Raw genomic sequence first — 72,089 nt, forward strand, 5'->3', positions numbered from 1 at the left:
GAGGCTTAAAAATAAACATTCAATTTCTAGTCTTTTTTACACGTAGTAAGTTTCAATAACTCCATACCATTACATACCGACATTCAAGCAGAGAAGATTAGACGTTGTTGTGTGGTGAGAACTGATAGAAAATCGATAACAACAACAATGCCGCCATTTTCTTTATTTTTTGTAACCTACAATAAATAAAGCAGGCTTCCAGTCAATGGAAAAATGGCTTCTCCCCATCGGCGATTGTTGTTGTTTACGATTTTCTATCAGTTCTCACACACAGCGACGTCTCATCTCTGCTCCTTGAATGTCGATATGTAATGGTATGGAGTTATTGAAACTTACTACGTGTAAAAAAGACTAGAAATTGAATGTTTATTTTTCATTGAATGTTTACATAAAGTTGCACTGGGTGCCTTTAACTTAGGGGCACGAGTGCTCCTGAAAAAAAAAGTTAGTGTAGAGCCCTGTGTGTATGTATTGTGAATATCTTTATTAAAATATGACAATCATCCCGTCTATGCCCTGTTAATTGAATAACTAATTGTGAAATCCCAGGAAAATTCAGTTGCTTTCATAATCAATTGGTCAGTTTGCTAATTCACAGAATGATTAATTAATATAGTATCCCCTAGTCTGTTCACCAGACTAGGGGTAACGAATACAGTGTTCCCCTGGGGTCTCATTTTAAAACTGTGCGTGGGATCGTTACTAAAAGTGCACGAACGCCCAAAAGCCAAGTTTTGCGTGCGCCCACAAATATTCAGACTTATAATACCCTGCGTACGCACACCTCTAAGCAATCTTTCCTTTATAAATCACAGAGTGCCTACAAGTGTGTGCAGCTGAATCAGCTTCACGTTCCGTCCTGTACCCGTCCTTTTTTAACCATAAATGGTCAATGCAAAGAACCTCATGAATGCGATCTGCATGTAAAACAGACTCAGATGGAAGTATTATTTCTTGTCGGAAAGAATGGCAGAAGGACTGAGAAAAGCAAAAAAGCGAAATTTCACGGAGGTTGAGGTGGAGACACTTGTGGGTGAGGTGGAGGCCCGAAAAGTAGTTTTGTTCGGCCGTCACGGGATTGGGATCACTAACAACAAAAAGCAGAGTGAGTAGCAAAATGTTTCTGCAGCAGTGAACTCTGTCAGTGGCACGGAGCGCACAGTCCCAGAAATAAAAAAGAAGTGGTCTTACATAAAGGTACATATTTTTACGTACCAATAAATCGTTAGACCCTCGTAAGACCCTCTCCCTCCGAATCCTGCAATTTGCATCGTCCTCCAGCAGTGCCATGGTGCAGCATTACGCACGGGGCTCACCGCTGTATTTATAGGGTTACGGTAATAAGACTGACCGAGAACACCTTGGATAATCAGTTTGTAATCACCCACGTAAAATGCTCTTGAACATAACCCCTTTTAAATGCCTGATTTGTCATGAAAAGCATCAAGAGGAACGGACAATAATATAACGATTGTGATGAGGAGTATGTGGCTCGGTTTTCCACACTTGGGATTTAATCGACATTTGAACATGTGTTTACAGTGTCACATAAAAATATTATGTTATTGACACATGTTGGACAGATGCTTTATTCCATGCAGTCGGCACGCCGTCAGTGGACAATATGGAGTGACGGGATTAAATATAGCGAATTTTGATTTTGAATTTTCATTTAGATTCTAAGGAGATGTTTCTGGAGTTATAATTGAGAAATAACGCAATTGACTTAAATTATTCTGATTCCATAGATTTAACGCATGATACGGGTTGAAATTAAACTTGATAAATGATAAAACATAATCGTTCTTCCCTACATTTCTTCTGTCTGACTTCAGTTCACCACCACACCGTCTGTGTCGCCAATTCTCCTTTTCATCCAAACCATGCGTACGCATTGGGTCAGAGTTTGCTTAGGGCTGCGCACATTCTCCCGTCAAGTCAGTATTTTATAGATCACAACCTTGGCGTGGAAAGTCACGTACGCCACTTTCAGGTACATATTTTTTGTGTGGTTATAAATGAGACCCCAGGTCTTCTTACCAGTAACTCCTGAGTAGTTACCAAATAACTGTAACTTAGGGCCCCAGTTAAGGCCCCAATTAGGGCCCGAGTTGGGCCCCAGGTAGGGCCCCAGTCGTTCATCATTCGTTACTCAGTAACAAATACATTAGTCCCCTGGTCTGTTTACCAGTAACTCCTGAGTATTTACTGAATAACTGTCACTTAGGGCACCAGTTAGGGCCCTGGGCCCCGTTTCCCGAAAGCATCTTTAGCCTAAGTGGATCGCAGAGAGGGTCGTACGAGCATCGTACAGTTTTCACACCGTTTCCCGAAAGCATCTTTGGTAACGAACGTCTTGAAAACGCTCGTAGCTAACGAGTGCTCCAGGGTACTCGTAGGACGCTAAGAGCCTCGTTAGCCTACTATAGCCTCAGTGGCGTAACCAGCGGACATTCCTAGTATTGTATTATAACACATTGGTAATGGTGTATCACGTGCGTCTGAGCCTAATGTGGGCCATTTAGTTTGAGAGAGACAGTCCAGGAAATGTTTTAAGCAGGCAGTGCACTTAAAATGTGTGAGAGAAAGTGGGCGGGATTTGTGCAGACTGACATAGGCTACTAATAAAACGTAGCCTAAAATAATGTAAAAAAAAATAAAATAAAAAAATTATAAAAATATTAATTATGAAAATATAAAAAAAAAATGCAAAGGAGCAGGCAAAAGGCTGGGATATGGTGGGGATTGGTCACGTTGACGGGAATGTTTATTGACATGTGGGAGGGTGGAGGGGGTTAAAAAAATGTCTCAATCACTCTGTCTCACACCGATCTTCCTCGTCGTCATCGTCCTCAATGTCCTCCGGTTCAACCAAAGCTACCCCAGCCATAGCTGCAATGTTGTGCAACATAGCTGTCACACATATCACAGCGCATGACTTGGTCGGCAAAAACTGGAGCCCTCTGCTGGACTTGTGAAGGCATCAAAAGCGCAACTTCCACCTCCCGATCGTGCGCTCAGGATTAGGACTGATATATATGTCGGCCTAGGCTTAATCAATTGTGTTTTAATATCTTTAGCATTCATATTATTGCAATCTATTCTTTTCGTAGGCTACTCTGCGGTTGGCCTTGATGGGGAGATATTTTAACCCTTTTTAACCCCATTTTCCTCCGACATTCCTGCGTCATAGCCCGTTTCAGCACCATGTCAGTGGACAGGTACAATCCTACGATCGTCGTGAGTGCAGCGAATGCGCGTTCACGTTAAGAGGAGTTTCGGGAAACGCTCCAAAGAAATTATCGATGGTTCGAAAGATCCATCGGGAGAATGATCTTACGAGCGAAGATCCATCGATATCGGGAAACGGGGCCCTGGTCATTCATCATTCGTTACTCAGTAACGAATACAGTAGTCCCCTAGTCTGTTTACCAGTAACTCCTCCGTAGTTACTGAGTAACTGTCACTTAGGGCCCGGTTAGGGCCCAGGTCGTTCAACATTCGTTACTCATTAGTTCCTAAGTAACTACCCACGTTTTTGAGTACCTTATTGTAAAGCGTTACCGGTTTTTATTTTTCAATGTCAACTGTAAATATTGGCAGTTTTTTTAGCATGGATTCATGACAATAATTGTTGCGGCTTCCCACGCATTTCAATTTGCGGCGAGCCACTCTGTCAGGGGCAGGATACTTTCTGACGCACACATGACACCATAATGACTTAAAGTGTATTAACGTAGGGAAAACAAATAATGCATAATACGTGATGCCACAGTCACGCTTCAAATGTCACGCTTCATAATTCACGATTGACGGTCAAAAAACGGATTCCCACTGGCTTTCGCCAGCTCTTTCCCTCACAAACCCTACCCGAATATCTCCTTATGTAGGCAGTAAGTTTGGGCAAGGTCAGGTGGGAGACCAAATCTGTTCCTGTGACACTGGTCACACCCCGTGACGCAGGTCTCAACACAATCATTCCATGCAACATAAATCTCACAATAAAGAACAAAAAGATTGTTAATGGCTCAATAATTAACCCCATACAATACAAGTAGGCTACAATAGGTTATAGCTTATTGTGTTTATTAATGAGCAGTGAAATATGCAGATACAACATAGGATACATTTTATTGGCAACACCAAGACAAAGTGCCCCCCCGATAAACATCTAATTTTAAGTCGGCTACATCTTTATAGACAATGCCTGTTTTTCCGTAATAAACATAACAACAACATGTGATTAAATATAATATATCTAATTTATAAAAATATGATAACATTTATTCGTTTTTTTCATTCATTGTTTTTGTCAAATGTTTGAATTATCTTTTAGTTCTTGGCTAGAATTGCAGAGCTGCAAATAACAAATGTTATTCTGGCAAATTTGCTTTCTTTTGTATTTTAGTTCCCACTTTGTTCTATCATGGTGAAGAAACAAATATGTTGAAATGGTTGTTGAAATCACACTGCTAAGCAGTGGAAATGGTTGTCAACTATTATCTAAATGGATTCTTACTTATGACAATTATGTTATTCTATTCTCAATCTAAAAAGTTGCTTCTGCCTCCAAATGAACTATGTTGATGTCATGGTAAACTAGGCTTAGGGTTAGGAAAATAATATTATACATTCAATATAATACAAAAGTGTTCTATGTACTGAACAACAGTCCTTTGATGACCGTCAAGAAGATAGGCAAACAAAATGCAGTTGTGGTGGTCATTTTCAGAGTGGGTCCTCCTGAGGTGGTTGTTGCTGTTTGGGTGGTTGAAGTAGCGTTAAAATAACAAAATACAGTACAGCCAATATGTCTGCATTACATTTAACTTCGTTTTTGAACAGGGATCTCTAAATGCTAATCAACTTTTACTTAATAGTAATGCCTTGTGTTCCTCTTGCTTGGCTCTCCAAACCATTATTTAATGTAGTTTGATATGGTTTACTCTAAAATCGTAAATCTTGTGTTCAACTTACTTGCGGTAATAGTAGAAAGGTCCAGTCCAGTTAGGTTGATGATACCAGAGGATATTACGGCCTGCAGTGCCTGCTCTGCCAGGACTCCGGTCGGAACCACTGTTTGGTTTTGGAAGACCAGAATCATTTCCACAAGGATTGATCCATTACTAGAACACAAAGTAAGAAAAATCAGAAAATGGTTAAAACTGGATCATGTATTACAATTTGTAATGGTAATTATTTATGAAAATAATTTAAAATAAACAAATGTAAGGAAATGCATAAATATGGTTGAAGAACTGTCAAACAAACAATTTGAGGTAGAGAATAAAATGCTTACCGAAAAGACCTAACAACAGATCGGGAATATGTTCTTGGAAAAAGTAATCTGTAGCCTTTGTTAACCTAAAGTAAAAAATGAAGCACATTAGTTATTGAATATGAGCTGCATGGAAATCAGTGATGGTTCTAAAGCGAATGCAGATGTAATCTAAATTTTTTTTATCTCACCTCTCTTGTGACTTCATTAGCCAGCACACGATAGGCTGGGGAAGTAGGATCTGACAAAGAGCTTTGAAATGTGCGTGTCAAACTGAAACTCAAATCCAAAGTGCCTTCATCTGCTGCAGGAGACTCTGTAGAGTCTGGTGCAGCAGTTGTCATTGTTGGTACGGCAGTAGTCGTTGTTGGTGCTGCAGTTGATGCTGTTGGTCCTGCAGTAGTTTGGGTTTGTATTGTTAATGCTGTTTGAATAAGCTATGTAATAATCATCAATCATAATCAACCCTAACCCTAATCTAATAGTTGTAGTGGGACCAGCTGGAGCTGGTGTTGGTGTATCTTCAAAGGAGCAAAACAAATTATGTTAGAGCCAAATTGTAATTTACCATGATTTCTAAATGATTAAACAACAAGATTGGCATAGTTGTTGTTTTTGTTGCTTGTTACTTCCAAATCTTTTCTACAATGAATTATTGTTGTTTGAAAAAAAAGTGTGGCATTTACGAGGATTTATCCTAAATCCCAAATCTATAAACTAGAAAATGCATTTCCTGCAGAAAATGCGGTGAGTGCTGTAGTACAAAGTGAGGTTGAAAATATGTTTTAATAAAGCCACATAGATTAAGACATAAAGAAACGTTAAATGGCTTAAATCAAGTGAAGGGATTTGAACAGAGTTCAAAAGTCTAAATGGAGTAAACAATATAAATATGCACACGATTTAAAAAAATTTAAATGGTTGGAAACAAATAAAGTGACTGCTCAATGAAAAGCGCAAAGCATTGCTAAAAATGCAGAAATGTAAAAGGAGTTGAACTGAATAATCTGAAAGGTCAAATGTATTGCAGTGCACTGCTAAAATAACTGGAAGCTGAAATCGTAGTAATCATGATAAATTGTCAATCCTAATCTAGTAGTTTTAGTAGGACCAGGAGGAGCTGGTGTTGGTGTTTCTCTAAAGGAAAGAAACAAATTGTGTTAAAGCCCAAATTGTATTTGACCATGATTTCTAAATCACTAAACAACAAGATTGAAATATTTGTAATTTTAATTGCTTGTGTCTATACTTACAAATAATTTCTACCATGAATTACTGCTGTTTGAGTAAAATGCATGGCATTTATGATATAATAATCAACTCTAATCTAGTAGTGAATCTATGAGTTCACTTGTATGTATTTTTTGATGAAATGTCTCCATCTCTTCAAAGAGATAAAGAGAGAACATCTGGTTTGCCAAGATTGAAACAACACATTGCCATTTTCTACTGTTTGTAGAAGATTTGTGTTATTCACAACAGCCAATGTGGGTTTTAATAAAAAATGTACAATCTAATGTAGAACCTACTCGAGGTAATAGTAGATACGATCACATTGAGGTTGGTAGTGCCGGTGGCTAATGCTTGAATCAGTGTCTCCACTGCAACGGTTCCATTCGGAACAACTGTTAGGTTGGTGAAGACTACAGTCAAATCCACAATGATTGAGCCGTTCCTAGAAGCAGAAAGCAAGTTAATAAGAAACATATATATGAATAACATGTATAACAAATGGTGAACAACAGTTGAACATTAAATTTGAAGAAGATAATGAAATACTTACGTGAAAGACCTTACTACAGAGCGGAGAAAAGTTTCAGGAAATCTCATTTTGTAGCCTCTGTTTACCTGAGGTCAATAAATATACATATAATAGTTATTGAAGATGTTATGCATTGAAATAAGTGATTTTTGTAAGGCAAATGCAAATGTACTAAAAATACTTTTATCTCACCTCTCTTGTGACTTCATCAGCCAACGTCTGAAACTCTGAGGAAGAAGGATTGGACAAAGTGCTTTCAAAGGTGCGTAGCAAACTGAATGACACATCTTGAGAACCTTCGTTTACTGTAGGAGGTTCTTGAGGGACCGCTGGTGCGGCAGTAGTAGTTGGGAGTGCAGGAGTTGTCGTTGTTGGTGCAGCAGTTGTCGTCGTTGGTGCAGCAGTAGTCGTTGTTGGTCCAGCATTTGTTGTTGTTGGTGCAGCGGATGTTGTCGATGGTGCAGCAGTCGTTGTCGTTGGTGCAGCGGTTGTTGGTGTAGGTGCGGCAATCGTCGTGGTCGGTACAGCAGTTGTCGTTGTTGGTGCAGCGGTTGTCGTTGTCGGTGCAGCAGTTGTGGTTGATGGTGCAGCAGTTGTTGTCGTTGGTGCATTATTGGTCGTTGTTGGTGCAACAGTTGTCGTTGTTGGTGGAGTTGTCGTTGGTGCAGCAGTCGTTGTCGTTGGTGCAGCGGTTGTTGGTGTTGGTGCGGCAATCGTTGTGGTCGGTACAGCAGTTGTCGTTGTTGGTGCAGCGGTTGTTGTCGATGGTGCAGCGGTTGTCGTCGTTGGTGCAGCAGTTGTTGTCGTTGGTGCAGCTGATGTTGTCATTGGTGCAGCGGTTGTGGTCGTTGGTGCAGCAGTTGTTGTTGTTGGTGTAGCGGTTGTTGTTGTTGGTGTTGGTGCGGCAATCGTTGTGGTCGGTACAGCAGTTGTCGTTGTTGGTGAAGCGGTTGTTGTCGATGGTGCAGCGGTTGTCGTCGTTGGTGCAGCAGTTGTTGTCATTGGTGCAGCGGTTGTTGTCGTTGGTGCAGCAGTTGTTGTTGTTGGTGCAGCGGTTGTTGTTGTTGGTGCAGCAGTTGTTGTTGTTGGTGCAGCAGTCGTTGTCGTTGGTGCAGCAGTCGTTGTCGTTGGTGCAGCGGTTGTTGGTGTTGGTGCGGCAATCGTTGTGGTCGGTACAGCAGTTGTCATTGTTGGTGCAGCGGTTGTTGTCGATGGTGCAGCGGTTGTCGTCGTTGGTGCAGCAGTTGTTGTCGTTGGTGCAGCTGATGTTGTCATTGGTGCAGCGGTTGTGGTCGTTGGTGCAGCAGTTGTTGTTGTTGGTGTAGCGGTTGTTGTTGTTGTTGTTAGTGCGGCAATCGTTGTGGTCGGTACAGCAGTTGTCGTTGTTGGTGAAGCGGTTGTTGTCGATGGTGCAGCGGTTGTCGTCGTTGGTGCAGCAGTTGTTGTCATTGGTGCAGCGGTTGTTGTCGTTGGTGCAGCAGTTGTTGTTGTTGGTGCAGCGGTTGTTGTTGTTGGTGAAGCGGTTGTTGGTGTTGGTGCGGCAATCGTTGTGGTTGGTACAGCAGTTGTCGTTGTTGGTGAAGCGGTTGTTGTCGATGGTGCAGCGGTAGTCGTCGTTGGTGCAGCAGTTGCTGTCATTGGTGCAGCGGTTGTTGTCGTTGGTGCAGCAGTTGTTGTTGTTGGTGCAGCGGTTGTTGTTGTTGGTGCAGCAGTTGTTGTTGTTGGTGCAGCAGTTGTTGTTGTTGGTGCAGCAGTTGTCGTTGTCGGTGCAGCAGTTGTTGTCGTTGGTGCAGCAGTTGTTGTCGTAGGTGCAGCAGTTGTTGTCATAGGTGCAGCAGTTGTTGTCGTTGGTGCAGCAGTTGTCGTTGTCGGTGCAGCAGTTGTTGTCGTTGGTGCAGCAGTTGTAGTTGTTGGTGCAGCTGTTGTCGTTGTTGGTGCAGCAGTTGTTGTCGTTGGTGCAGCAGTTGTGGTTGTTGGTGCAGCGGTTGTTGTTGGTGCAGCAGTTGTTGTTGTTGGTGCAGCAGTTGTTGTCGTTGGTGCAGCAGCTGTTGTCGTTGTTGGTGCAGCAGTTGTCGTTGTTGGTGCAGCAGTTGTCGTCGTTGGTGCAGCAGTTGTCATTGGTGGAGCAGTTGTCGTTGTTGGTGCAGCAGTTGTCGTTGTTGGTGCAGCAGTTGTCGTTGTTGGTGGAGCAGTTGTCGTTGTTGGTGCAGCAGTTGTCGTTGTTGGTGCAGCAGTTGTCGTTGTTGGTGGAGCAGTTGTCGTTGTTGGTGCAGCAGTTGTCGTTGTTGGTGCAGCAGTTGTCGTTGTTGGTGCAGCAGTTGTCGTCGTAGGTGCAGCAGTCGTTGTTGTCGGTACAGCAGTTGTTGTTAAGGGTGCAGCAGTTGTCGTCGTTGGTGCAGCAGTTGTTGTCGTTGGTGCAGCGGTTGTTGTCGTTGGTGCAGCAGTTGTTGTTGTTGGTGCAGCGGTTGTTGTTTTTGGTGCAGCAGTTGTTGTTGTTGGTGCAGCAGTTGTGGTTGTTGGTGCAGCAGTTGTCGTTGTCGGTGCAGCAGTTGTTGTCGTTTGTACATTAGTTGTTGTTGTTGGTGCAGCAGTTGTTGTTGTTGGTGGAGCAGTCGTTGTCGTTGGTGCAGCAGTTGTTGTGGTTGGTGCAGCAGTCGTTGTCGTTGGTGCAGCAGTTGTTGTGGTTGGTGCAGCAGTTGTTGTTGTTGGTGCAGCAGTTGTTGTCGTTATTGCAGCAGTTGTTGTCGTTATTGCAGCAGTTGTTGTCGTTGGTGCAGCAGTTGTCGTTGTTGGTGCAGCGGTTGTTGTTATTGATGGAGCATTCGTTGTCGTTGGTGCAGCAGTCGTTGTCGTTGGTGCAGCAGTTGTTGTCGTTGGTGCAGCAGTTGTTGTTGGTGCAGCAGTTGTCGTTGTTGGTGGAGCAGTCGTTGTCATTGGTGCAGCAGTCGTTGTCGTGGGTGCAGCAGTTGTTGGTGCAGCGGTTGTTGTCGTTGGTGCAGCAGTCATTGTCATTGGTGCAGCAGTTGTGGTTGTTGGTGCAGCAGTTGTCGTTGTCGGTGCAGCAGTCGTTGTCGTTGGTGCATCATTCGTTGTCGTTGGTGCAGCAGTCGTTGTCGGTGGTGCAGCAGTCGTTGTCGTTGGTGCAGCAGTCGTTGTCGTTGGTGCAGCAGTCGTTGTCGTTGGTGCAGCAGTCGTTGTCGTTGGTGCAGCAGTCGTTGTCGGTGGTGCAGCAGTCGTTGTCGTTGGTGCAGCAGTCGTTGTCGTTGGTGCAGCAGTCATTGTCGTTGGTGCAGCAGTCGTTGTCGTTGGTGCAGCAGTCGTTGTCGTAGGTGCAGCAGTTGTTGTCGTTGGTGCAGCAGTTGTCGTTGTTGGTGCAGCAGTTGTTGTTGTTATTGCAGTAGTTGTCGTTGGTGCAGCAGTTGTCGTTGTCGGTGCAGCGGTTGTCGTTGTTGGTGCAGCAGTTGTGGTTATTAATGCAGCAGTTGTCGTCGTTGGTGCAGCAATTGTTGTCGGTGCAGCAGTTGTTGTCGTTTGTGCAGTATCCAATCTTGTTATAATTGTTAAGACTGCAGATTTGTTGGAGGAAGAAGAATATCAGAATCATTCTTATATATTGTATTTATGGTTTAATGACAATAGACTATTACTTACCCAGAATGATGATTCTGATTTGGTCCATATTCTTTGGTATATGTATCTAATACATGAGAAGGATTGTGAAATGAGTTACAAATATATTGAGTTTCCGAGTGTTCCAAAGATATCTCGAATCCAATGATAAACAATATTTCTCTAGAATTTCATGAAATTGTAAGAAAACACATTTCTTTCCTCTTTCAAATGAGTTTGTTGGTTTTGTTTCATTGGTTCTATTTTTATGCCTATTTTAGTCTTGGAAATGATTTTCAAATCAATTATTTTTTTACAATACGTATCTTCTCGAAGATTGCCCCCTGTTGTCATTCTGTTATCCTGCCTATTGATGTTATAAGGGTCAGTGATGAATAATGACATAAAGAGCTCCATTAATTCACCAAGTATTAGAAATAAAGAATAATGGCCACCGTCCACTAGTCATATGTTCATCTAATGATGAAAACATTTCTCAAAATATAGTGTTATAATTGTTACACACAAACAAGTGCATGTGTGTATAACACATACACTTGTGTCTAATCACCTATTGTTCAAGTTCAAGTTCAAAGTACTTTATTGCCCCCCCCCCCTCCAATTGGGAATCAATTACAATTGGAATTGAGTACAATTTGGAATGCATTGCACTTTACCCAGATGTAAATGCACGTTTACAACTGGGCCGTATTGTCTAACTGACAAAATATGTATTTGTTGGTGGTAGTCAGTAAGTAGACTGGCTACCTAACCAGACAGTATTTCAGTACCATATTATACTATTAGATAATATTACTATATTATATTATAATACTATATTCATACTATTCTTTTCCACAACAGATATTTGCATAGAGCATGCCTCACAAGTTGCTGATAGATGGCTGTTTAATTGATTGATACACTGACATGAATCTTTTACCAACAACTATTCTGTATGTATTTGTATACTATTTATATTCTTCATATAGGCCTACAAGGAAAATCATAATAGACTAACCCGTTTGTTTGAATGCTCCGATGGTGTAGGGATGCTCTCACCCCAAATTATCCAACAAAATGTTTCTCGGTCTGTCGTGTCCCTGTTTCTGGGATCTATCAGTAAATAACTGAAGACAAGCGGTTGTCTTTTAACAGGACATTTTGGCACAGGTGACAAGCCAATCAGCTGATGTTACCAGGGCACCTTTCCGCATTTTTTCCCTTTCCACCACACCCAACATACACCCAACCATTACGGGAACACACAGCCATTACGGGAACACACAACTGTGAATACAAATGGCTGATGAGACAACTGCACCATGCACCTGGCTCTGCAATTATTGTGCATTTTGAAGTCCATAGCATTTTTCTGAGCCCCTGAGTAAAACCATCTTTGTGAAGCTTTAACCCTGTTTTAACATTTCATATATATAGAACAATGTGATAAGGCCCCTGCCCGTTTCGAAAATCCAGTATAACCTGCTGATCGTCAAATCCGTCATTGTTTAACTTCTACTTCCTCTATGCTTCTACTATCTTCTGAACAACGCTATGATACACTATTCAATGCTCTGCATGACATTATGCAATGTCATGTAGCATTAGCTTATGCTACACTACGCTAGGCTAAACAATATGCTTGCTATATAATAGATTAGACTTTGTTACAAATTATGCTGCACTCCAGGATGCTACATTTTATGTTACACTCTATATTACACTGTGCGATGTTATGTTATGCTATGCATTATGCCATACATACAAATACACTCCACTATGCAATGCTACACATTATGTTACACTGTATAGTAGGGCCCGACCGATTCATCGGCCTGCCGATTTAATCGGCCGATTATAGCCTTTTTGAAAATAATCGACATCTGTCAAAAAGACGCCGATTGCAACCGATTATTATTTTTTTAGAAATGTTATTGCGCTTAGTATCCTGCAGATTGTGCTCCTACTCGCCTTGCTAACTTACAACTTTAGCTGGAGTAAAAAAGAGGAGATTTAATTTTACCGTACAACATGAAAGCACGCTCGCTCAGGCAGCTGCGTGCTCACCTCACCAATGTACACAAGGCGCGTTGTTTGAGCATGTTGTGCCTGTTTTTCTTTAGGTCCCAGGCCATGTTAATTTGTTATACTGTAGACTCTAACGGTGAGACCATACTGCTCAGCACGCACGTGTTAGTCACTGCTCACGAGCGCAGCACATTGGGAGTTAGTTATTTATTTTACATTCCACTAATTTTTGACTGTAAATGTATTCTAAAACACTCAAAGGTTCTGCATTCAATTCACATATTCGTCAAAAGTGTTTAAAGTATATTTAAGGTATCAAAAACTATGTTTTATAGGCTTTTTTTTGTTTTGCTTTTAATCGGCCGATTATATCGTAATCGTAATTTTTCTCTTAAAATAATCGGCATCAATACATACATACGGCACTCAAAAATCAATATCGGTCGGGCCCTACTGTATAGTACACAACAACCCGGTATCGTGCTCATGCGCACAAACGTTAATCTATTGAATCGTGTCCCAGAGCACGATTGTGCTACACAGAACGAAATGTAAACCAATGCATTCTGAACGGGAGCGTTTTTCGGACGAGAGAGAGAGTGTGCGCAGATAGTACAGTGCACCCTCTGGTTCACCTCTTGTGTGTCAACCACCAAATCTGCCTTCTACCGGAACAAAATCAACTCCTCTGCCTCAAACCCCAGGAAACTGTTCTCCCTGTTCTCGTCCCTCCTCAACCCTCCCTCACCCCCACCTCCTTCCTGCCTCACTGCTGATGACTTAGTTACCTATTTTACCCAGAAAGTGAAGGACATTAGCTCCTCTTTTATCCCTGTCTCTATTTTCCCTCCTCCCATCCCCTCCTCTGTCTTTACCCAATTTAGCCCTCTCACCTCTGAAGAGGTCAACAGAACAATAACAACCATGCCACCACCTGCCCCCTTGACGCTATCCCCTCCTCTCTCCTCCAGGATGTCTCAAGCAAGATCCTGCAATTTCTCACCTCATTTATCAACTCCTCCCTCGCTTCAGGCATTGTTCCAGCATCTTTCAAGACTGCCAGAATAAAGCCTCTTCCCAAAAAAACAACTCTTAATACCACCGATATCCAGAACTACAGACCGGTATCTCTTCTTTCATCCCTGTCTAAAACACTGGAACGTGCCGTTGCTAACCAACTGTCCTCCTATCTCTCATCTAACAACCTCCGTGACCCTCACCAGTCAGGTTTCAAGAAGGCACACTCCACTGAGACGGCTCTCTGACTGAGTCCCTCCGTGCTGCCAGAGCCTCGTCCCTCTCATCGGTTCTCATTCTCCTCGACCTGTACGCAGCATTTGACACGGTGAACCACCAGATCCTCCTTGCCACTATTGCCGAACTTGGCAATCGCTGAATCTGCTCTTTCCTGGTTCACATCCTACCTGACGAACCGCACCTATCAAGTGACATGGAATAGCTCCTTGTCCAAACCTTGCACGCTTGAAACTGGTGTCCCTCAAGGCTCTGTACTGGGGCCTCTTCTGTTCTCCCTCTATACCAGATCTCTGGGCTCGGTAATTGCATCACACAGCTTTTCTTATCACTGCTATGCTGACGACACGCAGCTATTTCTCTCTTCCCCCTCATCTGATAAAGCCCTGATTGCAACACGCATATCGGAATGTCTGGCAGACGTCAGCACCTGGACAACTGCCCATCACCTGAGGCTTAACCTCAACAAAACCGAGCTCCTCCTAATCCCAGGGAATGATTGCCCACACATGGACTTACTGGTCACCGTTGAGAACATCACTGTATCTCCATCTCCAACTGCCAGAAACCTCGATGTGGTATTGGACAATCAGTTATGCTGCACCGCAAACATCACTGCGGTGGCCCGATCCTGCAGATTTGCACTTTACAACATCTGCAGAATCCGGCCCTTCCTCACAAGGGAAGCAGCTCAGCTTCTAGTCCAATCACTGGTCGTCTCCCACCTCGACTACTGAAACTCACTCCTGGTTGAACTTCCTGCCTCTGCGATTAAACCTTTGCAGCGCATCCAGAATGCGGCAGCGCGCCTCGTGTTCAACCTACCGAAGTTCTCCCATGTGACCCCCCTGTTCCGGGACCTCCACTGGCTCCCTGTAGTAGCTCGCATCAAATTTAAGACGATGGTACTGGCATACAAGGCAGTCGATGGAACTGCCCCTGCCTTCCTCCAAGCATTGCTAAAGCCACACACCCAAGCTCGATCCCTCCGCTCAACTACATTAGCTGGACGTCTGGTACCGCCATCGCTAAGAGCTAGCAAAGGCCGTTCAGCAAAGTGACAACTTTTCTCGGTTTTGGGACCTCAGTGGTGGACCGAGCTCCCTGCCGCTCTCAGGACCGCAGAGTCGCTCACTATCTTCCGAAAAAGACTCAAGACCCACCTGTTCAGAGTCCACATCGACACTGCATAGCCACCCTCCCCCTTCTGGCCACCATTGTACACTGTATTGTATTGTGTTGTATTGTATTGTATTGTATTATAGTACTTAACTGTGTAGCAACTGCAGTAGCTGCTATCATTTCTGTAACACGGGAATTGGTTAGCCTAGCGATTGTTGTACTTGCACTTGGTTCTATGAACATCCTTTCTGTACCGACAGCGATATATTGATGCACTTCTTATGACAAATGTTCTTATTGTAAGTCGCTTTGGATAAAAGCGTCTGCTAAATGCCCTAAATGTAAATGTAAATGTAAAAATATATGTCAATATTTTTCTAACCCTTCCAAAAACTGCAACAAACATGGATATTTTCTTCGACCACAGAAGGGGTGTGCGCAGAAAGGACAGTGCACCCTCTACTTATGTATGCGTCAAAACAACAAATGCATACTCAATACTTGGTCGGGAATCCTTTTGCAGAAATGACTGCTTCAATGCAGCGTGGCATGGAGGCAATCAGCCTGTGGCACTGCTGAGGTCTTATGGAGGCCCAGGATGCTTCGATAGCGGCCTTAAGCTCATCCAGAGTGTTGGGTCTTGCGTCTCTCAACTTTCTCTTCACAATATCCCACAGATTCTCTATGGGGTTCAGGTCAGGAGAGTTGGCAGGCCAATTGAGCACATTAATACCATGGTCAGTAAACCATTTACCAGTGGTTTTGGCACTGTGAGCAGGTGCCAGGTCGTGCTGAAAAATGAAATCTTCATCTCCATAAAGCTTTTCAGCAGATGGAAGCATGAGGTGCTCCAAAATCTCCTGGTAGCTAGCTGCATTGACCCTGCCCTTGATAAAACACAGTGGACCAACACCAGCAGCTGACATGGCACCCCAGACCATCACTGACTGTGGGTACTTGTCACTGGACTTCAGGCATTTTGGCATTTCCTTCTCCCCAGTCTTCCTCCAGACTCTGGCACCTTGATTTCCGAATGACATGCAAAATTTGCTTTCATCCGAAAAAAGTACTTTGGACCACTGAGCAACAGTCCCGTGCTGCTTCTCTGTAGCCCAGGTCAGGCGCTTCTGCCGCTGTTTCTGGTTCAAAAGTGGCTTGACCTGGGGAATGCGGCACCTGTAGCCCATTTCCTGCACACGCCTGTGCACGGTGGCTCTGGATGTTTCTACTCCAGACTCAGTCCACTGCTTCCGCAGGTCCCCCAAGGTCTGGAATCAGCCCTTCTCCACAATCTTCCTCAGGGTCCAGTCACCTCTTCTCGTCGTGCAGCGTTTTCTGCCACACTTTTTCCATCCCACAGACTTCCCACTGAGGTTCCTTGATACGGCACTCTGGGAACAGCCTATTCGTTCAGAAATGTCTTTCTGTGTCTTACCCTCTTGCTTGAGGGTGTCAATGATGGCCTTCTGGACAGCAGTCAGGTCGGCAGTCTTACCCATGATTGCGGTTTTGAGTAATGAACCAGGCTGGGAGTTTTTAAAAGCCTCAGGAATCTTTTGCAGGTGTTTAGAGTTAATTCATTGATTCAGATGATTAGGTTAATAGCTCGTTTAGAGAACATTTTCATGATATGCTAATTTTTTGAGATAGGAATTTTGGGTTTTCATGAGCTGTATGCCAAAATCATCAGTATTAAAACAATAAAAGACCTGAAATATTTCAGTTGGTGTGCAATGAATCAAAAATATATGAAAGTTAAATTTTTATCATTACATTATGGAAAAGAATGAACTTTATCACAATATGCAATTTTTTTGAGAAGGACCTGTATATATAAATATATATACTTGTTCTGACCAGGGTTGGGGATTTCAGTTTTACATTAATAAGGTTGCCTGTAACTTATCTTAAGCCTTTCAGTGTTTTGTTTAACCTGTGTTTTTCTATGTGAAAATTCTTCCTTGAAACTACAGTAGACTATGATTTGCTATTTTCAACCTGTTCCTTTCCAGTCAATGTTACGTCATGTTGTCCTAGTGGCTGTGATGCCTTGCTTTACGGTAATGGTCTTAAACATTTTGAGTCAGTCAGCAAGCATTCAGCTGTCTATAATTGCTCCAGTGATTTCCTATGACCCTGAAGTTAAATTCCCACTGGACATTGTCAAGGTATCTTGCAGAGTTTAGATTGGGAATGTTTTAGGAAAGTTTCAAGGAATGGGTGGCCCGAGGCGGAACACCCTGACCAGCAGAACCACACAAAAAGGTAAAAAAATAAAGAAACTCAGTTAAAAAGGTTCATACATTAGAATGCTCTCTTTTTCTTAGTTGGTTCTTATAAGACTTCAAGACTTTCAAACGAGTAGGAGCCTCTCTATTGGCTTCTTGGGGAGGCCAGTAAAAAGGACATTGTAGCAGTCATGCATTCATTTCTCAGCATCCAAACCCCTCAAAACGGACGTGGCAATTTTTCTAACATGATAATATGTCCCTGAACTACCTGAACCTCAATACTGGGAAGACGGAGCAGATAATCATTGGTCCAAAGCAAGACCAAAGAAAATTTGAATCAGTCTCGCTATGTTTTGATTGCTCGGTCATCCCGTAAAAATTCCATTGTTAAAAATCTTGGTGTCTTCTTTGACCCTTTGCTCTGTTTTGACAAACATGTGAAAAGTATAGATAGAATTGTATTCTTTCATCTGGGAAATATTGTAAAAACAGACCAATCTTATCTGCAGCAGATGCAAAAACACTTATTTGTGCATTTATGTACGGTATATCATCAATACTGGATTATTCTAATTATTTGCTCTCTGGTCTTCCTTATTATATCACGAGAGGCCTCCAGCTTGTACAGAATGCTGAAGCTAGACTATTGACGAGAACGAGAAAACTTGATCATATCACCCCTATATTCTTACCGCTACACTGGCTACCAATAACTGCCAGATTGGATTTTAAGGTGCTACTGCTAACCTATAAAGCCTTGCATGGATTAGCACAATCCTACCTGAAGGACCTCATTCCTCATTCCTTATAGTCCTTCTCTGCCCCTCCAGTCTTCAGGAGCTGGCCTAGCCTTCGCCTATCGAGCACCCTATCTGCAGGCCTGCATCAACTGCCATTGGGCCCTGGAGTGTTGTAGGCCCCCTGAGAGGGGATCTTCCAATGGGGATCTCCCAGCTAGTGGCCCCCTTTTTTATTGGCTCATGATAGGCCTCTGATTTTTGTAAGCCCAAAACAAAAAATCACATTGTCTTGGGCCTACGCCGATCGGGGGGCCTATCATGAGCCAGTATTAATGAGCAGTAGTCTACATTTCTTGCATGCACTTTTCCCTTCTAATTCCTCATTCTGTCTGTTCTATCATGTTGCGGTGACCACGACTGGAGGCCTGGCCTATCACAGTGACTAAAACTGAATGCCTGGACTCTAGGGTGACCACCTGCTAATAAGCCCAAGGGGGGACAAGGGGTATGTTTCGGGGGGACAATGGGGGACACTGCCTGGCGCGGCGGTGCCCCCACCTCACGGGCAGACTCACTGTTAGTGGTTTAGCCATTTCTAGCACATACCACTTACATGGTATATTTATAATGTCCTATTCCCCTAAACATGTGTGATTACTGATGTATGCTCAGGTATAGGCCAACCAATGTGTATTTTTTTCTAAATTAAAATTCATAATACAGATGCACTTCCACTCCCGATTTACTTTAACCACACCTCCTCACCTTTTTAATTGGAATTGGCAGTGCCTCAGACTCAGTCTCTTCCTCCATTTTTCGAATGTGTGTCTGGTTGGTAAGCACGTGCGTGCGCTGTCATGACAACAACGAAAAAGTTGACAAGAACCTAGTCAGCAGTTCAACTGAGAGGTGGGTGTGGCAACAGTAGCGTGCTGAACTGTCAAGTAATGTTCGTTTGGCTGCCTGGGGCTCCAGGATATAGAGAGCGACCAACTTTTTTTTGAGCAAGCATTGATTTCGCGTGACACGGTCTCAATTTGAGGGACGCATGGTTGGGCTTCAAAACACTGTGCGCGCACGCGCTACGCGTGACGGGTGGTCACCCTACTGGACTCTCCTTATTGTTAACCGGCCAGCACGCCATTACCGATTTAAAATGTTTTGCCTGTACATATGTGTGCAACCCTCAATGTGCAAACCTTCTCAAGATTTCTTTGTCGCTATTTCAGGGAGTTTTCTTGCCCTCTTGGGGGCTAGGGTCTTGAGGTTGTCATAAATAAATGCCCTGTTAAGCCCTTTGAGACTGTACCAGTGGTTAAGGGCTATACAAATAAAATTGAATTGAAATACAAGGCTGTGTTGGTTACCTTGCTAATGTGGGACCTTTGTCTTCAGATCAGAGTCTACGATAACACAGAGACTTGAGACATCTGACTTAATCAAGGAAGTTGGAATCCCAATATTGTTTAAAAGCATATTGTGTTTGTTGGTCCAAGTAAGAGAATTTCAGTTTTTTCTATTGCTTTCAAGCTCAACTTATTGACAGCTGATTAACAGTAAGTGAGTGGCATTAGTATAATTTGGTTAAAGAGATATGTATAATATACAGAGAATAGTAAAGGAGCAAGTCAACTTCCTTTTTACACACCCAAATGTATTCAAACGCATCCAATAGGATGGTCGATACCTGAAGGACAGGCAGGCCCGGTTCCAGAACAGAATGCCTTGGGGTGCATCTGAGATTACAGGGGGTGCACCAGTACTATACTAAAACCAGCTACCCAGCTTCAGTTCAGACTTCGCTTTTTTACACACAGGCCTTTCTACCATAGACAAGCACTTCTGCGTAGTTCTACTGACATGTTGGGACAACAATCATTTACTGTGCTTAAAAGATGGTATCATATCATGTCTTGTGATGTGGAGAACAGTTATACTAGTAAAATGTACTGTTAATAATAATGATTGACAATAGATTGTGATTTGTTTAATTATTTAATCATATAAAAAACGAATGAAATTGCTTCCAGCAACAAAAATAGATCCCCATTCCCCACTGAGCGGACTGTTGCCAAGCAACATATAAACAAAACACCATACATAAATAATTAATTAATAATTTTGTCAGTTTGGTGAACAGTCAGAGTGATGTTGGACGCTCATATCTCAACGGTATTCAATGGATACTGTCACAAGTTTAATTACAATTTGTTTTGTGAGCAAGTATTTTATTATTTTTATCATATTTAATTTTTTTTATTTATTTCTTTTTCAATTGAGGGTGCAAAAAAAAAAATTGGGGGTGCAATGCATGCTTATGCACCCCCGTAGAACCGGGCCTGAGGACAGGTAAGAATTCCATCTAACAAGGAAGTTATGAGTAGATCAGTTGACCTAATGTGTTTTGACATCTGCATGGTTCAGAAAGGACGTAGTTGTGCCGTTGTTTTGTTTTTCTTTTAATCACATGAGCTTTGTGACGTAGAGCGTGCAAAAACAGGATGGGCCACTGCTCATAATAAAAAAGATTTACTCAATAATTATAAACTATGAAGTTTCCTGTACTCTTTAGAATTTCGTCGCAAAGAGCACACCTCTTGTTCGTATTCATAGCAAAAGTTTACATGCACAATGATACAAAAGCACCAAAACAATGTACACAGGTTGATCAACTCAAATGTATCTTATCAACCTTTTATCAACCAAATTAGTAGAGCTGGGCATGTTCCAACTGTGATAATCATTGTAGGGGGTTTATATCATTAACAAATTGTAAATCTAACGTTTACCATGAAAAAAAGGTAAAAGGTATAGCCTACCTTCTTCCGTACGTAATAATACGTGAATATTTGAAACTGACGATTGATTTTTTATTTTGCCCTTAAGCCCTTTCTATCTGTAGTTTTATTAAATGTAAGGTTTCGTTTTGTATGTTGCTTTCTTTTTATAAAGGTACCAGTGCTTGACCTTTAATGTTTATGAACGGTTACGATAATTACATGATTCATCAATAACAAAGGCTGTATCCACAGGTCAAGTTCATAGGAGTGGCCACAGCCTATTGCCTCCACTTTAACCAGAGACTCTGAGTGACACATGAACGTCTGTGTACTATACAGTTGGAATGTCACAGAGGAACTGATGGCACGATTCCACATGAGACAGGAAATTCCTTCCTTTGTTATTTTGTGACTGCCTTCGGCACTCATAACAAAAAACGTTTCAGGTGGCTAATGACGTTAGCTAGCGTCTCAAGTCTGCTATGGGTCGTCACAGTTTTGAGTAACCAGATAAAAAACCAAACCGATTGATTTTCTCAATCGCGCTCTTTCGTTTCCACTGCTGTACGTGGACAATCACGCTACTATGGAGGCCGAGGCTTGTACGTCACATGCCATCAACACGAAGGAGGAAAAGCTACACGTTCCACCTTATTCTTGAAAATATAAAGTTTGAGCTGTTTGTGAAATATTTTTTTATATATTCTATTGTTGCTGTAATGAAACAGAACCACCACTTTCGGCTTATTGCTGAGTTAGCCTACCTGCTAAAAGAGTGTTAAACACATCCGTCTGCTAGCAGTAGTTACAGCACATTGCACCGTGCTACTTTGTTAATCCTGATCATTCTTAAATTGTAGCAGAGCCTGGGCCAGGAACCAAAACCTCAAGGGGCTGAGTGGCGCCTATGGAGATATTTTACGGAAGGGAATCAAATTCTAACAAGCTTTTTGAATGGTATTTTTATTCATGCATTTCAACAGTGGCCAGTCGACTTGAAACGTTAGGATTTGAAACGGTTACAGACACTTTTCTAGTTTACTACTGCTGGCCGAGATTGTCTTACAGATCCCCGCCAGTCCAGCAACATTATCAGTTGAGACAAATATGAAGCCGTTATCTCCCATTTCACATTGTCTGCTCTGCTATCGGACAAGGTCTGATTTTGGAGATTGACATGTTTCAGCAGTAAAGCACAGAGTTCAGTACCTTGGACAAGGACCCCAAAGTCCCACAGAAAGACTAATTTTCTCTATTGTCCCAGATCACATCGAGCAGCATGTGGCCAGCCAGGCCAGGGAGCATACTTTTATGTAACTTTTATCTATTCAACCTCCTCTTGATTTAAACGTCACTCTCAGACAATGATTCATCTTAACCTTTGTTGGATTGAAAAAACGGACTTTATCAGTTTCAATTCATTGTGTGTGTACACATAGGACGTGTTGAGTGATTTGATGGAAGCCATTTGGTGCCAGCCATTTTTTTTACATTTAGCCAGTTTTCCCCTTGTTGCTGAGGGTATAAAATTGGAGAAGAAAAACCCGATTTACAAGGAAGTTTAATGGGATATAAAACAATGATAGGACAGATAATAGTTTATGTTTAGTTTTTAGTAAATTAAGGATCTATTTTTTAAGGAGCATTTTAAAGATAAAGATTCAGATCAGATGCTTGATGGTCAAGTGAACTATTAATAGTCTGTGGATGTCAGACAGTGGTAATTGAACCGGCACTGTTAACACCAGTAAAAACAACATAGACATTCACATTACAACTGCCCATATTGAGCAGACATATGTGTACAACACAAGAGGACTATTCAAAAGCTTTTTCGTCCAACCAGTTCTGAAATATGTTTCAAGAATTGCATTGTGATGACGCACAGACACAGATCTTTTTGCACATGGATCTATACAGCATTTAGATTGTAAGTTGCTTTGGATAAAAGCCTTTGCTCAATGCCCTAAATGTAAATGCAAATTTGGCTTCCTGAACAGAAGAATTTTGTGTCTTGTCTTCCAAAAAATCTAAAAGTTCCATATGCTCTGATGGGATGGAGGTGTGTTTTGAGCTTTAAAGGGACTGTGTGACCTTTGTCATTTTTTCACTTTTAGTCTAAGTTGAGGGATATTTTATGACCTATGTTGTTTTGCCTACTTTTGGTGTGGTTTTCCAGTTGCAGCAGGAACCTTTAGCGCCTAAATCGCCCCTAGTGGGAGAGGTGTGCTTCGATGCAGGCCTGAGGCGTCGCTCTGTCCTTCCCATTTGTAGTTTAAAGCACTCCAGTAGTTGGCTGTGGAAGTGGTCCTGTTAAGAAGAACCCGCCATGTAGGCATTTCTACCCATTTGTTCAAAACATGAAGGACTCAGACTCAAAAAATACCAAAAACGTCCTAATGATCTCAGGTGACAGATGTGTATTCAGCATTAAGTTGACTGAGTGACCTCTCTCCCTTTTTCCCTAGTGGTCTACGTCAAGTGACGTTTTATGATCTGATGAAAGGTTAATGCAATAATAATGAACTTCATGAACCTAATTAACAAGCCAATGTGCCTGGTAATCATTTACTAATGGTGTTCATAAGACATTTATAGATTATTTAATAGGGTTTAGGTTAACCCTAAATCGCACAAAGTGGCGAAGGGTTATTACTTCCATTTCGCAGTTCGCTCGTGTCCTTCCACTTGGTAAGTAAGTGTACTTTCAGCGGTCGGCTGGGGAAGGTGACCTTTAAAGGAGAACGTGTCATTCCTAACCTTTTGTTCAAACCTAATGCCCCTGACCTGGCTCTATAACATTTAAGTAGTAGTTCAGACTCAAGTTCTGATATTTGTTCAACTCACGGACTATAATTAACGTGCTTGCAACCTCCAAAGTAATGGGCAGGGGAAGTTAATGGCCCCCTGACCTGTATTTAAGCCAACACAAGTGGTCTATAAATATATATATATTTAGATATGTCGATTTACACATAGCCTGCATATAATTATGACTCCTATTGTAATAATTAAATTAGCCTAGACTATAACAGGTGGCTTGATAACACATTAAATTGGTTGAATTATAATTAATTCAATGATTAAATTAACTCATATTATTGCCGTTTATGTGGGATATCAATACAGCAATCATTTTGATTTCATCCAATTAATCTTCATTATGCATCTTTTAATACTGTATAGCTAAGGATGGAGGCTTATAATAATTGAAGGACTCATCAGAATTCACTCGGTTTCTGTAAATACAGGAACACGATAGCTAACTGGTGACTGATACAACCAAGCAAGACAGGATTTAAGGAATTGAAAATAAGGCATTTTTAGTAAATTTTTCTTGTTCCTCTCCTCTCTAGTCTCAACAGTTTAATGATTAATCCAAGGCCGACCACTTTGACTCGAGGCATACGTCTGACCCAAAGCAGAATAAAGCGTTCCACTTTCTAAAATGATTATACTTCCTGAAGAGTTTTGCTTTTATTAAAACTGCGTCACTTTAACTAACGATATTGGTACCAGTCAAAATATGCATCACACTGCCCACTAGTGCTGTGAATGAACACCACAGCTTAACTCATCTATGTTTAACCACAAACCAGAATACAATATAATAAGAGATTGAAACACAAATGTGTGCAGAAAAAGAAGGAATTGTGAATTTATTCATAAGTGATCACGTAAAAACATTTTGCGTGTTTGTGTATAAACATACATAAAAAAAAAAAAATGTACTTGCACAGAGTGACCCATGTAAAAAGAAAAAAAAAAAAGAAATAAAAAAGAATCACATGTTAATAACAGTCCGTAGGACTACCACACAACGCTAAACGAGGCCAGGGCCCTAACGAGGTGGGAAGCCCCGGTGTGGCCCCCCCCGGCCCCTGAACCCCCCTCCTCCTCCCCTGTCTCCCCGGAAGTTGGGTCTGTTCCTCTCCCGGCCCCGGTCCCCGCCGCGCCCTGCGTTAGGCCCCCCGCGGCCCCCCCTCGGGGCCCCTCCGCCTCGGTCCGACTTGAGCTTGGCCTGCGGAGACTTGGGCCGCAGCCGCTCGATGTCCTCCGTGCAGCCTGAGAGGTGCATGTTGGGCACGGTGAAGTGAGACGCGTACGCCTCGGCGTTGAAGTTACTGTTGGTCAGTGTGGGCCCTACAGTCAGCCAGCCTGGGGGGGAGACAAAGATAGAGAAGAGATAGAGATGGGAGGGAGACGAAGAGAGGGATGGAGATGGAAGGGAGTAGGATTAGATTAGAGCGCCTAGCGAAGGAGTGATCGTGATTAGCCACACAACATAATCACAGGGTAACCGTGACTCCATGTGCCATTATCAGGAATACAACAAATTACGTCAAGTCCCCCCCCAGGCCCCACAAACTCACTGGAGAACACTGTATCTTTACGTCACCTCCACACAATCAGCCCTAGTCGTCAACATGTTTTTTTTGGTTTCAATGTTTACTGCTGCAATTTCGCTGTCAAGGTTTTGACGGACTTGCCATAGGCGACAATAGCGGGCACAAAGGGAGTGGCTAGTATTCTACCCTGGTGAATTTAACCCAGGAACACCTTGTTGCAGTGCTTAAAAGGACATATGCAAACCAAGAGTGTTTTTCCCCTCTGCCAACGCCGTCACCTATTGACTGTAGAAGACACACGGGGCATTCCTCAGTGCTATTTAAATAGCTCGCAGACAAGCCGGCTAGCGGGTCCAGGGAGCGGCTCCATGTAAACTCTGTCCTTTTCAACCTTAAACGACCTATGGCATGCGCATCCAAATTCCTGCCTCACCCGTACACACCCTGTTGTAGCCTCTAGACCAGGGTTTCCGCACGAAAAAAATTGGTGCCGGTCAGGTGACCTGGAAGGTTTCATTTTAACGTTTTTCTTTTCTTTTTTACTTCTTTTGATATTTGGCAGCTGAGAAGCGTGCCGCTGCTGACTCTTCCTTCCCCAAGGCGGCTTCGCTGAGCAGTCTTTTTTAGAGATTAGATCGGGCCCAGAAAAACAAGCCTGCACCGGCCCGAGCCCGTGCACGAGCCCGGCCCGACACATTAACTGTAGTTATGAGCCCGAGCCCGATCTCAACCCGACATTTATTTTAATACATGTGTAACTCTGTACACATGTTACTTAGGCCTACTCTGCTAAATATATATGTAGGGGCTTATTTTCGATAATGACCGGCGACGTTCTATACATTATCCAGCTTATTACACGGCTACTTGCCATTTTTTTTTTTTAAAAGACACATGGTGTGTCTTTTTACAATTTACTCGTTACCAGCATTCGTAGAGTTGATCAGCAGTGAAATAGTCCTCCAAAGACGTTGACGTCGCTTAGCAGCCAAAGACGCTGGGGTTGACAAGTTACCGGACTACTACCCATGCAAGTGAACGGAGCGTTCCACGGCATTGAGAAGACCCGTGTAATAAAGACCTATAATATTTCTGTTTATGGCATCTATAATATTTCTGTTCATGACATCTCCTCCGAGGTCCTGACTCACTGAGGTCATAAAAGATCGCAGGGCACTTATCGCAAAGATTAGGGGTTTCCCCGGTGTTCTGGCCCAATCAGGCTCATTCAATCTGGCCCCCTAAGCATCCTCCTGTATAATTGTCTGACCACACACACCACCTCAAGCTGGTGTGTGGTGAGCGTTATGGCGCAGATTGGCTGCCGTGCATCACCCAATTGGGTGCTACACACACATGCGTGGTGGTTTGTGAGGTACCCCCTTCATTGTAAAGCGTCTTTGAGTGTCTAGAAAAAAGCGCTATATAAATTCAATCCATTATTATTATTATTTCTCCTCAGATTAGGCCAATGATTTTATATAAAAAAAAAAAAAAAAAACACGCCTGATCAAAGGCCCGGCCCCACCCAAGGATAGTGGTGGGAAATATCGGCGGGCCGGGTCGGGTCAATCAAAACCCTCATTGTTTAACATGAATTGGCTAAACAAATGACCACTGTAGCATATTAAAAGAAGAGAATTATTGGCCATTCTGACCGGAGACATTTCGAATTTTCGGTCCTCCTCATTTTCTTTCCGGTTCAATGACCGGTAATTACCGGACAACGGAAACTCTGCTCCGCACTAAAGCTGTGCGGACAGCAGCCGACCAATCTCACATGGGGTCCTCTGTAGTGCTCTCACCAGGCCTGATGGTTGAGTCCCTGCCGAACAGGTGGAGCCTCCGTCGGCCCAGGCAGAAGTGCTCGATGATGTGGAAGATCTCCACGGGCTTCTCCACATTGCCCATCTCCGGCTCCTCCGTGATGATCAGGTCGATGTCCACGTTGGCGTGGATGAAGTCCCCGTCGGTACTGCGTCGGACCGTGCCTTTGATCCCCATCAGACAGTGTTCCTGGAGATGGGACGAATGTTCTTACAAGCGAGGCCAACTGCTGCTCTGTTCCTTTCGGGCGGCCAAAAGCAAATGACTGATTGAATCAGTTGTGGAGTAAAATATTAAGTAACAATCAATGTACTAACTAATACCGATTGCCCTGCAGTATGAGCATCATCACGTGTTCATCACATCGAAAGGCTTAACTCCATTCAGTCAATCATTGTAATGGCGGTGTAACAGTGTTGAGGTACGGCGATGGCGCTGCCTGGTACCTTGGTCCTTTGGAACACAGCCTTGGGGTCAAGGGTCTTGGTCTTGCCAGGGTTGTTCTTGTTGGTCTTGATCCAGCAAATATCCTCACATCGTCTGAAGCCCCACTTCCTCAAACACTGCGGGGCGACAAAGACGTACACATCCCGAGATAAGAAACACCACAGATACATGACGAGCCCAGGGGCAAGGGGTGTAGCCAAGAAAATGCACTACATAGCAGAGGCATTACAAAGGGAGCCGATGCTAACCCGGGCCTCATCCATTGGCCTGAACACCGCAGTGGGGGACGACACAGGCTCCATCACAGCCCGTCAGCGGGTTGTCATGGTATCAGGCGGTCACAGGGCGGTGGACGGTGTTGAGTGTTTCTCACTACTAAGAAGTATTGGGAGATCATGTGGGTTCATCATGAGGCCTCACTTAAAAGCCTAATTTCTGATAGAGAAACCTGCCCATCAGAATGTGTTAAACGTAGGGCTGGATGCCTTCAGCACATTCCGCCACTCGGGAGATAACGCATGTCATTAACGGAGCTATTGTTTTCAACAAGACATTCCATCCATGCAGAAGCATTAGTCACATGGCATTTGAGTGAAAGTATGTGTTATTTTGATCAATCATAATAATAAGCGTTAAATACTCATTACAATGCATTACTTGTAAATCTGTATGATGTATGCTCATCTTAATACTTCTGGTGTACTTCTGTGTGTTGTATGCTCATCATACATCCTGGAGACCTTCTTTGTGATTTACGCTCATCATAAACCCTGCTGTACTTCTGTGTGTGGTATGCTCATCATAAACCCTGCTGTACTTCTGTGTGTTGTATGCTCATCATAAATCCTGGAGACCTTCTTTGTATTTATGCTCATCATAAACCCTGCTGTACTTCTGTGTGTGGTATGCTCATCATATACCATGGTGTACTTCTGTGTGTTGTATGCTCATCATACATCCTGGAGTACTTCTGTGGGTTGAATGCTCATCATAAATCAGAGCTAGCGTACCATCCTGCCGAGATCCAAGCCTTCTCCAGAACCACACCAGAGGAAGACGAAGGAGCGCAGGGCAGATATCTCCTCAATCTCCAGCTTCATTATCTTCACATGCAAGGCAGACAGCGGGAGAGAGAGGAAAAGGAGGAGGAGAGATGGGAGGTGCGATCAACTATAAAGCGCATCGCTACTAAACCTCTTTTCTGGGGCAAATCTACATTTTCATAACGTCAGATATTGTCTGCATCAACTTTACTTTGTCTTTGCATTCACAAACCAGACTACAAGCATTAACACTGTATGTTGCGCTAGTAACTGTGTGATGCCCTGAACAACTTGGAACCCACTCAGAAGTAGACAGAGCTGACTGGCGGAAGAACAACCCAGACGTACGTCATCCCAGTTCCAAAAGCGCTCTGTGTGGCTGATGCCCGACTCCCTGTAGTACTCCTCCAAGGGTGGCTCCAGCAGGATCACGTCAAACTTACACTTCAGGTCTCGCAGGTCGAAGTGCTCCGGGTCCGCCTGTAGGTACCTGAACAGACACAGAGGCTCCCGGGCTTAAGTGCCTTTATATCACTACTGAAATAAGACCTTTATTTAGCGAATACAGGAGAAAATGCTATGTTTTTGCCAGTCTCCCCAAAACGTCTCGGACGCATGTTATGGTCTTTTTGTGAAGCCGAAGTGCCCGTTAGCAGGCCTAAGGGTGAGGTGTGAGATGTGTTTGTGGAGTTGTGGCGCTGGTATGGAAAGCCAAACACAATATGTGAATTTATACACATTAACTACACAACGTCTATAAGCGGATTGTAAATACGTACATGGGGGGAGTGTTGGTAGTGGAGATGAGTTCATCCTTCAGTCTGATAAGCTCTCGCAGTTTGGGATACTCCTCAAATCGGTCAGCCAGACCTGAATATCGCAGAGAGATTAAAAGACAAACCCACACACACACACACACGTGGAAGTAGACATACAAAACACGACCATGCAGGAACATAGACATACCAACATCTCTGATGAAGTTCTGTGGCCGATGGCCGGTATCCACAAAGTGCTGGCAATAGTCATTGTGTGGGTTAAGACTCTGTGTACCCTAAAATGAAACAAATGACAACATGGATTCATTTTGTTTTCACAGGAAATTCGGACACTTCAGGTCAGGTACAAATGATCAGGAGGACTAACTCATCTTATCCCACAATGACTAGACTGTGTGTGTGTGTGTGTGTGTGTGTGTGTGTGTGTGTGTGTGTGTGTGTGTGTGTGTGTGTGTGTGTGTGTGTGTGTGCGTGTGTCAAACCCAGTACATATAGGCAGGGCGCTGCCTACATTATGTCCCTGCTGCTCAACTCTGTCGGTTCATTTATTATCGTGATGTATGGTTTCACCATGACTATGGAGTCAATGGGCAGTTCACAGATGACGGGTTAGAGCATGAGCACAGAGAGAGAATCAGCTTCCTCACCTTCAGGAAAGTACTTGAGTCCTTGTAGACCTCCTCGTATGGGTTGTTTTCTTCTGGCGGCTGCAACTCCACCTCTTCCTAGAGTAATGCAGTTGACAACACTTCAGATACGTGCTATACAGCTGAGCATAATATATCTGAAGTACAAACTGAAGGTAGCTCAATGAAGAGTAAGACACAAACCAATCCCAAATGAGAGATGTAGATGCATTTTAGACGATAAACTGGGCAATTTAATAAACACAGAATTATTTAGCCCTCATTATATGCACACAGCACAAATAGTATTTTAAATAACACATCGGGGGCAAGATAGGGGGGGGGGGGGGGGGTATCTTTGGACGTGGATGATTCAAGTCACCTTGATGACTATGTCGATGTCTTCTTCTGTGTCATCTCCCTCCCCTGTGGCTTTGCGTTTGGAAGGCGGGACCGATGTGTCCAGGGATGCCCTACAAACCAGGAATCAACATCTAAGGACGCAATAATGGACAAATAACAGCCAGGTGATTCGATGATTGAAAGGCAAGGCATCTCACCGTGAAATCTCTCGGGTCTCCTCGATCTCCTTCAGTTCATCTTTACTGTTCAGCACAGCGCCAATACTATCAGCGCTTTCAGCTCCCAGCTGTACGGAGATGTTATTTTTAGTATGTTATTGATGTGTAATACACCTACTCGTTATCCGGTAGCATACAGTAAATAGTGTACCTCTGGCGACAAAATAATCGGCGGCTGTCTCAATGTTATGCGAGTAGCACGATGAGGAGGGCGGGAGTGTTTGTTATCAACGTTACCTGTTGAGCCAAAAGCTGTCGCCTAAGCTTCTGCTTTTTGCGTATCTCTTGCAATCGACTGTTCATTTCTTAAGCACTGCAGCTTTGCATCAGCCGCTTTTTTGTTTAGAATGATGGGACAAATAATGTGGTTCAAAAATGCTAATCACAGTAACAGGACTGTGGCTATAAACCGGAGCTAATGTGGACACAATGATGACAAACTGTTATCCGGCGCGTCTATGTTGCGTCATGACGCTCCTCCAATGGTAAAACGCTAACATGTCTTTGTTCCAGACCACCACCGGGGCGCTGTTTCCTACTGATACAGGAGGCATGTGCTGGGAGGAAATCTCTAACCAGGTATGCGCTCCTGATGCAATGGGATTGTAATATATTGTAGGACTTTATAGGCCTAGTGGTAGAATAGGCATACTAGTGATAATTGTATACCTACTAGTGCTGTACAATTGTTTCATACATTCGTCCTCATCCACAAATTGTGGAAACAAAGTGTGGTGACAGAAATACAACCTAATATATACGTATATATCTTTGTATTTTTATATGATTGTATCTATCCATTCATCTATATATATCTTTATATCCATCTATACATTTATCCATCTAGGCTTTGTCTGTCTAGCCTGTTTTTAATTGTTTCAGGATTGTTATCGGCCTTTAATGATTTGACTGAATATGCTACATATCTCATGAATTCAACGCGGAACCCATAGACTTACAAAATCGATGGGAAAGGCTCTGAAAAAGTCAACCATCCATTCGTTCATCAGTTCAGTGAGCTACAAATTGGATTCTGATTAGAGACCGACTCGCATCCAACCTCCAGGTCCGAAGGGAAGCGCTCCCCCTTCCTACTTTCCCCGGGCCCTCCTGCAGTACAGGGGGGCCCATTGATCCGCGTCTGCGTGTCTCCGGCGCTCAGCCTGCAGCGCTCGATCCATCCCACACACCACAGCACGAGCATCAGGACTGGGGAAGCCCTTCTTTGGAGCGGGGAGCGTTTTCCAACCAATATGTATCCTAGATATATAATTAAAGAACACTCATGAACATGTCATCGAGAAGTGGAAACATGGAGTTGACGTTCGTAACTATCGCGTTTGCACTTTTGGCCATGAACGGTCGCGTATTTAGCAACGTCCATTCGTTTATCCCGCCGTTCACCGACTGCGTCCAAAGCCGCGGTGGGAAAGAGGGATCCTACCAAGGGGCGATAGATGTCACCGAGTCCGGTTCTCGGTGCATGAACTGGAGCCAAGTGGCGGGATTTAAGGATCGGTACCAGGGTAAAGGGGTCGGGGATCACAACCACTGCCGGAACCCCGACGGTCGGATCCGACCCTGGTGCTTTTTCAACAACACCAGGGGCAGAGTGGACTGGGGCTATTGCGACTGTAAACAAGGTAAGCGTGCAACCCTCAGTGCGTGTTATTTTTGTTCCTCTGATGCAGATAGTAATGATGGTGACTATCAAGCCGATCTTGCCAGGCCAAATAGTTTGAAGACGTGAAACCTCACGACCACCTCTTATGCGTCAGTCGTGGTTCAGGTTTGCGCGAGGGCATGACAAGCCCAAACAGGCGCATTTTTAGCCGGGCTGTTGAGCACAAGATATTTGCCTCGGGCTCCTACACCTTGGTTACCAATGAGTCAACACATGACAATAGGCATCGGATAATGTCAAACATTAGGGAAGTTGTCTATAACAAAAGAGAATAATAACTTGGTTGTGAATCATACAATCTCGACCTCTCTGTGGAGACGCCCAAAACAAAAATAAACTGAACAGGGACTTTTGACAAAAGAGAACGATTGACAGGCAGTTATTTGTCCAGTGATTAATCAATAGGCTAGTGATTGATTAAATATAGGTCGATCTATATAGATTGATCAATACTGTTAAATCAATATGGATTCATCAGGTTCATCAATCTGGATTATATCAGGCACCCTGAGCCCGCATCCTCATCTGATCTTCTTCCAGAAAATATGTAGTTGTACTTTGTATTTCTCAAAAGGTCTATTGGAGATGTTTTAGCCCTTTCTGAGTGCCATTATCGCTGCTTTGTGAAGTAACGAGACATGGATAGGAAAGTTTGTCTATTACATCAGAAAATCCACAAAGAAGATAAATTATAAAATAATACTTCATGAATCCCATATTGGAAATGGGGAATACAGAGGCTCACAGACACATTTACCAGCCTCAATGTGGTTCATGAAGACCTGGTCATCCTCCCCTATTTCTCTCCCCAGGATCAGTGCGTCTGCTGGGGGGACGCTCCAAGTTGGACGGCCGGGTGGAGGTCTACCTGCGGGGGATCTGGGGGTCCATTTGCAGCCAGGACTGGGCTGATGAAGACGCTGCCGTGGTCTGCCGACAGCTGGGCAAGGGGTGAGGAAGAGTGGCGCATGTAAACATACACATGGACACGCACACAGACAGACCCCTCAGATATAGATACTGGACAACAGACACGTTCACTCTCTCTCACACGCACATACACACATTACACACTTGGGCGTTTTCTCTTGCTTTCATGCTAATTCAAACTCGTCTAAAAACACACAAGATGCACATATTGTCAACAGCAGCACATATAATTAACCACACGTGAAACAAACACAGAAACAAGTCCTTACGAGTCCCTTAATGGCGTGTTGGAGAGAATCTGAAAATACATTATGGACATAATGTTACGTTTACACAGTACAGTAAACTAATCAAATACATGATGATACACATGATGATTCACTTGTGGGGCACGCCTCCAGTGATGATAATTAAATTATGCGTCATGTTTTGAAAACTATTTCTGTCTCTTGTCTCCTTACTTTTTATTATCGCATGCGCACTAGGTTTTCCCCTTTTCGTTTACGTTCCTCCTCTTGTCCTTCTCTCACCTCACAAGCTCTCATTGTATTTTACTTTAGGGTGACCCCTGCATTCCATCCTATGTGTCTCCATGAGCTCTTTAAAGCCGCTCCATGCGGCCCATATATTTACCTTCCACACACACACACACCCGCTCACTCACCCGCTCTCAAACTCACTCTCACACACACGGCTTGGTGGAAGTCTAACTGAAGGGAGGTGTGTGTGTGTGTGTGTGTGTGTGTGTGTGTGTGTGTGTGTGTGTGTGTGTGTGTGTGTGTGTGTGTGTGTGTGTGTGTGTGTGTGTGTGTGTGTGTGTGTGTGTGTGTGTGTGTGGGTGGGGGGGGGGGGGTCTAGCGGTCCATTTACATCCAGGACTGGGCTTATGAAGATGCTGCCGTAGATCTGCATGTAAACACACACATTGGCACTCACACAGACAGACACCTCAGACATAGTCACTGGACCACGGACACACACGTTCACTCAATCTCACACACACACACACACACACACATACACACTTGGGTGTTTTCTCTTGCTGTCATGCTAATTCAAACCCGTTTAAAAACACACAAGATTCACATATTGTCAACAGCAGCACATATAATTAACCACACGTGAAACAAACAAGTCCTTACGAGTCCCTTAATGGCGTGTTGGAGAGAATCTGAAAATACATTATGTACACAATGTTACGTTTGCACAGTACAGTAAACTAATCAAATACATGATGATATACATGATGTTTCACGTGTGGGGCACGCCTCCAGTGATGAAAATTAAATTATGCGTCATGTTTTGAAAACGAGGCCCATTTGCATCCAGGACTGGGCTTATGAAGATGCTGCCGTAGATCTGCATGTAAGCACACACATTGGCACTCACACAGACAGACACCTCAGACATAGTCACTGGACCATGGACACACAAGTTCACTCAATCTCACACACACACACGCAGGCGCACACACTCTCATTCACTCACTCACTCACTCACTCACTCACTCACTCACTCACTCACTCACTCACTCACTCACTCACTCACTCACTCACTCACTCACTCACTCACTCACTCACTCACATACACACCTTCACACACAGGCATACTCACTCACTTACACACAAGCAGACATATACACACACACACACACACACACACACACACACACACACACACACACACACACACACACACACACACACACACACACACACACACAAACACTCACTAACTCATTCACCCACACTCACCCACTCACTCACTCACTCACTCACACATACACACAACACACACACTTGCACAAACACAAGCTCAATAACAAATTAACTTAGACATTCTTGGGCGTTTTCTCTTGCTCTCATGCTAATTCACACTTGTTGCACATATTGTCAACAGCAGCACATATAACCAACCACACGTGAAACACACAGAAACAAGTCCTTACAAGTCCTTTAAGGGTATGTTGGAGATAATCTGAAAATGCATTATGGACACAATGTTAAATTTATACAGTGAAGTAAACTAGTCAAATACATGATGATACACATGATGATTCACTTGTGGGGCACGCCTCCAGTGATGATAATTAAATGATGCGTCATGTTTTGTCAACTATTTCTGTCTCTTGTCTCATTTGTCTTTATTATCATATGCATGCACCGGTCTTTCCCCTTCTCCTTTACGGTCCTCCTCGGGTTCTTGTCCTTCTCTCCCCTCACAAGCAGTCATTGTATTTTACATTAGGGTGACCCCTGCATTCCAACCTCGTTGTCTCCATGAGCTCTCTAAAGCCGTTCAGTGCAGTCCAGATATTTACCTTCCACACACACACACACACACGCACAAACAACCGCTCTCAAACTCGCTCTCACACGCGCACACACTCACTAACCCGCTCTCAAACTCACACATGCACACATTCACTCGACCGCTCTAAATCTCACTCTCGCAGACGCACACACTCACTCAACCCCTCTGAAACCCACCCTCACACCCACAAACACATGCAAACACACACACACACACACACACACACACGTACACACACACATGCACGTGTACAAACACACAGACCCACAGAGACACACAGACATACAAACTTACATGCACACAATCACATGCAAAAACACACACATACACACATAGATAAACACAATCACATGCGTGTGTACACACACACACACACACACACACACACACACACACACACACACACACACACACACACACACACACACACACACACACACACACACACACACACACACACACACACACACGTTGGTGGCATGCGTTGAGGTCATTCTTACCGTGAAGCAGAGGTGCCTTCTCCCTAGGCTGGGGTGTGGGAGGAGGAAAGCGTGGTGATGAGGTGGTCTCTGCACTGACGATATGTTAGGGGAATAGGTTAGGGGGATAGGTTCGAGGATATGTGACACAGATTACAACACTGGTACGTACATGTTCTGGGGCCCTCATAGTCACGTAACCCTTCAGTAAAAGTGAACACCAGAATGGCGACATACTCCCGCAAAATGGAATGATAGCAATCTGCTTTTACGATGGCTATAATGAAACCCTTAATTGGTTATAACTACTAGTAACTACTATTATCCGTTCAATCACTGGAGCTGAAAGTGTCTGGAATGACAGCCGAAGCACTATAAAACAAATGTTAGATCATCGTTAAACATGGATCATTGAGCTATGTTGCCTTTGTGATATGTGTCACACATGCATGTATGGCCTGTATTTAATTCACTCTACTAACGTGCATAACAACCTGGACCTGTTGAAAACTACGGGTCAACCCCAGCTGTTATGTTCTGTATCATTTCCTTAGTTCTTCCACTCTGGTGCCCCTCCTAGAATAGACCGAGGGGGCCCTCAACCCCCTAAAGACCAACATCCTGGAGATCAAACCTGCTGGTAATTTCAGGTGGGTGTTCCCAGGTTCACAGGTCAGGCGCGGACCACAGCCCTCTCTCTTTTGGGCGTGGCCAGACTCCACTGGGGGGCAGTCCACTGCCAGGGGGCGGAGCCAGACCTGCTGCAGTGCCCCAGGACCCCCTGGAACGGAGGGGAGTGTCCCATGGCCGCGGCCGTCACCTGCAGCCAACAACAAGGTCCGCTGTCTGTCTGTCTGTCTGTCTGTCTTCCGTCGGTCAAATCGACCTGTATGTCCCTACCGGTCCATGAATCTGTTGACCTGTCTGTCTGTCAGCCTTACTCTGCGTCTTTCCTCTAGCTCTGTGGCTACCTGTCTTACCCCATTTGTCATTCTGTCAGCACCAGTCTGTCGGTTTGTCCTCATCGTTCTCTCTCTGTCAATATCTTTCATTTCCCTTCACTGCATTGCACTTTTTGTACACCTGTTACACTTACCCCATGGCTAATACATGCTTTTGTGTGTGTGTGTGTGTGTGTGTGTGTGTGTGTGTGTGTGTGTGTGTGTGTGTGTGTGTGTGTGTGTATGTGTGTGTGTACGTGTGTGTGTGTGTGTGTGTGTGCGTGCGTGCGTGTGTGTGTACGTGTGTGTGTGTGTGTGTACAGTGGTGGTCCCGGTGCGACTGGTGGGGGGTGTCTCTGGGTCGGAGGGCAGGGTGGAGGTCTTCCACGGGGGCCAGTGGGGGTCCGTGTGTGACGACCAGTGGGACGACAGAGACGCAGAGGTGGTCTGCCGACAGCTTGGGCTGAGGTTCATACCAACACGCACACGCACACACACACACACACACACACACACACACACACACACACACACACACACACACACACACACACACAAATACCTTTTGTAGTTGTGTTCATTCCTGTGCAGGGTGCCACTTTGACCATCTTTCATGAACACAAACAAAAGGACTAGAGGAATTTATATAAAATGGGAAGTCTCGCTTTCATTATTCGCTCTATTTCTCTCTCTCTTTCTTCTCTCTCTCAATTTCTCTCTCTTTCGCTCCCTCTTTTGCTCTTTCCCCTTTGTGTCTTGTTTATCTGTGTCTCTCTAACTATCTACCAAAGTATGTTAAGTATTCTTTCCATTTGGAGGCACAGGCAGAGAAGGCACAGTAGGCATGACATCTGGGCTCAGACCCTGAATCAGCCTCATTGTTCCAGGGACGTTGTAGTGCCTCAGTTATTCATACAACACTGACCCAGGCTCCTGACACACTATTGTGTGTGTGTGTGTGTGTGTGTGTGTGTGTGTGTGTGTGTGTGTGTGTGTGTGTGTGTGTGTGTGTGTGTGTGTGTGTGTGTGTGTGTGTGTGTGTGTGTGTGCGCGTGTAAGTGCCTTATTGAGGTATTTATTTTTTATTAGTGTGTATTTATTTGTGTGTTTTGGTTTGCTTCCATAATACAAATTGGATGTGACTCCCTCACCTGCAATGTCTCGAGGCATCAGGCATGAGGAGTGCATTGAACCTCCACAGGCGAACAACACTTTCCACTGGAAATGACAAACACAATTTAAATGTGTTTAATCAAACAAAACAGGCCTTGTAGTTGGTGAATTATCGTGGATGTATTTTCCAATTCAAAATCAACAAAATTTTCATATTTTCAAAAATAATGCCAAAATTGAGATCTGGTTGTATGCAGAGGTATATTGGTGTTTTACAAAAAAGATATAATTGATACCGTTTTAAATTCAGATTCAAATCAACTTTATTTGATGATTGATGTTGGATTAAAATGATTGCATGCCTATACAACATACAAGATGCTATCGACTCACACAGCTATGCCTGCTATTATTCATTCTCGCAATTATATATTATTACTTTTATCACTTCAAGTCGTTGAAGACAGCCTCCTGTGATCCTTGTCTGCCCCCTGGTGGCTGGTGAGCCTCACAGTTGGGGAGCCGCCGCGGCTTCGCCTAACATCGCCTTCTTGTCTCACCTGTTCTCTGAGCAGTGGCATCCCCAGGGCCTGGGGCCAGGCACGTTTCGGCGAGGGTTCGGGTCGCATGTGGCTGGATGAAGTGCGCTGTACTGGGAATGAGCTGTCTCTGGAGCAGTGCCCCAAAGCATCCTGGGGCGACCATGACTGTCTGCATTCAGAAGACGCCGGCGTTTCCTGTCACACGCTCCCAGGTGATGACTCTGCCATACACTAACCCCTGTGACGCCTGTGACAAATATTACACAAGTTTATTACACTGATAACACCACTCACACAGTGACGCATACAAGCCAGCTGTTAGACGTAATCTACAAGTTACGGGTAACACAACGCCTACAAGCTAGCTGTAAAACAAAGCCTATAAACTAGATGTAACACATAACATACAAAGAATCGATAACACGTAGACCACAATGTAGCGGTTACATGCGGCCAATAAACCACCAGTAACACAAAAACGCTAGTAACACGTACATGCTAGCAGTAATAAATGCAGTCATGTTTAGGGTTAGGGTTAGGGTTAGGCTAACCCTAACCCTAACCCTATGTGTTCAGAACCTGGTGACCCGGTTGCTTATTTTGTACGTTACATCTATTCTACCTCTGTGTATTCCCTTCAGATGGTACAGTTAGGCTAGCTGGGGGAACAGAGAGCCACGAGGGGCGTTTGGAGATCTTCTACCGCGGCCAATGGGGAACAGTGTGCGATGATGGCTGGACAGACTCTAACACACTGGTGGTGTGTCGACAGCTAGGCTACAGGTAATGTTGCTGAAATCATGCAATGCGTCTCAACACATATGTTGCTCTAAGGTTGATCAGTGGAAACTTTTATCCAAAGAGACATTTATCATGTACGATTTTACATCTTCCATAAGGATTTTACAGTCAGACGCAACCAGCCATGGACATACAGGGAATTGAACCCCTGACCCTGGCATTTTCAATGTCTGAATTTCAAACCTCAAATGCCCCTGAAATGTATTTTTCAGTGCACTACCAGTTCAGCTGGCGATCTTAGTTATACATTTATGTACTCTTCAGGTCCGGTACGAGGGTGGTCTCTGAGGAGGAGGGGGAGGAGACCCCGGGAACCCGGTTCGGCTGGGGTTCAGGACCCATCCTGCTGGACGATGTGAGCTGCACGGGGAAGGAGCCCGGCCTGGAGCTGTGCCAGAGGAGGGAGTGGACCCTCCATGACTGTACCCACTACGAGGACGTCAGCGTGGCCTGCGGCCCGCAGCGGCCCGGACCGCAGAGCCCCGGGACGCAGCGCCCCGGACCGGACCCACACACAAGTAGGCCCACCACAGAATCTGTGGTAGAGAGCGAGAGACTGTGTGTGCCTGTGTTAGAATGAGAGAAATGGAATATATTTGTGTATGTGTGTGTGTTTGTGTACATGTGCAGACTTTGAGTCTTGAGATTTTGAGTTGCCTTTTGTGTATGTGGATTGAAGTGTGTGATTGATTTCAGTGTTTGTGTGTGTGTGTGATAACTGTCTATCTTTGAGTGTTTCTGTGTCCCTCTGTTCTCTTCACAATAGTTTTTTGTTAATGTTGTCCTTGAAAGAGAAGATGAGCCTCTTTGAAGGCTTTGAAGCCTCTCTCTGTGCTATTCACATGGTTTGCACGGAATGTGCATACCTGTGTGTGTGTGTGTGTGTGTGTGTGTGTGTGTGTGTGTGTGTGTGTTGTGGTAACCCGGTCCTTGTTGTTGCCGGGTTCCAGGTACAAACGACACGTTTGTGTGAGGGATAGGCCATTGCAGGCATTTATTTAACAATCAACTTAAACAATCAAAGTATTCGCGGTCTCTAGGGCCTCCGTGGGCCTTTAGCCTCTCGCGGACACGAGCGCTTCCTCCTTGCTCCCGTGCCGTGCTGTGCCGTTCTGCCGTCTGTCCTCGACCTCCCTTTAAGATGGCTCCTCTGCCACCGGCCAGGTGTCCACCAATCACCCTGATTGGGGAGGCGAATGGGATGCTCTCGGTCGCCGGCTGGTGGGTGGGGGTGGTATACCCCGTCCTTCACGGTACCTCGGGCCTGTCCAGGCCGAGGTTTACGTGGCGGGATGCCACAGTGTGTGTGTGGTTTGTATGAATGTATTGTGCAGTGTGTGTGGGTTTGTGGGTTTCGGTGTAAGACACACCCAGTCAGACAAACAAAGTCAGAGGTAATTCAAGCTTACCACAAACTCATGTGTACAGAGGCTTGCATGTGTCAATATTTTCCCACCACACTCACTCAAACTATTAAGTCACAAGGATAAAAAAGAATTGTACAGATTTAATTAAGTTTAAGCTACTGATTGTTCTCAGCCTCACCTCCACTTGCTTCATCTGAAACCGTCTGGCAAGTGAGTAAATGGAAAAACCCTTAGTCTTTAGTCCTCAGTGTTTGTGATCAGGAGGACACACAAATGTCTATGCTGGTTTCAGGATCAGAGCTGTCAGTCAGGCCTCATCGCATCCAGCAGAGGGGATAAGCTGATGATCCTAGAGAGACAGATAAAAAGCTTTGGGATGATTCCATCTCCGCTTAAACAAGGCTTGGTTGTCTGCAAATCGACTGCTCATGCCTGGCTCGGTCTTCTTTCGAGCGGATGGGGACAAAGACCATTAGGGGTACAGCATGGAAAAGTGCTTAAAGTGCACTGCTCCCTTCCAACCCCCCTGCTCTAGTGGTGATCCCAGGATGGAGACCCCAGACTCTGAAGTCCCACCTCACATTCACACTGCCGATTAATAAGCTTGCTGTAATGCGAAGCATGAGGAAGGGCTCAGCAGGGAAAGCACTTCATGAAAGATAAGCGGGGAGTAGGGACGGGAAGCAGCGCTCCATAAATTCCCCCTCAACACATTTGATTTTTCCGCCGTTTATCCGGGAAGAATACTGCCACACATGGTTGACTGCAGTGGCTCCTCAGATTTCCTCAGATATCGATCCAGCTTGACCCAAGGCACGCCATCTTGTCCCGTGCACTCGGAAATGAGTCACAGCACAGGGAGACACCTGAGACCGATTATTTTGAAAGAGGATATTAAGGGAAAATCTATCATGGTTTTATGCTCAAGTGTTCAGTGGGATTTTGTGAGATTTTACACGATTTAGCATGATTTACCTGATTTCGCCCTACCTTGTTTAAATGATCCTTTGCATGCTTGAGCCGGATTAAGAATGGTTTGAGGTGAGCGTGTGGATCCTATTCTGCCTGGCGCTGATCATTTTAACACAAGACCAGAGAAGATGTTTTCTTAGTTGGCTTGATTACCAGATACCAATGATAATCTCTATACTATACCTTTCTACAATACAGGCCTAGACTCAATTTCACTGCTAAGAAGTGTTGATGGGCCTATTCCTTTTTGTGTGTGTGTGTGTGTGTGTGTGTGTATGTGTGTGCGTGTGCGTGTGCGTGTGCGCGTGTGTGTGCGTGTGTGTGTGTGTGTGTGTGTGTGTGTGTGTGTGTGTGTGTGTGTGTGTGTGTGTAAGACACACCCAGTCACATACAGCAGGCAGATTTATTAATGTTGTTTTAGGATGAGGAAATAAGCCTCCATTTCACTCGTGTTTGAGTGTGTGGGCATGTGAGTTTGTCCATGTATGCCTACAAAGTCAGGGGGATTTAGGGTTTGTGTTTGTTGATAGCAGAAAACAACCACTTTTTCCTCAAGAATAAACATTTCCACATTTAATTTCCCTCCCTGCCTTGCTCCTTATAACACACACACACACACACACACACACACACACACACACACACACACACACACACACACACACACACACACACACACACACACACACACACACACACACACACAGACACACACATACCAACACACACACACACACACACACACACACACACACACACACACACACACACACACACACACACACACACACACACACACACACACACACACACATACACCTACACACTATTAAATCGGTTTGGGTATTTGTGTTCAATGACTACCTATCCAAGGATATATTCTCCATTTAATTTGTGTTTCAGAATTGTGTTTCATAAATCTGTACTTGGCTGTGTGTGAGTGTAGAAATATGTGTGTGTATCTATTTATGTGTGAAAGGTTGTGTGCGTGTGTGTCTTCATCTTTTTTTGTGTTTGTATATGCGCGATGGCGGCCATTGTGTGAGCATGTGTGTGACTGAGTTTGAGTGTGTGCGTGCATGTGCATACGTGCGTCTGCATATAAACCATAATGATGAATCATTTACACTCAGCCTGGTTTAATTAGTGGAGATTGAGGGTAGCAAAAGAGGAGGAGGTTAAATCCAAGATGTTGACAACCAAGATGATGAAGATGAATGAACCTCTGAGTTTGACAGGAGTTTTAGTGCTTTTCATTCTGGAAACACACACACACACACACACACACACACACACACACACACACACACACACACACACACACACACACACACACACACACACACACACACACACACACACACACACACACACACACCGATGTGGCGAGCTGCTCTGTCAGCGGTCTGTAGCCTAAAAGAGTTTTGTTGAGGGTGTGTGATTGATGCTGTGTGTGTGTGTGTGTGTGTGTGTGTGTGTGTGTGTGTGTGTGTGTGTGTGTGTGTGTGTGTGTGTGTGTGTGTGTGTGTGTGTGTGTGTGTGTGTGTTCCAGGTGTGGCTGTGAGACTGGTTGGGGGCGAGACCCCCAGGGAGGGCAGAGTTGAGGTCTTCATGTCGGGTACATGGGGGACGGTGTGTGACGACGGATGGACGGACCGCGGGGCCGCGGTGGTGTGTCGTCAGCTGGGATTCAGGTACCCTGGTTCCACGCTGAAACAACCTCAAACACAGTGCACCCAAACACACCTTCTCCGTCCTTTTCAACCAGGTGGGCCCATCAATGGCTTCATGTCCTCAATCACACCTGGTTTTCTTCCACCGAAAATAGTTTTATAGACGCCCTGCAAAGTGGATTTATTTGAAAATGCCGGACTGGAGTTAGTAGTTCAGCACAGTGTAGAGGAAATAAAGCATCTGTTTCTACATTTCAAATTACTTTCAGCTTATCATGACATGCTGTCAAGACTGAGAACTTATTTAATTCATGCATGACCTGCTGAACCAGGGTGTATTGTTCAGTAACAGGCTGTCATTTGGTGGGGATGATACAGGGTACAAATGCCAGGTATACTTGGCAGTGATCCTTGTTTAATTGACTGCATATGTAAGGGCATGAGTTCTTAGCCCATCCTCAATTATATCCCAGTTATTATTCAGTCCCGATCGTCGTCATCTGCTTCTCGTGTGTCTCGGGTCTCGTTACCTCGTGGCCATGGATCTGTGTTGCCGTCATTGAGGAAGATATCAGAGTTTTGGCACAGCCGAGTGAAACAGGAGCGCCAGTGTCTCCGGTGGAAACAGGAGACGTTGAAAGGGTTCTGAGTTTGGCAGTGTGGAGTCTGAGGCAACGTCTGCCTGTCTGCTCCGGTCAGGACATCTGTCTCCACCCTGACAACCCAAGCAAGGCTCCCCTCCTCCCTCCGGCTGCCCTTTGACCTCTGCGCTGCTCCGTTGTTTCTCGCTGCCTCGGCGCGGTTGCTCTATTGAAGGCTCTGTTGAAGCCTGCGGAAGTGGAAATGCTTCTAATAAAAGGAAGTGGTTTATTATACAGGTGTTCACTTTGAGTTGAATTGTATTTTCTTTGTCACCGCGTGGAATCAAACCGGACGTTGGCTTGGTTGAGGATTTCTGAGAAAACTTTTCTTTGTTCGATAATTTGAAAAATGCTGAATGACCATATCGTCCTGTTGCCTTCATGAGCTAATATAAGTGTGAGAGATTGTGCATAATTAAAAAAGAATCCTCTTCACCTTCTCAATTTAGCTTGAAACGGCAAACTCGTTTTGGGATTTGAAGCCCAGTTCCCGGAGCCAAGACAAACACTTCATCAAAGATATGACTTAATCATGCCTTCGAAAAATGAAAAGACACACACTCAGCGGCAAGGGGCCCTGACTGGGCCGTGCCAACATGACATCACTGCTCCCCCTCCCTGCCTGCTTAAAGGCAGGGAGGAAAAACCTAGCTCTTCCGCTGGTTGGCTTCCTTCTTCTCCGTCCGTCCACTAACAAAGGGCGCGCTCACAAATGTTTTCTTGCTGTAGAGGTGCTTATCAATGGTCCACGTATTTGTGTTTGTGTGTGTGTATTGTTCATCAAAACAGAACTCCTCTTTTCAGCCTTCCCGCCTATGTTTTATTATAATGTCAGCCATGACTCACTCTGTCCCTTGCTTCCGACCGCTTATGGGTGGCGACCCGCAGTTGGAAAACCACTACACTAACCCTCCCCCCCACTAAGAGTTCCCCATACATCATTCCCATCACCTTTTCTTCGCTCAATTGGTCTGCCCTCGGTTGGAAGACACATCTGGTGTCAGGAAGGAGGAGGAGGAGGAGGAGGAGGGGGTGGGGTAGGAGGGGATGGAGGCGGCGGCCCCAGAGAGCCTGAATCGTGTTCGAGGCGTGTCAAATGGGGGTCAAAAGGTCCTTCCATGCACATTGTAAACGTCAAAGCCCTGGGGTTCGGCGGATCATGTCTACACACATATGTGTACACACACTTTCTATAAATGCACACACACATGTGCGTATACACACACACATGCACATGTTTGACTGCTGTCTCCCCATTTGATGCCCAGCTGTCAGGGCTCTGACCTTGCCTGAAGAATGAGAGGCTTTATGGATGGATGAACTCTGAACACTGAGTGTAGGACGGGGAGCCATCAGAGGACTGGGACCACTTGGAGACGTCTTAATAGAGGGAGAGGAAGGGCCATTACATTACAGAGACTGGAGCCCACACACACACACACACACACACACACACACACACACACACACACACACACACACACACACACACACACACACACACACACACACACACACACACACACACACACACACACACAGATCTCGCTCTCTTGTTCTCTCTTAAATTTGATGACTCACGGGGCATACACATACCATGACTGGCTGGCTAACTAGTTGGAATCAGGCATTAGTCGTTTGATAACAAATGACTTGGGGTTGGCCTGACTTTTGACACATTCAGAGAATGCAAAACAATAACATTCATATCCTGTTAATCCACCTTCCTGTCACCCACACAGATTACAGAAACACGTGCAGGGAGTCAAACGTACACAAATAAACTCATAAATTAAATATGATCTACTTCAAGGAGGGACATGTTACATGCTATTTAAAACTGAGCTGGTTAGAACTAGTGCTGGCAGGGTTTCGTAAAAACAACCAGCGGTGCATCTTTCTTTGTCATGGAAGAATAACAAACAATAATTTATATATTGAATGATTGATTGCTCTGGTATGAGTAGGATTAGACCGCTCTTTGTCCTGGACAAAGAGCTAGGCTGCGATGAGGTGCAGCCTAGCTATGCCACTTGTTTTGTTGGTCCCAGCTCATCTTAAGCTTACTAGATAAAAAAAAAAACGTGGCCCTTTGGAAGCAATATTGACTTGTCTCAAAGTTATCCTCAAAGTTCATTTTACATTTTGAATGGATTATTTTTAGAGGTTATATTCTTTTTAATCTTTAAAATCATTGAACTACACTGGAGTACACAAATAAGGATCAAGAAAGGGACTTCTGTGGACAGCAACAAATGTTGTTGAGAGGTCTTGTTAGTTTCTCAACCACAAATGTTGTTGTCAACTGAAGTCCCAGAACCCAAGAACCCTACAGCTATTTGTCTTTCATGCTGTAACTTACTTTGAAAAATTCCAAAATGTCCAGCCTAAATGTTTACCGTTCTATTCCCCACACAGCGGGGAGGCGAAGGCGCGCGTTATGGCATATTTCGGCGAGGGAAGCGGTCCGATTCACGTGGACAACGTTAAGTGTAGCGGCGAGGAGCGTTCGCTGGCCGACTGCGTCAAGCGTGCTCCCGGCACGCACAACTGCCGCCACAGCGAGGACGCCGGGGTCATCTGCGACTACGGCCAATCACAGCTCAGCTCCAAAGAGGTCAAAGGTGAGAGGATAACCAATCAAATAAACTTGACAGTTGCTACTTTTGTTACAGGTGTTATACACCACCATTCTGTTGGGATATTTATTCAAAATCAAAAAGTCAAAGTCAGCTTTATTGTCATTTCAAACAAATGTACAAAACAAATAGAAGAATTGAAATTTTGTTTGTCTTTGACCCAGGGTGCATTCACATGCCGCCATTAGGCAGATGCTTTTATCTAAAGCGACTAAAGGCTCGGACATACGTTCCGCATTCCGTCTCCGCTGTGATCTTCACATGGATTGCCATTGAGGGTCAGGGTCAGTCTGGTGTGCCCACCGCCATGCTCTGTACCCTAGTGAAGCATGTTGATCATTTCCATGTCATCTTTATCAAGTGTTGGCAATTACATATTGCAAACGTATATTATGTATAGGCCTATATATTTTTCCCTGGTGTGGAAGCAGAGGGACAACTGTTTTTATGCCGATGCACCAAAAGTTGTTGTCACAGAAAATGCCCAGACCTAAGAATGGATTCCTGGTCCAAATAGTTTCATTAGGAATCAGCTTTGGTTGAGAGTGGTCCCAATGTGGGAGTGTGTTCTGACATGGAAATAGATTGGTTGGCAGCGCCTCAGTGGCCAAAGCAAAAGCCTGGTGTGAGCGCAGGAAGTCAGACTGAGACCTCAAATCATTAAATCACAAATGAAAAAAAGGTTGTCTACTTTATTACTTTTAAGAAAGTGGACATTATTAGAGGTAGTTCAAAATGTATGCATATTAGAAAAAAGCACTTCATGCTTTCCAAGAAGTATGTTATTAAACACAATTAAACACTCTAAAATTAATTAAATGAAAGTAAACGTTGATTCGTGAGATGTTCTTAAGAGTTGGGTCTGCATGGGTTTTTTGAAGGTTTGTATTTCAATAGAAGAATATCCCTTTAAAATAAAGTCGTCGCTAGACTAACTGGGCCAAAACTTGTGTGACTTTTAATATTGAGTGCATGCTAGTTAATCAAACGGTATCTGTGTTTAAAGAGATGTAGCATGTTGAGCAAACACGTCCAGCGGGTCGGATAAACCCCAACGATAATGAGGAACAACTGACCAAACAGACCGACACAAAGACGGGGTCTCTGAGTGTGGAGGGCAAGCTGCCAGGATGACCAGATGGGTCCAGGGAGGGAGGGAGGGAGAGAGAGAGAGAGAGAGAGAGAGAGAGAGAGAGAGAGAGAGAGAGAGAGAGAGAGAGAGAGAGAGAGAGAGAGAGAGAGAGAGAGAGAGAGAGAGAGAGAGAATACGATTTGGAGGCATTTTGAATCATCTCTAGGGCAATATTTTCATCTACTTTATTTAACTTATACCTTATTTCTCGTAATGTTGCATGAAAATATTCAATGAATCCAATATAAATGATCTGACCGTCTGTTTTTTTTTTATAATGCCCCAATCGGCTGTTATTGCTGCTGACCCTGGTGTGAAAAAAGATGAATAAATGGTCTCATGGTCCAAAAACGGGTTCGGTACCATTTTTGGCTTAGAGGGGTCCCATTGTACGCACACACACACACACACACACACACACACACACACACACACACACACACACACACACACACACACACACACACACACACACACACACACACACACACACACACACACACACACACACACACACACACAGATGCACAAAAGCGCACACAAACATCCATAGGTACCAAATTCTATCTCTCTCCTTATCTGTCCCTCTCAGCTGCCCCTGACGCGGTCTGCGGCCTGCGTCTGGTCCACTCCCGCCAGCGCCGTGTCATCGGAGGAGAGAACTCTCTGAGGTAGGACGCCATGCCGATGGAAAACACTACAGCAATTCCCTCAGACACTCGGGCTGGAATTAATCAACAACACAAATCACAGTCAACCACAGCAAATATATATATCCTCTGCGGTCCGCTACCCGGTGTGTGTGTGTGTGTGTGTGTGTGTGTGTGTTTGCATGTGTGTGTGTGTGTGTGTGTGTGTGTGCGTGCGTGTGTGTGGTTGTCTGAATGAGCCATTCAGTCTATAGCGTGCTGCTGATGTATGTGTGTGGGAGCGTGCATGGCAGCCCGTCTGGTGGCCTACGTGGTGTGACTAACGGAGGGCCCTGAGAACCAGGGGTCCGGCTGGTCCGGCCGTATAATTAGTATGTCTTCTAAAGGTCAGGTTTGTTTAACAGACGTCTTAATTTCCCCTTCAGAGTGATGGAGTCGCTCTGGGGAGAGGAAAGGCACTGTAGCTGCGATTTGGCCTTAAAAACAAAATAAATCAAATGTTACATAATCAGACACAAGGGACCGGGGGCAGAATAATTACAGATTCAAATGTTACATTCACTATTCCAAATGACTGCTCTACTCAAATAGTTATTTGTAATGTTGGGGGAAGTACTCCAGGGTAACTGATAAATATACCTAATAATGATGAATCCCAAACAATTGTGCGTGTACTATTTACTATTTACTAGACCCATTTATCCAAGAAGGAGAAGGTAAGGGCTGTGCAAATCAAAAGAGTATATATTGAGTGTATGTGGACGGTGCAACTGCCCCGGTAACATTATGAAATGCATTTCAGTTAAGACTTTGTATACACAGCATGTAAACAAAGAGGACATCTGTTTAGAGGAAGTGATATAATGTTTATTTTGAAATGTTTAAATGGCCAAGTGATGACTACACCAATAGGAATTCAGTACAAGTTAATATAGGCAAGGCAAGGCAACTTTATTTATATAGCACTTTTCATACACAAGGCAGACTCAAAGTGCTTCACATATAAACATTGTTATACAATAAAATAAAATAATAGATAAGTAAAAGAAAACATATGCAAAGAAATGAGTAAAATAGAAAGTTAAAAAGGCTTTTTAGTAATTAAAATTGAAAGTGCAATGTATTTAAGAAAGTGAGAAAATTAAATTGAAAGTTATTTAAGATCAGATCAACAGACTCTCTGGAACCCAAGTCGGGACTACAACCCGACCTAAAGGACAATCTATTACAATATTCTAGGACTCTAGCCCAGAACCAAAGGCAAACAACAAACAACAAACAAATTCAAAAGAGTTTCATATGGCGTATATTCAGTGATTAAGCGCTTAATCACTAATACAGGTTTTCACTTCGTCAAGCTCTTAATGACACAACTTCATTACTCAGCAAATGTCATGTATTTTTCTGGTAAAAATAGAAAATAAAGGGAAAGTTAAAAAGGCATTTTAGTAAAATAAAGGTAAAGTATTTAAGATTTAGCAGAAAGCTAAAGCAAACATAAAAGTCTTCAATCTTGTTTTGAAGGTGCTCAGAGTTGGGGCAAGTCTTAAATCCTCAGGGAGTTTATTCCAGCTATTTGTTGCATAGTAACTAAATCCTGCTTTCCCATGTTTCGTGTTTACTCTGGGGATAATTAACAGATTGGTCTCAGAAGATCTTAGTGTTCTAGAAGGCTTATGTAGTGGAAGCATATCAGTTAAATATTTTGGGCCTAAACCATGTAGGGATTTATAGGTTAGCAACATGATTTTAAAATCAATTCTCTGACCTACAGGAAGCCAATGTAACGATTTAAGAATTGGTATAATATAATAATATAAAAGCATACAGTATATGTGCGTAATAGTTGGCTAGTGTCTTAGTGCATGCGTTCTGTTTTTGTTGTGCAGTGAGTGTTTTGCATTAGTGTGTGTGTGTGTGTGTGTTTATTTGAGTGTGAGTGTGTGTGTGCATGGATTCTCAGGGTCATATGGTTCCACTTTTACAGCCTAGCATGTGGATTGAGTTTATCCCTGGATATTTACTGCTACTGTCCGTCAAACTGCTGTGAACCACAGCCTCCTGTAGAGCGGGGACAGCGAGAAGCAACTGTTAGGGTAGCGCATGTGCTCAGCGGGACTGACTACTTTGTCGAGTGCGTGATATACGTTAACCTCAAGTAGTGGTCTGTCCACCGTTACCTGAATGTGTTGGATGAAATGTTCTTCCCAATATCGAGTTTGTTGCTGTTTCTGACAAAAAGTAGTCAGGAGGAGAATACGAAAGGTAGCATCCGTCTGCTAATTATACTGTGTGTGTGTGTGTGTGTGTGTGTGTGTGTGTGTGTGTGTGTGTGTGTGTGTGTGTGTGTGTGTGTGTGTGTGTGTGTGTCCAAGGTGTGTGTGTTTGTGTATATATGTGTGTGTGTGTGTGTGTGTTGTGTGTTTGTATGTGTGTGTATATGTATTCAAGGTGTGTGTGTGTGGGTGTGTGTGGGCATGTATTCAAGGTGTGTGTTCGTGTTAGTGTCACTGTGTGTGAGTGTGTATGTGTCTGTGTATATGAATTCAAGGTATGTGTGTGTCCTCCAGGGGGGGCTGGCCGTGGCAGGCTGCGGTGCGTCTGCGGGGGTCCAGGGGCGACGGGAGGCTGGTCTGCGGAGCCACGCTCATCCACACCTGCTGGGTGCTCACCTCCGCTCACTGCTTCAAGAGGTCAGCTCGCTCACTCGCTCAATTGCTCGCTCACTCGCTCGCTCACTCGCTCGCTCACTCACTCACTCACTCACTCACTCACTCACTCACTCACTCACTCGCTCACTCACTCACTCACTCACTCACTCACTCACTCACTCACTCACTCACTCACTCACTCACTCACTCACTCACTCACTCACTCACTCACACTACCCCACACATGCACAGACAGACAGACAGACAGACAGACAGACAGACAGACAGACAGAAGTGCACGGCATTAATTCATGCATGAACACGCACACCAATGAATGCATACGCACACACACACATTGAATGCATACATATACACACATCGAATACACACACGCACACACAATGATTACAAACAAACACACATACATACACAAAATCACACACAAGCACCCACTGGAATGGCTTGCTCCATCAACATAGTTATCATGATACGTTTGATGATCATAATAATACTGAATTTTGTTTTGCATTTTGAACCCGTAAACAAGTAAGTATGTCTGGACAGGTAGATAGGTTAGTCTCTATGGTGATTACATACACGTGTGGGTTTTACTCTCAAACTGTTCCATGGGTCACTCAACAGTTGCTAAAACCACTGCTTTCAGCTGGCACAAAAATGAAATGAATGCACGCACACACAAACACAGACACACACATGGACACACACCCACAGCCTTTAATGTTCTGACAGAGGCCAGGTTACGCTCTCTGTGACAGAAGCATCTGGTGGCTGATTAACTGATAGTGTGACTGGCTGGTGGCTAATTGGTGAGTGGCTAATTGGATGGTAGATGATTCTCTGCAGCTGTGGTCCAGGTGCTTTGTGATGGATGGAGAGGAGAGTCGGAGAGAAAAGTAGTATTTATCCCGGCCACTTCATCCATGATGGTGTGTGTATGTATGTGTGTGTGTGTGTGTGTGTGTGTGTGTGTGTGTGTGTGTGTGTGTGTGTGTGTGTGTGTGTGTGTGTGTGTGTGTGTGTGTGTGTGTGTGTGTGTGTGTGTGTGTGTGTGTGTGTGCGGAGAGAGGTTGCAAGACTTCGAGAGAGAGAGAGAGAGAGAGGGTAAGAGAGAGAACTCTACCACAGACCTTGGATAGAGAACTGTGGATGTGGTGACCATGTGCTACTCATTCCCCAGCAATCACAGAATGATCCTTACTGCTAGATGGATATGTGCGCTGCACCATGGATCGTGTTTCACACTCCCATCTCCCACACACACACACACACACACACACACACACACACACACACACACACACACACACACACACACACACACACACACACACACCACACATACACACACACTCCTATTTCACACACACACACACACACACACACACACACACACACACACACACACACACACACACACACACACACACACACACACACACACACACACACACACACACACACACACACACACACACACACACACACACACACACACACACACACACACACACACACACACACACATTCACAGAACGGGCACGCCCAACAAGCTCCAAACAACCACTAGGTTCAGCTGGACTAGATTTAGCAGTAATCAGTCACGTTCACCTGGGTTCAGATGAGCTGATAATGAGTTTGCTCGCTGTGACAGGCTAGGCTCAACTAGGTCAGCTTTCATTTAAGGCAATCAAAACAATGTTATGCACGCACACACACACCCTGATGCACCAAACATACATGAACCCTGACACACACACACACACAAACACGCGCACACACACACACACACACACACACACATACACACACACACACACACACACACACACACACACACACACACACACACACACACACACACACACACACACACACACACACACGAACACACACACACAACCTGAAACCCCCACACACACACACACACTTGAAATCACACTTAAACACATGCCTAACCTCATCATAGTCCAGAGATCGCTGTCCAACTGGAACTAGAATGGATACAGTCATCCCATGTGTCAGTACTTCCTATATTAAAAACCTCCTGGCTGATAGAAGCTGCCCTCTGAGCTCAAGTCTTCAGTCACGATGAGGTGTGAGCCTGCACCAGGAGACATGACACCCAGGTCAAAGGTCAAGGCCTTTTGCTCTAGGGTCAAGAGTGTTTGCTCGGAAGCTCATTTAACTGTGTCAACCATCAACGTGCTATTGTTGTTCTGCTAGTAACCCCTGGCAACGGAAGGACTGGTATGCATGTCTCAAAGTGCAACCTTTTGAACATGTCTGTGTGTTTCTATGTGTGATTGTGTTATTATGACAGAGAGACTGAGTGTGTGTGTGTGTGTGTGTGTGTGTGTGTGTGTGTGTGTGTGTGTGTGTGTGTGTGTGTGTGTGTGTGTGTGTGTGTGTGTGTGTGTGTGTGTGGGTGGGTGGGTGGGTGGGTGGGTGGGTGTGTTTGTGGGATACTATTATGCTGATATCAGCTCTCTGATGCCTTGCCAGTAAGAGGGTGTGAATCCAAGGTCAGGTTCCACTCCCGGAAACAGATGACAGATGTAACTCGACACATTCCCCTACGTCCTGGAGAAAACTCCTCACCTCACTCTCACCCATTTATTCTCTCTCTCTCTCTCTCTCTCTCTCTCTCTCTCTCTCTCTCTCTCTCTCTCTCTCTCTCTCTCTCTCCCTCTCTCCCTCTCTCTAAAATAACCCCTACTCCCACCTCCTCACACACTCAGGCATCATAAATAAAACCCCTACTCTAACTCTCTGTACAGATATTGAACGTCTGGGTAGCAATCTAAATGGCAACACCATATTGTGCTTTCGATATCAAACACGTGTCGGTCCTTCACATTCTAACTTAAGGACCAGACTGATGACATCAGCAAATTCAATGAAGTGCAGGAGCATGGAGACCGGATGGAAGTCTGGCAGTGGTAGACTGAAAGTACTCTACGTACTGCTGCTTTATCAATTTATACTGGGCTATAGGGCTGTGGTCCATTGCTGTCTGTCTCCATGGATTGTATGGACTTCCATATTGACTTATGGAAAGGGCAATTTGCCTGTGTGCTCATGCATAAATGTGGATTCCTGCATGATACGCACCCAGTCACACACACATAAAAACACACCATCCTGATGAACACTCGCGACTCTGTGACTACACTTGGAAGACATGGTAATACACTAGAAAATAACAGTCTGAGCTTTTAAAATGTTGACTTTTATTGTGAAATAATATTTGATGTATGGATAGGATGTTTCAGTATTTTTTCTTCCAGAGTTGTGGATTGGAATGCAGTATGTTAAGTGTTGGCATGAGGGTTGTAGGTTATTGTCTTTTCTATGAGGGGTATGAGCCAAATTCCAATACTGAATGTAGTCACAATGATTCATTATATATGGAATTATGACCCAGATGGCTGCCAACCCACAGCCTACACACACATTCAGAAATGAACACACTCACACACACAAACAAGTTACAACCACACGCACTTGCGCGTACACACACAGTCACACACAGATTATTTTGCACAGCCCTTAGACTCATTTATACATTACCACACATGCACACACAGACAGAAGCTTGCCAACATTGCGTAAGTAATGCACCTTTTCTTACGCACACACACACACACACCACACACACGCACACACACACACACACACACACACACACACACACACACACACACACACACACACACACACACACACACACACACACGCACACACGCACACACACGCACAAGCAGATGCTTGCCAACATTACAATAATTCATGTATCACTACACACACACACACACGCACACACACACAGACGCTTGCCAACGTTACCTAATTGATAGATTTTCACCCTCACAAACAAGTACCATGCATAAGCCCACCATGTATAGGGTGACTGAATGTAGGGACTTATGCCCACCAGGTACGGCAACAGCACCCGTCAGTACAAGGTGCGGCTGGGCGACTACCACGCCCTGGTCCCGGAGGAGCACGAGGAGGAGTACGGCGTGGAGCTCATCGTCCTGCACCCCGCCTACCGTCCCCATAGCAACGACCACGACCTGGCCCTGGTGCGGCTGGCGCCGGGCGCTCCGGGCCGGCAGCCTGGGGAGTGCGCGCCGCTGGGACGCCACGTGCGGCCCGCCTGCCTCCCCCACGCCAAGGAGAGGGTGCTGAAGAGCGCCTCCAACTGCTACATCACCGGCTGGGGTGACACGGGTGAGGAGGGGGAGGGGTGAAGGGAGGGAGGGAGGGAGGGAGGGAGGGAGGGAGGGAGGAAGAGAGTCTGCCTTGGTTTGATGTGAGCAGGGTTTTTTGTTTTGTGTGTGGGTGTGGGTGAGTGTGTGTGTGTGTGTGTGTGTGTGTGTGTGTGTGTGTGTGTGTGTGTGTGTGTGTGTGTGTGTGTGTGTGTGTGTGTGTGTGTGTGTCGGTGTGTTGGTGTGTCGGTGTGTGTGTGTGTGCATATGCATGTGTCAGCATTTGTGGCTGCGCATGTGTGTGCGTGTGTGTTTGTGCATGTGCCGGTGTGAGCATTTGTGCGTGTGTGCGTGGGGGTTTTCTTTTTGACATTGTGTGTGTGCATGTGTTGAGGTCATTACACGTGTGTTGATATAGATCAGTAGAGTCAAAGATGAGAACCAGATGGTGTCTGACATGATGGCTGATTGATGAAGAGGTGGTCATGTGTACTGCTGGACCATAGGTCCTGTATTAGTATTAGTACTGCACCATGCCTACTGTATTAGTATTAGTACTGCAACATGCCTACTGTATTAGTATTAGTACTGCACCATGCCTACTGTATTAGTATTAGTACTGCGACATGCCTACTGTATTAGTATTAGTACTGCAACATGGCCACTGTTATAGTTTTAGTACTGCGACATGCCTACTGTATTAGTATTAGTACTGCACCATGCCTACTGTATTAGTATTAGTACTGCAACATGGCCACTGTTATAGTATTAGTACTGCGACATGCCTTCTGTATTAGTATTAGTACTGCAACATGGCCACTGTTATAGTATAAGTACTACGACATGCCTACTGTATTAGTATTAGTACTGCGACATGCCTACTGTATTAGTATGAGTACTGCAACATGGCTACTGTATTAGTATTAGTACTGCACCATGCCTACTGTATTAGTATTAGTACTCCAACATGGCTACTGTATTAGTATTAGTACTGCAACATGGGTACTGTATTAGTATAAGTACTGCACCATACCTATGTATGGAGATCAATATGTACGTCATCAACGTGAGACACTTTTATACTGTCTCGGGACAGCGTGCACAACCTGGAACACAACCTGGAACACAACCTGCCATGTGTGTGAATAGTCACACAAGCATGAGTGTGTTTGTCCTGTCGTGTGATTGTGTTTATTGTGGTTGAGATGTGTGTGTGTGTGTGTGTGTGTGTGTGTGTGTGTGTGTGTGTGTGTGTGTGTGTGGTCTCTTGATGTATGTGTTTCCGACTGTGTGTGTGTGTATTTATGTATTTATGTATGTATGTGTGTGGTATGTGCGTCATGAAGTGTGTGTGTTTGAGAGTTAATATGTGTGTGTGTGTCTGTGTTTCCATGATGTGTTTGTGTGTGTGTTTGAGCAAGCAAGGATGTGTGTGATTATGAGTGTGTCAGTGTGCGTGTTGGTGCGAGTGGCAGTTTGTATGATAATCCGATCATGGGGTGTAAAGGGATGACATGTGTGTCCAGCTGTCTGTATGCTCTGGCCAGCTGTCCATATCATAACACACACACACGAACACGCACACACTCATTCATATGTGCACATGTCTGGAAGTGAAATATGTTCACACACAATTGACCAATGTTTTGGGGGGAATCAACACCCCTGTGTGTGTGTGTGTGTGTGTCTGTGTGTGTGTGTGTGTGTGTGTGTGTGTGTGTGTGTGTGTGTGTGTGTGTGTGTGTGTGTGTGTGTGTGTGTGTGTGCGTGTGCGTGTGCGTGTGTTTAGAATTTATAACATTGTACTTTTTATAAAAACTAATTTTTGAGCATAGCAAAAAACGTTTTTTCTCTCTGTCTCTCTCCCTCCCTTTCTCCATCCCTCCCTCCCTCCCTGTGTCCCTCTTCCTATCTCTTTTCCTCTCTACCTCCCCTGTCTCTCTCTCTCCCTGCCCTCGCTCTCCCTCCCTCTCTCCCTCTCTCTCCCTGGGACTCCCCCTGCCTCCCTCTCTCCCTGTGTCTCTGTCACTCTCCCTCTCTCTCTCTGCGTCTCTGTCTCCCTCCGTCTCTCTCCCTGCCTGCGTCTCTGTCTCCCTCCCTCTCTCTCTGCCTGCGTCTGTGTCTCCCTCCCTCTCTCTCTGCCTGCGTCTCTGTCTCCCTTTCTCTCTGCCTGTGTCTCTGTCTCCCTCCCTTTCTCCCTCTCTTCCTGGGTCTCTCTCCCTCTCTCCCTGGGTCTCTCTCCCTCTTTCCCTGGGTCTCTCTCCCTCGCTCCCTGGGTCCCTCTAACTCTCTCCACCTCAGGTCGCTCTTACTCCAAGACACTTCAGCAGGCATCCGTCTCCCTGTTGCCGCGGCGACGATGCCAGGAGCGTTTCCACGAGGCCTTTGCCGCCGGCCGCATGCTCTGCGCCGGAAGCGAACGCTCCGACCGGCGTGTGGACAGTTGCCGTGGTGACAGCGGGGGCCCCCTGGTGTGTGAGCGGCGCGGCGGCGGTGGCTGGGCGCTGTACGGCGTGACCTCCTGGGGGCACGCGTGCCGCGCTCAGGCATCCCCCGGCGTCTACACCAAGGTCTCCGCCTTCACCTCCTGGATACACAAGGTGATCGGCCGCTACGGCGGGAAGAAGAAGAAGAAGCTGTGAGCGGCTGATTGGACCTGGCAGACACAACCCACTGGGGGAGGGGGGGGGGAGTGAAGATTTTGGACGGGATGAGCTGCCCAGGACAAACCCATGGGGGATTGGATTGAATGGAACCAGAGGCGGGACAATCCCATTGGGAGTGTGGATTGGACGATGAGGCCTGCTCTATAGAAAGGTGGTGGAGGAACTGAATAGCGACGCTGTCATTCAGGATGCGATCCATGAAAAGGGATATTTGGATACCGCAGTAACTGGTAGAAATCAGTTTTCCGCCATCTTTGCTATCAACGGTCTGAAAAGCCTGGTTCCCGCTGTAACGGGTAAAGACTGGATGGAAAGACTCAAGGAGTTCCAAAAAAACCCTTCTCAGCATTAATCTTAAATGGTTTAAGTTATTAGCATTTATTTAATGTTCTTATATTATATTGTTGTTTTGTTCCAACTTTTATAAATGCATTACAAACCACAAATTAAATATTTGTTTAATGTAATCTACATGTCATTTTTAGTCTCTATCATATGCTATCATGTAACACCATGCATGTTTTCAATTAGGATTTAATTCATGGTCCGGAAAGGGACCACTAGTATTTGTAATTATGTATGAGGAAGTATGTTAAAGCATGCACATCCAGCCTCTGATTTATTTAGATATTTATTGCACAATAAAAAAAACATGAATGACAGGAAAACTATTCAAGCTTAAGCGAATTAACAGGTTCCTCTTTAAAATATTCAACACATTGGTATGAGTCCACTTTAAAGCAACCATGTAAAGAGATTGCACTGATACCCACATTTACTTAATGCGTTATATTAAATGCTGTTGTGGTTAGTATTATAGTCATTATTACATTTCCAAAGATCAGTGATACTTAAACTTGTATTCAGTGTAAATTGTGTATCTTTATTTGGTTTTGACTTGAAAAAAGTAGTCCAGTAGCCAATTTTTCGTTTTTGTTTGTCATATGAAAAGGGTTTGTTCGCTTCGTAAGGTTGTAGGCCTGAGAAGTCGACAAAACCAAAGTAGGCCTACTGTATGACAATGCAAACATTTGAACGTTCTACCTTATGATTCCTTTGAAGTTGGGTTCTGTTTTCATGGTTTAAACATAACAATTGACTTAAATACTCTTCTTTATCTTTCAAAGTGGTGCTCTGATGTTAGGCTTATGTGTGATATCTGGATCAAATGTCAATAAAGTCTTGCATTTCTTATTCGACGTAAGTTATCTGTCACAGCAGGTTTGTTACGTTATAACTTAAAAATGCATTTACTATAAAGGAAACACAGTAGCCTATCAAGCAGTCAGGGGACCTCAACGGAAGTATGATAAACGAACTATGTATAATACTCATTCGATTTGGAGATAACAGATTGTTTCCTAACTATTCAGGGACGTCATTGAGTGATTCTGGCGATTGCCAGAGACAGTCGACTAGGCGGTTTGGCGCCCATAGTTTGACCTCTATGCGACATCAATAGTGCTCATTAAAGGCAGACATAGCATTTTGCCTAATAAATTGGTGTAGGCCTAAATTAAAACAAAAAATATAAATCATTTAGGGAGGGATAATAGTCAGCCGCGGTGACTCATCCAGACCAAACTCGGAAGGTCAATGAGAATGCGCCCGTCGGTAGGGTCAATGAGAAGGAGCACGCCAAAAGTTTAGACAAAGCCACAGGAACCTTGCAACTCCACCAAGTATCAAACAACCAGCTTAAAGGGGGATGTTTGGACATCCGTGTCAACGCTTTTCAGAACAAAAGACGGGCTTAAGTGAGATCTCCAAAAATAGACCTTTGCTTTGTGCCGTGTTTCGTTACGTCAATTATCTCCTGTGATATTTTTGAAAAGGCGTAAAGGCCTTTTGTAAGTAGGCCTATTACACGCCACACCCCACAAATGACAAGGCGCACTGTTTCAGCGTGAGAACCAATGTGTGACGTGTGTGTGTGTGTGTGTGTGTGTGTGTGTGTGTGTGTGTGTGTGTGTGTGTGTGTGTGTGTGTGTGTGTGTGTGTGTGTGTGTGTGTGTGTGTGTGTGTGTGTGTGTGTGTGTGTGTGTGTGTGGCCAAGTGGCATTCCTCGACGTGAGGAGCCTACAGTCTGAATTTGGCCTTTAGACAAATAACGTCAGTGTATGCCTTGCCTTAAACTGAGCATTGTTAGTTTACGTTTTCAAAACAAAAATAATTTTGCAATAAACCTATTTGACAGTAGGCCTAATGTGTTGTAGTCGTCAATACAGTGCAGTTGTCCATCCTTCATCATAATTTCTGATTCCATCCTTATGAATACATGTATGATTGTTTTAGGCTTTATGATCACACATTGATACAGCTGTGTCTTATCAAACGTAAGTCTGCGGTGTTGTTTTTTTTAGTATAAGGATTAACTATTGGTCCTACACTGCCGTCTAGTGGTCGCTTTAGCAAACTACTAGTTAGAACTCGGGATACGCCATAGAACTGCCATTATTGCTTTCATTTTCATAGGGAATACAGATGAAAAGTTGTTATTTTTACTAATTCTGGCATATTTACATGTGTTTTTTCTAAACAGAAATCTTCATAAATATGCATGGTCCCTTTCAAATAAACCATTAACTAAATAAATAAATAAATGTCCTAATGTTGGTTATTCTATACATAGACACGATATTATAAAAATAAAAGGATTTTCTTATTGTTTTAATGCCATAACTGCATCCAAAGTCTTTAGATTAGAAGGGATTCTGGATTTCATATTCTCAATAAGGATTCATAACTGATAGTAGATGACCACCTAGTGGCTACTTAAGCAAACTGCTAGTTCAAATTCTGAGGGATACTGCTATTACAACAACTATCACTAATACTGCTGCTGCTTCTGCTACTGCTGCTGCTGCTGCTGCTGCTGCTACTACTGCTATAAATAATAATAATAATAATAATAATAATAATAATAATAATAATGATAATGATAATAATAAATAGCCCATTTATTTTGCAGAGCCCCTCCTTTCATATATATATAAGTGCTGTGAAGCGATTAAAGTATTTAATCGCCATAGTTAACTCACGATTAATCGCAAATGTTTTTTTTTTTCTATGCTAAATTTCTTAGTCCCATTAATTCTTCTCATTTTAATAATCTAATCAACATGGAGAAGTTCACCGGCTTGCATTGTGCAAATGTTTTTTTATTGATAACAACATTGGCATATACTGATCAAAACAGGACGATGCAAAAAAAAAGCCTATAGTGCAATTAAACGATGAATATACAAACATACTGCCTTGAACATAGCAGTCAGGCTACTGCTTCTTTGTTTTGAGCCAAAGAAAAAAAAGAAAAAGAATTGCGTTAATCGCGCGATAAAAAAATGAACGCCGAAATTGGTTTGTGTTAACGCCGTTAATAACGCGTTTGACTGACAGCACTAATATATATATATATATATTAGTGCTGTATATATATATATTTATATATATATATATATGACATTATATTGTATCGATATGGATAATATTATATCTCTATATCAGTGGAGGCTTCTCCAGTAGAGGGAGGGAGATCCTCCTTAACATTGTTGAGAATAAAAAAATGCAGATTGCCCAGACTACTGTAATGAATGAATGCCCTTAACTATGACTACCTGAATGTCTTTATATATGTAATGTTCGTAAAGGACATTACCACCCCCTATCGCCTATTGCAAATTACTGCTTGAGGACGTTCCTCCCTCAGCCTCTATTGACTCCCAAACATTTCCCTGGCTGCGCTATGAACCAATAAGAAGGTGGCCTGGCTGCGGTATTAACAAATAAGCAGGAGCCCTGGCTGCGCTATGAACCAGTAAGCATGAGCCCTGGCTGTGGAGCAGCCCGGAGGGAGGAGTTATCACCTCCCGGCTAGGCCATGAGAACCAACGAACCCGCTCAGTCGTATGCCTCGTTTCCACCGAGGGCTTCGTCACTGTTTGTTGCGGTACGGTGCGGCTCTGTTTTGCTTATATTGGCGTTTCCAACGAGAAGGTGCGGTTCGGTGCGGCTCGGTTCGCTTACATCAGCGTTTCCACTGGTAAAAGTTGGGCAAGGAAATAGCCGCGCTGAGCCTGCCTATTTTTCGGCACTCCTCCGTTGGGTTACCAAGCCGTCTGAATGGGTGCCGCAAACGTGGAGCTACACACACTGTAATTCTGCAATCGCGTAAAAAATTATCCAGTTTGGTCCAGACAAGGTCACTGATATCTTTGCAACGCAAACAGCGAGGAGGATTGACTTGATCTATAAATGAAGTCCCTCAAATAAAATGCATCACTTTTGGTCTTTTGGCCTCTTGGTCTCTAGCCAAATAACAACCAATAGCTTCAGTCATTGAGGGTAAAAATAGGCCTAGATTATTTTTTTTTTTTAGTTTTACAAATCAAGAGTAGGCCTGATTTGACTAATTGGCTTTGCATCCTTTCCTACTGCCCTTGTAGTACATTAGTCCATTTCAAATATATTAGTCCATTTCATTTGTCCATTTCAAATACATGCTGCCCACCAGCTTTCAAAGTACAATGCTGCCACTGGTGGATTTGGATACATTTTATTCACATAATTATCCCTCCCTGCTATTTTATAGTTCACCAAAGCACCCTGAAACAATTTGAGTCTCACATACTCATGCCACCATACGCCACCAACAGCTCAAGCAGGCCAATGGCAAGCAGGCCAATGGCAACCAAGCACGCAGTCCTTCCTCCCTCACTTTAAAAACCACCAGCGGCCACTGATATATATATATATGGCAAGAAACCTGGCAACAGAGCTGAACCTTCAAGCTTTTGAAGGTTCAGACCTCTTGCCAGGCGCTCAAGCTGAGCGTTGCCCTTAGTTCAGGGTTGATCCAAGAGGCAGATCGGAAAAAATGAACACACCGAATTTTTGGACTGGCACGTGAAGGTCAAGAGCAGCGCTCAATTGTTGTGGACACTGACCGTCATGTCGAGGGATAGGACGGCGCTGCACATTAGTGTTAAAGAGGTGGAGCTAAGAGGGTTTTTGCTAAGGACTTTCTTGAAGAATTCCGATGGCTTTGGGTTGTAGGCGCGCCGAAAACGGCAAGTCTGCAGGAAGTGAACTCAGGGAGGGCCAAGGTCCGCAGTCTGGATGCTTCAACGTGATCCATCTTATCCAGTTATGATGAGATGAAGGGCGAGACTGCTGACATGCTGCCAGAGGAGTCCAGGAGCGTGAGGAACTGCAGGGCTGGCGAGGTGAATGGTGAAGTCGTCCAAAATGATTACTTTGGAGGATTTTAAGTTTGGAGGGGGAGGAGAACAGCAGGGAATGTGGGTAGGAAGAGGCAGTTATTGTTGGAAGAGAGGGGACTATTCTTTGTAATGAATGAATATATATATATATGCATACAATGTGCTTACATGTATGTAAGAGAAAAGAACTGGGTCTACCTGGCTAACTGACCATATATAAAGTCAGATAAGATACCAGTTACACTCCATCATGCTATGATGAGAAGCATTAGCCAAGTCTTCAGGAACATCATTTCCCCAATCAAAAAGGGTCAGATTTAGGCTCTGAAATGTCTATGGTGCTCTAGTAACTGTATTAAAAAATAATTTCAAACAAATGAGTTAATTTATTTATTTTTAGCTGTTATAGCTGTTTTCAAATCAAGCCTTTTGAGACCTCCTGTTAGGTCAAATCACCTATGGTTTTACACATGGCAAAAGGAAAGGAAATAAGAGTTATCTTGGTGGCAGTGTGCTGACATCAACAGAAAACCTACCATTAAAGGCCATGAATATGAACAACTGCCATATGAGCCATTGAACACATTCTTCCTCAAACATTTCGCAAGTCTTCAAATGAACCCCGGCCAAGGCGGGCATATATAAAAAGGTAATATTGATGGCACAATGCCTGGATACACCTTCTATAGCTTAAGGCTAAACTACAGCACGTCTCTTTCTAGTATTATGTCTTCTGGACCACATCTACAGTGAGACTAATGCTGAAGCCTTACGCCCCCTCACACCCACACCCCGGAGAGATGAGTGGAGGAAGGACAGCTCAGCGGTAACCCTGGGCCCGGGTGTTTCCGCTCGGCTGATTTCTCATCTCCGAGAGCAGCTCGTTTGGAGCGCTCCGTTTGAGATGGAGTGCAGGGACAGAGCCAGCGGGCCTCACTCACCTTGCCCCCCGTCTCACTGCTAAACGAACAGCAGCTCGGCGCGCTAATTCCGCGTTCCGTTTTCCCCCGCATTCAACGCACCGTTTAGAACCGAGAAGGCCGCCAGGTAAAGAAGGGGCCATACATTAGATGAAAGCATCTCTAGTCACAGCAGGGGCCCGACGGAGGCAAGAAGTATTCTTTAGGAAGGGGATCTCATTGCTCTGACTTTTTCTGAGGCCGACCTTCAGTGAAAATGTTCGAGAACATTTAATTGGAATCCTGGCAGAGATGCCTGTGGCCATAGATTAATAAATCATCTTTGAAGTGCAATAGAAACTGCTCGGAACGAAGGAGAAAGTTATTACGGACCAATAAAGCGACTTAGACGGAGATAGCCGAGAAGGGGATCGCTGATGAGATCATTGAAGACGCTGTCAGAAGACCTCCCCCTGTGAGGAAGAGGAAGGCACCGCTGATGAAGGGCGCGTGCCATGGTGGGTTGCCTGGTTTCAGATCAAATGCAGTTCTCCTGACTGTAATAGCTGTCTGTTATATAATGTCGTTATATAAAGTAAGAGTGGGCTCCTACCGGCACCACCGGGTGAGAGAAGCTCTGTGGAGCGAGCAGCATCCCTTGGTGACCAAACCAGCCTCGACAGCGCCACATTCATCATCCTCTCCTTTCCCCTCTCAAGTCTCACCAGAGCACAGACACCAGAGCCATGACTAAGGAGCCAACTGTCTGTCTGCTCATCTGTCTCTCTGCCTCCCGGTCTGTCTGTTTCCCTGTCTGACCGCTCTCTCTGTCTGTCTGTCTGCATGTGTGTTTGGCACCCGGTCTGTCTTCCAACTCCACTTAGTGAAAACGGTTCCTCAGGTGTTGTCAGCATGTCGTTTCTAACGGTGGACTCACACCTCCACAGAGATATTCCTTGCACACTGCACCCCCAGCACCCTCCCCAGACGCTCGTCTAAGCTTGGAGAGGCTTGACCAAGGTGTGGGGAATTGGGAAAATAAGATTAAGGCACACACGCACACGCACGGACGCAAGTACTATGCATGCATGCACAAACACACAAGTAGCCCGTCCGCACGCACGCACACACGCACGCATGGAATACTTCGGTGTCTGGGTTTCTCTCTGGGAAAATGGACACAAGAATGGGTTTAGAGAACATGAAAGCAAACTCAACATCAGATCTAATTCAAACGGACACCCCATAATATCATTGGGGTGACATAGGGACAGAATATACACTCAGGATGTCTAAGTCTCTGCACTTGTATGAATGTGTATGGGCATTTATTTGTACATTGCCAGCGTTTCTTTTACACAGACATTTTAAGAGAACTGAAGGAATGCATGAAATCCAAAATTGAAAATATACACTTGTTTTAATTGTTTTTGACAGTAGAATTTTTAAATGCATTGAAAGCATCTGGTCCATTGGGATGTCCTTAAAGGCTTATGAGAAAACCGCTTAACCAGAAAAAATATGTTTTATATATTTTGCTTTGATGAAAACATTCACCATATATCCTCACATCTAGAGCTCTAGGAATACATGTATACATCTTCCTATGAATTTAAGCTCTGTTTGAGGTATTTTGTGCATTAAAAAATCATTGATGGCTGTGGTGTACTTATATACAAGTGTTTAATCAAAGCCTTGCAGGAGATCTCCTACTTAATATTTTCCATAATATCAAACGTTAAAATACAATCTTGATGAGAGTACAAATGTTGACCAGCAGGGAGCGCAGTAGAAGGCGATTGATGCAATGCAACCCAAAGGTGACTACATTTAAGGGTCAGGTAGAAATTCTCAGATTTGGTTACATTGTATTATATTGTATTCAATTCCCTTTGTTTTCTCACTTAACTAGCTCCAGGGGCTGACTCACCTTTGACAGCGTTCCTCAAAGGGTTTTGAGTGGCTCGAGTATTGCATACGTCATGGAATAATCATTCACTGATTGTGTGTTCAATCTTTACTCCCGTAAAAGCTGTTAAAAATGAAACTGCAAACTACACAAATTCAACAAACGTAAATTTAATTTGTATGTGCATCTCGTTTATTTATTTTATCATTTGTGTTTGACATTAACATTTGCATTCAGAATTGAAGCCAAATCGAATAGGCCACTGGATTCATGAAAAAACAAATGGGGGTTGGGGGGTTGGGGTTTAATAATACATGACCAAAACAAACAAACCTAAACTTTAGGTTTACATTCGGGAGATGTTGGCTACGGACTGAAACGCCGAAGCTATGTCCTCAAAGTGGTAGATCTTCACCTTCGATCCATCGCCCCTCTGGAAAGTCCATCTCAGTTCCTCTCAATCCATCTCCTGGAGGACACCTCTGAGTTTCCTCAGTCCTCTGAGATGAGGTACTGTGTACTCATACTGTGTATTTGAGTAGAAACAGTATAGTCCTGCAACCGTCACTCTGGGAAAAAAATATATACTGTGAGCGCTATAGGAATGCAAAACTCCTGACCTACGTATCCAGAAAAATAATCCCAAGGCCTCACTCTGGGCCAACACTGACCGTAACGACTGAAACTAAATGCAAATAGAAAAAAAAAACACAAACATTTGACACATATATAACAATACAGAAGAGTTTGTTGGCCGCCCTGAGTCTATACTGCCGCATCATCTCGCTGCTGCGCCAACAAAGGAGACCAAATGACTCTAAGAACCCTCAATGCGTGAAAACACAAAAGGACAGAATGTAGTGCAAACATCTTGAATACGAAGACCAGGCACAGCTGACCAGCGCTGCTCTGGTATCATAAATTAAAAGCGAAAAACATAGCAAAATAACAGAGAATGAAAGAAACGTTCAACAGCCCTCACAGAATCACAGCCGAGTTCCCCAACAGGTTCCACAAGAGAGCGCCTGAAGACTCGTATCTGATTGGCTGGTTGGTTTTCCTCTCTCCATCCTTATTGGTCGGTTCCATAGCCTTCCATGAACGCTCGCCTCGTACAACGTACCCCATAACCAGGTGAAAAATATTCTCCATATAGTGATCTTTTTTCTTTGTTAATCATCCAACCATCCATCTGTCATCCATTCATATTCTCAGCTATCCCAATTATTTCACCCATACATAATCCATGAATCCACCCACCCATCCATCCATCCATCGATTTACCCATCCATCATTCATCCTTCTATCCTTTCATTCATTCATTCATCGTCCAATCCCTTAACCCATCCATCCTCGATCAATACTGCCATCCTCCCTTCCCCCGGGTCCTCTTCCACCCTGGTGCGTCTGTCCTCCTCTAAATGTCTGTGTGAACCGCCCCCTCCCCCCCCCCCCCCCCCCCCCCCCCCGGGTGAACATCCAGGTTGCTGGGTGCTTCCAGCTCCAAGGTGACTGCTGTAGGCCGACAGGAAGTGCAGTCACACTTCTGTATCCCCCTCAGCCCACGCCTCCTCCGCACTCTGCCTCCCGCCGTCAGCGATCACTTCCTGGTTCAAAGGTTATCTGACCTTGGAGAGGATGAGAGCGGGAGGAACAAGGAGGAAATCACATGTTAGAGATGTGGGGATACAATTGCAGGAGCATACAGATGATTTTATAAACAGTATGTTAGAGATTTTGAGATAATATAATGGAAATGTGGAAAAAATATAATACAAATATTAATGTTATATAAATATAATAAACAGATATTTCTATATATAACTGCAAAAAATAATGAAATATTAGATAATGTGGTACAAATATGTACATAATATGCTAGTAAAGAACAGAAAATATAAATGTAATGATTTCTCTATTTTCTTATCAAAAGCAACAACATGTCGTCATTGTGTTTATGTTAGTATGTGTTCCAGGCAACAGCCCACGTGTTCTGAAGGGACAACAGCCATCACGTCGCAGGTTGCATGATTCCTTCTCAACACTCATTAATGGTGATAGGCAGTGGTAATGTGGGGCTCCTAAGGGCCAAGCCATGTCGTGGGTGAGGAGCCACAGCATGGGGGGGGGGGGGGGGGGGGGGGGGGGGCTTGATTTGTCTCACCTTCTGCAGCTCTTCCCTCAGCCAGGAGGGGAGGGGCTGTCCAAGGCGGTGCAGGAGCTTTGACAGCTCAATGTTGTGCTCCCTGTAGTGCCTGGACAGGTAGACCCGCGCCTAGAAAGAGAGAGTGGGGGAGGTAGGGGGGAGAGTGAGAGGGGGAGGGAAAGGGAGAAAAAGAGAGGGGGAGGGAAGGGGAGAGAGAGATTAATTTCTTTAAATATGCATCAGCTTTGGCAATGTTAATGTATATTTCCCATGCCAATAAAGCTCTTTCGGATTGATTTGATGGAAAAATACAAAGAGATAGAGAGAGCGATATATAGTCAGATAAAGACTGACGGAGAGAGAGAGAAAAATGAAAGGATGCTGCTGGGAAAATATAGAGATAAAAAGAGAGAGAGAGACAAGCAGAACCAAGAGGAGAGAGAGTAAGACCGGTGAGTGCAGATACCAGAGGGGGCGGGATAGAGAGATACAAGAAGGAGAATGGAACGTTCCAGAGACAGAGAGTAAATTACATCTCTGGTCCAAAACATAGGAAACACAGGGATCAAGCGCTGCCATCTTCAGACCACTTCCCTATTCCTATTCCATTGTAGTCAGGGATGCGTTCAACAGAAGCAGATCAATTAGTGCAGAAAAAGTAAGGAAATTAGATAAGGGATGCATGCAAAGCATTATTCTCTCTATTTCTCTCTATCTATTCCTCTTTTAGTATTAATTCATCCCGTCTCGTTCACTGTCAGACTTTCTATACGTTTCAATTTCCACATAACTCATAAAACATAGAATGTTTTCTCTATCCAAATGAGGTGTGCATGTGTGCGTGTTTGTGTATTTGTTTCCGCATGGTTGTGTGTTGTGTGTGTTTGTGTATGTGTCATGTGTGTATGCTTGTGTGTACACATGTGTGTGGTAAAACCATGTGTCTAACTCTTTCATCATTCTTCATTGTGGAATCAGCTGCCAAAACTCGATTAGACGGTCTCTCCTCGCTCAGCCTTCTCCTGGTTTTCTCTCCCTCTTCTCTCTCTTTTTAACTCACTAACCAACCTTGCCAACCTTTAACCTTCCCATCTCTTTCTCACTGGCTCTATCCATGCTAATCTCCCTCTCTCTCTCTCTCTCTCTCTCTCTCTCTCTCTCTCTCTCTCTCTCTCTCTCTCTCTCTCCCTCTCTCTCTCTCTCTCTCTCTCTCTCTCTCTCTCTCTCTCTCTCTCTCTCTCTCTCTCTCTCTGGTGTTCAGTGTCAGTATTGAATCCCCATAATTAGATTGTAACTTCCTGGCTCAACGTGATTGGCTGACAGATTCCACGCTGGGTCTCCCTCCCCTGGGAATTCTCCACTCTGCGAGGAATCAGGTCGAGTCTCTGACAGTGGGTTTTTCTTTCTGGATATCGAAACAGTCTTCTTCTGTCTTATTATTTTTATTTCTATATTAAAAAAGCCACCTATCTACTTAAAACGGAATGCCGGTAAAAATCTCCTCTTATACTCTTATTAGAATTACTACCAGAACATTCCTTCTCAACAAACATTTCTCAACCGTAACCTTCCCAACCTCCTATGTCATATACTTCATGAAGTCTTTTGTAAGCAATACTTCTGTAAAACTCCACTTAGACTTTGACCAATCTCCTTCTAAGAGGATTTTGAAGAATCCCTGACCTCTATAAAGATACAAAACTATCTAATTTAATATTTGGGTTATTCGCCTTTTATAAAACGATACTTCAGCGTGGGTCTGGAGAATGATACTCAAAGGCCAGCAGCAGCAACCGCACAGGTCTGTAGTGTTTCATGTGTGTGGTGAAGGAAGTGTGTCCTGATTTGTTTACCTCGGGTTCCATAGGCGGGTACTTCCTCCCTTTGCTCTTGCCCAAACACTTTGTCCTCCCTCCTTCCAGCAGTTGACACCAGAAGCCCTTCTGAGGGTCGAACCTGCAGAGATAGAGAGAGATAGAGATAGAGATAGAGATAGAGAGAGAGAGAGAGAGAGAGAGAGAGAGAGAGAGAGAGAGAGAGAGAGAGAGAGAGAGAGAGAGAGAGAGAGAGAGAGAGAGAAAGAGATGGATAATTAAACAGGGTCGTGTAGAGTGGCAGAACGAAGAAGAGAAAGAAAGAGAAAAGAAAGAAAGATCAGAAAAAGCGCGAAGCGCACAGTGTGAAGAACATGATAGAACGCCATCAATATTAAATAGCCTCCAAATGTGTGTTCATTTTGGGTGCGACCGCTATGACTCAGATACATCTGGTGGAAGTCTTGAGGAGTCTACATTCAGGAGAGAGAGCGACAGAGAGAGACAGTGAGAGAGAAGACAGAAAGAGAGAGACAGTGAGGGAGAGAAGACAGAAAGAGAGACAGTGAGAGAGACAGAGACAGAGACAGATACAGAGAGAGAGAGAGAGCAAATACAGAGAGAGAGAAAATAAAGAGAGAGAAAGAGCGTGTCAGCTAGCGAGAGAGAAGAGTCAAAGAGAGAGAGAGAGAGAGACAGAGAAGAGACAGAAGCCTCTGGTGCGTTTGATGACAGGGTGAGAGGGCGCGTAGGTGGAAGGGATTTAAAGGAAGGAAGAAAGAAACATTCTTCAGGATCCTTCAGACAGCTGTCATGTCTGACAAGAGGACAGGATGAGGGGGAAATTAGGCTTTTGTGCAACTCAATCCTGGCTTAAACACACACACACACACACACACACACACACACACACACACACACACACACACACACACACACACACACACACACACACACATACAAACACACACATACACACATGCTCACAAACACACACGCTCACACACACGCCATACACAGACACACACACACACACACACACACAAACACACACACACAAACACACACACACACACACACACACACACACACACACACACACACACACACACACACACACACACACACATGCACACGCGCACACACACATCCATATACACTCACACACTAACATACACAATAAATCACACACACTCGCACACAAACACACACACAGACTCACAAAGACACAATTACACACATACTCACGCACAAACACACGCACACACAAACACACACACACACACACATATACACACACACACACACACATACACAAAAACACACACTAACACACACACACTAAAAGACTCAAACACCCCTGGTTCCCTCTGTGCCGTTTAGGCGACAGCTCCAGTGGGCTGCTCCCTTGTCTGAGTGAGATGCAGGAGTTAAAGCCCGGATGCTGCCCCCCCGCAGACCTATTTTTCCCATGGTATAATGTACTCAATCCATAGAAATGTTGCACACTTTAATAAATGGCATTTATTTGTTAGCAATGACAGGTTTAACATTTTCAAGCTAGGATAATCCAGGATGGATCCTTCTGTGAAATAGCCCAGTTTCCTCTCAGCGCCATCCCGGCTCCGAAAGGATTAAATCACGTTGTTTAATGGAATTAATCAGACAGAAGTGCACCACACAAGATTCACAAACATATGTATTCCTCCTTGCCAAATCATTTTTCAGATGCATTCTAAATCAGTCTCAGTTAGTCATTTCAAATGCTTCTTCCCACTCTGTTCATATTAATATTCATATATCTGCTAATACACTTGTGTGCATCTTGGGAAGATTGTGAGGAGGACGAGATGGTGAGAAATAGCTTGATGGATAACTCAGAGCTCAATCCTACACTCTGCTCCTTCAAGATGCTGAAGGGCCTTATGTGTTTTGCACAACAATAGATTTTCTATAAACGAGGATTTGTCGGGTAAAAAGGAAGGTAACCTTGCCAGGAGATGGTTTTTAAATGTGCAGAGCCATTTTCTTGGGGATAAAACTCTAAATGATGCCAAGTCTATGGTGACCATCTGCTTGTAAAAGAAAAAACAACTCCATGGCTAATAGTCTTTAAATGCTATGGTGGCGTTCCGCTGGCAAGAATCCAGAGCAACAATGACTATGAGCGCGCTCACAATTTAACAAACCGTGCAGATGAGCGGGAGCTGATA

General features: G+C 44.3%; 3 protein-coding genes across 3 annotated transcripts in view; 1 reads left to right on the forward strand and 2 right to left on the reverse strand.

Moving 5' to 3' along the window:
• Window positions 1-24,268: 24,268 nt before the first annotated feature.
• On the reverse strand, window positions 24,269-30,922 carry mettl14 (methyltransferase 14, N6-adenosine-methyltransferase subunit). The gene is made up of 11 exons (XM_056585977.1): window positions 30,697-30,922; window positions 30,439-30,527; window positions 30,261-30,351; window positions 29,900-29,977; window positions 29,440-29,527; window positions 29,253-29,343; window positions 28,822-28,963; window positions 28,441-28,533; window positions 27,430-27,546; window positions 26,962-27,172; window positions 24,269-24,965 (listed from the first exon to the last, which is right to left on the reverse strand). Exons 1-11 carry the CDS (start codon window positions 30,760-30,762, stop codon window positions 24,649-24,651), a joined length of 1,383 nt encoding a protein of 460 aa, XP_056441952.1. The 5' UTR covers window positions 30,763-30,922; the 3' UTR covers window positions 24,269-24,648.
• Window positions 30,359-59,080, forward strand: prss12 (serine protease 12). Its single transcript, XM_056585976.1, has 14 exons — window positions 30,359-30,405; window positions 30,973-32,102; window positions 32,956-33,094; window positions 36,530-36,702; window positions 37,130-37,274; window positions 38,495-38,673; window positions 39,103-39,244; window positions 39,527-39,780; window positions 43,154-43,295; window positions 46,334-46,539; window positions 48,279-48,357; window positions 50,907-51,029; window positions 54,947-55,242; window positions 57,522-59,080. Exons 2-14 carry the CDS (start codon window positions 31,745-31,747, stop codon window positions 57,860-57,862), a joined length of 2,577 nt encoding a protein of 858 aa, XP_056441951.1. The 5' UTR covers window positions 30,359-30,405; window positions 30,973-31,744; the 3' UTR covers window positions 57,863-59,080.
• An 8,420-nt stretch (window positions 59,081-67,500) lies between these two features.
• The window catches only part of ndst3 (N-deacetylase/N-sulfotransferase (heparan glucosaminyl) 3), a 56,407-nt gene continuing 51,818 nt past the window's right edge, over window positions 67,501-72,089 (reverse strand). Inside the window, exons 12-14 of the mRNA XM_056587376.1 lie at window positions 69,916-70,018; window positions 68,081-68,191; window positions 67,501-67,544 (exon numbers count right to left, since the gene is read on the reverse strand). Coding sequence (XP_056443351.1) covers window positions 67,536-67,544; window positions 68,081-68,191; window positions 69,916-70,018 — 223 coding nt within the window. The 3' untranslated portion in view covers window positions 67,501-67,535. The remainder of the gene's footprint in view (window positions 67,545-68,080; window positions 68,192-69,915; window positions 70,019-72,089) is intronic.

Source organism: Gadus chalcogrammus, chromosome 3, assembly GCF_026213295.1.
Source record: "Gadus chalcogrammus isolate NIFS_2021 chromosome 3, NIFS_Gcha_1.0, whole genome shotgun sequence".
NCBI lineage: Eukaryota > Metazoa > Chordata > Actinopteri > Gadiformes > Gadidae > Gadus > Gadus chalcogrammus.

Bases quoted from the DNA above. Each gene is read 5' to 3' on its own strand.
- mettl14 (XM_056585977.1), bottom strand. From the start codon at position 30,762: ATGAACAGTCGATTGCAAGAGATACGCAAAAAGCAGAAGCTTAGGCGA. The intron at 28,964-29,252 runs GTACGTATTTAC...GTGTCTGTTCAG, and splicing joins ACTACCAACACTCCCCCCAT to GTACCTACAGGCGGACCCGG. The intron at 27,547-28,440 runs GTACGCTAGCTC...GTCGCCCCGCAG, and splicing joins GCTTGGATCTCGGCAGGATG to TGTTTGAGGAAGTGGGGCTT.
- prss12 (XM_056585976.1), top strand. From the start codon at position 31,745: ATGAACATGTCATCGAGAAGTGGAAACATGGAGTTGACGTTCGTAACT. The intron at 32,103-32,955 runs GTAAGCGTGCAA...TTCTCTCCCCAG, and splicing joins CTATTGCGACTGTAAACAAG to GATCAGTGCGTCTGCTGGGG. The intron at 48,358-50,906 runs GTAGGACGCCAT...TGTGTCCTCCAG, and splicing joins GGAGGAGAGAACTCTCTGAG to GGGGGGCTGGCCGTGGCAGG.